At 43.8% G+C, this 72,089-nt stretch overlaps 2 protein-coding genes across 2 annotated transcripts in view; both read right to left on the reverse strand.

The window, feature by feature from the left end:
• Positions 1 to 7,712: 7,712 nt before the first annotated feature.
• On the reverse strand, positions 7,713 to 43,797 carry LOC144608744 (V-set and immunoglobulin domain-containing protein 2-like). Its single transcript, XM_078426785.1, has 7 exons — positions 43,639 to 43,797; positions 22,268 to 22,431; positions 20,312 to 20,519; positions 19,702 to 19,863; positions 16,082 to 16,207; positions 11,245 to 11,383; positions 7,713 to 8,066 (listed from the first exon to the last, which is right to left on the reverse strand). The coding sequence occupies exons 1-7, from the start codon at positions 43,691 to 43,693 to the stop codon at positions 7,952 to 7,954; spliced, it is 969 nt and encodes a 322-aa protein (XP_078282911.1). The 5' UTR covers positions 43,694 to 43,797; the 3' UTR covers positions 7,713 to 7,951.
• A 27,091-nt stretch (positions 43,798 to 70,888) lies between these two features.
• LOC144608686 (endothelial cell-selective adhesion molecule-like) overlaps positions 70,889 to 72,089 on the reverse strand; it is a 94,032-nt gene continuing 92,831 nt past the window's right edge. Inside the window, exon 7 of the mRNA XM_078426676.1 lies at positions 70,889 to 72,089. This exon is cut by the window's right edge and continues 257 nt beyond it. Within this exon, the coding sequence (XP_078282802.1) occupies positions 71,950 to 72,089 (140 nt within the window). The 3' untranslated portion in view covers positions 70,889 to 71,949.

Raw genomic sequence — 72,089 nt, forward strand, 5'->3', positions numbered from 1 at the left:
CTGACCCCGTGGGAATGATTCACACTCAGTGTCCGTGTCCATGCTGCATGTGCCTCTGAGTTTGGGGCATGCAAGTGGCATAGTTGATAGGAAGGGAGGTGAATCTTCAAGTGTTGGGCTCATCTCATCAAGTGTACCTCATCTCAGTCGCGGAGCTATGTGCATTTTGGCTGCATCTCACTTCAAAAAGTAATTCACTGGGTGCGAAATAGTGTGGGATGTCATGAGAACTTGATTAAAAAAGTTATATAAATACCAATTTTCTTTTTTTAATTTAGTAACAGACAGCCATTGGTCAGATCTTCTTGCGAGTTGGAATTCTCATAAAGAATGCATCCATTATTAATCTATCTGCCTTATTAACATACTTAATGTACAATTCTGTTTCATCTGCCTTGGGATTTTATGTTATATTTTCTCACAAATTTACATACTCTGCTCATTTTTCAGAAATGCCAGCATTTTTTAAAGAGATCTATAGATGCTACTGTTATCGTCATATAGGTTCCAACTGAGTCCTGCAATCAAATGAACAAGTTATGATTTGAACTCATGAAAAAATTCAGCTCACACAACTATTTCTGGATTAGTTTAGTTAGTTTAGAGAAATAGCACGGAAACAGGCCCTTCGGCCCACCGACCACGCACCGACCAGCGATCCCCGCACATTAACACTATCTTACACACACTAGGGACAATTTAAATTTATACCAAGCCAATTAACCGACACACCTGTACGTCTTTGGAGTGTGGGAGGAAAGCGAAGATCTCGGAGAAAACCCACGCGGTCACGGGGAGAATGTACAAATTCCATACAGACAGCAGCCATAGTTGGGATCAAACCCGGGTCTCTGGCGATGCAAGAGCTGTAAGGCAGCAACTCAACCGCTAGGCCGCCATGCCACCTCCATCTCACCTCTTTACAATTTACTTCCACCATCAGGCTTAACGTCAAAATCAGATTCTCGTCAACGGTTGACCTTGGTTTAATTTAGGATGAGTCACCCGTATGATTTATAAAAAGTTAAATGTTAAATCTATTTCCCTCTCTACAGATGCTATCTGATCTCCCAAGTATCTTGTTACACATGACCAGAACTAAAATACCCAGTTTCTTGCCTGAGTAAGAGAGAGTCAAAAGTGTTAGTTGCCATGTGTACTTACAAAGGAAGAATGAAATGTTTACATAATAAACAAAAATTCAATAAATCAATAACTCCAATACTAGTGCAAAAAAATAACCTGAGGTCCTTGGTGCAATCAAAGACAGTCGATAGAAGTTCATAGTTGAGGTTAATGTTGTCTAGTGTTCAAGAGCCCAATGATTGTTGGGAAGAAGCTATTCTTGACCTGGTGGTCAAAATATTCATACCTTCAGTCTCCTGTAGCTTTTGGTAGGAGTGAAATGCGAACAAGGCCAGGGTGGTCATTCAGCCAGAGTTGCTGCACGATGCCATGATGCAATCTCTACCATTCAAGAGAGTGTTCATCAACCTGCCGAACTCCTCAATCTAAGGAAGTAGAGGCATCGATGGGCTTTCTTTGATTACATCAATGTGCTGGGCCTGGACAGACCTTCAGAGATATACATGCCCAGGAACTTGAAGTTGTTTACTCTCTCCACTGCCAGCCTGTCAATGAAGATAGGTTTTTGAATCTTTGGCTTTCCCCTTCTAGAGTCAACTATCAGCTCCTTGGTCTTGCTAACATTGAGAGTAATGTTGTTGTTCTGGCACCATTCAATCAAATTTTCAATTTCCCTCCTATACTCATATAAACCATTACCCATTATTCGTCTGGTGGTATCACGGCAAATTTAAAGATAGCATTGGAACAGTGTCTGGCTACATATTCATGGGTAATAGGTGATGAGTATCAAGGAGGACGAGTTGTTGCCAATTCTAACTGATTTTGATATGGCAAGGAGGAAGTTGAGGAACCAGTTGCATAGAGATTAAAAATGTATTGTTCTTTGAAACCCTTCAAAATCACTCTGTGACAGTCTTCAAGACCATTTTAGACAAATCAAATTGGCAACCCCATGTGGAAATTAAATTCACCCAAACAGTATTACCTTTGCATTACCTTTCTAACAAGCCCTTATCATTTCTTGCTTTATACTGCCCTATGTATTAGCTCTTAATAGGAAGCCTGTTCACTTCTATCATGAGTAAATGCTTTCACCTATTTCTAATTTCCACCTAAACTGTTTCTACATTGTATCTTTCAAGTCAAGATCACTTCTCACTGCTGTACTGATCTTATCCTTTTGTAACACATGCTTTTACATTCTGCCTGCCTTCTGTAATATCACTTACATGTTCTCACTCTCAATGGTTCAATGGTACTTTATTATCGTGTGTACCCAAGTACAATGACATTCTTTTTTTGGATCCAGTTCAGTGACAATCCTGCTATACATTAAGCACAATCATGTTAAATATAACCAGTCTGAAGAAGGGTCTCGACCCAAAATGTCACACTTCCTTCTCTCCAGAGATGCTGCCTGACCTGCTGAGTTACTCCAGCATTTTGTGATACGTGAAGTATAACAGTGGTCACCTTCCCCCACATCTGTAAATGCACACGGATCATATCAATTTATTTCTATTTGTGTCGTCTGTTCATTTGCCTTGTTATGAATGTTACATGTAATCCAATAAAGAGCCTTTTAATACTGTGTTTAATTTTGTTTATTCCTCCAGGTACACGCTCTTATCTGCATGTTCTTTCTCTTCCCATTACACCCTTGTTTTCATTAGCTTTATTGCCACCCTAACAATAAGAACTAATTTCCCAGTGATCTGTTCCCTCTCACATGCCCATCTACTCCCCACAGTTCACCTATCACCCATATACACTGGGGAGGATTTTACATTTGTCAATTTTCTACCAGGTTTAGGGATATGGAAGGAACACAGCCCTGTCACACAGAGACAGGCAAACAGCACACAAACAGCATCCGAGGTTAGGATTGAACCTGGAGTCCTTGAAGCTGAGAGGCAGCTGCATTAATCATTGTGCCACCATATCATCACACTCCACCGCCTGTTCTCTATTTGATTAAATTATGTCCCTTCCATATCTCAAAGATTGGGATATTATTTGGCTACTGCAAAATCACCCCTGCAGTAATTACCCCCACTCTAATTTTACTGCAAAATAACCCCCTGTGTAATTATCCCCACTAGCTTTTTCATCATCTGAACCCACCCACCACTATTTAATTGTAACCCAATGGGAATCAAGGCACATGGATGCAGCCAGGGAAGTAGATGGTATAGATATATAAGAAAATAACTGCAGATGCTGGTACAAATCGATTTATTCACAAAATGCTGGAGTAACTCAGCAGGTCAGGCAGCATATAACTGCAGATGCTGGTACAAATCGATTTATAACTGCAGATGCTGCCTGACCTGCTGAGTTACTCCAGCATTTTGTGAATAAATAGATAGTATAGATGTTGGATCATCATCTTCTTTCATGGCAAAACAGGCTCTGTGAACTCCTGCATCGATTCCTTGCATTCTACTATTACTAGCCTATGAAGTAAAAAGTCCTCGCCCACACTACATGCTGGCATTCATGATACAGCTATCTTTGATAGTGCATAGATTTAGATCCAGCTGAAAAATAAAACAAAACCTAGATGTTTAGGTAAAAAATAAGCATGTAAATGTATGTTCAAAAAAGAAATAATATCCGACTGCCAATGGAACACGCATCTAGTTTAATTTTTTCAATTATCTTATTCATCATTCTTTGATATACAGACAATATAAAACTGCAGGTAAATCAATACGTAATCACTGAGATGGCTGAATTGCATGTATTAATAATATATAAAATAAAACATAAGTGCACAACTATTAAAAGTAAATTGAATATAGGAAATATTGCACAGTGCATTTTTATAAAAGTCTCGTATGGATTTCTTTATCTTTCTGCGTACCTTTACACATTCATGAAACTATGTAATATTCTAAGATTTGCAGTGCTCCTTTTAACCAAAAATAAACATCAGTACAGAGTATGGTAGTCCAGCCCAGGCGAAATATGAGGTGCTGTTCCGAGAACAAGTGATCGATTGTTGACGTAGGTCAAAGGGCCCGTTTTCAACATATATCTTCAATCATCAATCAAAACTTTTGATATATGTTGTTCTGCATACTTCATGTTGGCATTAACGTCACAGCTATGTAATGAATTATGTATTCTCATTTTAAGTTCAGCTGAAAACTTAAAAATAGATATCAGGTGAAAGAAATTGATGTAAATATTTGGTAGAAACAGGCAATCTTTATCTTGATTGAGTCAAATGATTGTATTATTTGGCACTCTTTGACATGCAGACAAAGACATGCAAAAAAATATGAAGCCACCAACCAGTTTATTTTTGTACCTTGTGATCAATTGTCACGAACATCCACATGAAACAGTATCCCATATTATATTGACCTTTGTTTACAAAGTATATTCCAGTCACCCAGAAATTCTTGACTCTAGACAACTGTAGCAGACTTCACCTGTCCACACTTTGGTTGAGGCTGACTAACACAACATTTCATGGACGGACTAGAATTTTGTCGTGAGGTGCTGTGGAATAACGATACCATCGAAATAAAGTATGTGGCTGGTCTTTCTGTCGAGAGCTAGTCTCATACTCTCTTGGCCAAACTGATAGCAAAATCTACACTTCCTTTTCTCATCTCCCTTGGTCTTTGCTGTCTACACAATGCTTCTTGAGCTCACAAGCTCTGACTAATAAGAGGCAATAATCCATCATTTAAGTCTATTGTTTGTGGTATAGCAGAGGAAGCCACTTCATACGTTTGGCAGAGCTACTGCCTCACAGTGCCAAAGACCTGGGTTTGATCCTGACCTCCAGTGCTGTCTGCGTGGAGTTTGCACGTTCTCCCTATGACCACATGAGTTTCTTCAAGGTGCTCCAGTTTCTTCCCACATCCCAAAGACATACAGGTTAATAGGTTAATTGGCCTCTGTAAATTGCCCTTAGTGTGTAGGGAGTGGATGTGAAAGTGGGATAACATTGATCTAGCGTGAACTGATCATCGAAAGTCGGTGTGGACTCGGTGTGCCGAAGGGTCTGTTTCATGCTGTGTTTTTCAAGTAATCTCTCAACACTTTCCTGCACAAGACAACCACCAATTCCTATCCTGATTTCAGATCTTTACCCTCCATAACCCCCTCATCCTCCAGCCTTTTCTTCACACCACCAGCTCCAGCAGCCTGCCCTGGGTCACTGTCTCTGCTACTCGCCCTTCTTAAAGGTCCTTACAGGCTACCAACCTGATGGTCAAGCAGGAAATGTGCAAAACAAATCCGAAACATGTATGATATTGAAAATTTGTTTCAAAGTCACAATTCCTTCTTCATGTTCCAAGGCAGCAGTTCACAAGAGCCAAATTTCCTGCCGTATCGCACAGTGCTTTTGATAAGAAAGTCTTGCCCATCTCCAGGGGCCTGTTTCCTGCATTATCCACAGATGGCATTGGTAAAAGGTTCAGTGTTTTCCAACCTATGTACCATGTGCGCCTGAATTAATTTGGGGAGGTACATTTCATGAAATGGAAGCCTGCAGTTTCAATGAATCAATGCTTCTTGTTCACAAACAAATACTCTTTACAGTAGAGGATGCAGGTCACTGAAATGGAGTTCATTGATGTTCTCTCAGTACTTTGTGTATCTGACCTGAGCTTTTCTAATATCCCAACAAAACATATATTGCGTAGTTCTGCACTATATTTGAACACTAAATGAACGTACTCTGAGGATGCTCCAGGCTAACGGCACAGATCCAGTGGTTCCCAACCTTTATGAATGATTGCCACATTTATCACAAATGCCAAAACACTCAACCAGCCCTCTCCACATAAATGCCTGATGACATTACAGGCTGTCTGTGCCGAACATGATGCCAGGACTAATTCCATTCCGTGTCTGGAGTGGGATTAGCTGCAAACTCAGGGATGATGGATCAACTGCTCTATTCACCATGTGTTTGACCTTGAAATCATAACAAGTGAATTGATACAGAGTTAATACTGTGAGTGATTGAATCATTGAGTCAAGCAGGCCCTCACCCAACATGCCAGTGCTATCCATCATGTATCTATCAGTCTGAAGAAGGGTCTCGACCCAAAACGTCACCCATTTCTTCTATCCAGAGATTCTGACTGTCCCGCTGAGTTACTCCAGCATTTTGTATCTATCTTCATGTATCTATCGATATTCAATCATATTTTTGTGACAATATGTGCTGGTCGGCACACCTCTGGTGTGACATGCATATTTAAATGTACATGTTCATTTCATTTAAATTGCCTCCATCTTAAAGATATGCCCTCTATCCTTTGACATTCCCACCCTGAGAAAAAAGTTCTGACTGTTGAGATTTAAGTTGACGAGAAGATGTTCAGAAAAGTTATTTCTGAACTGTATCATTATCATCTATATACTAAATGAGATGTGGTGGAGGAGGCAACGTTTGATTGTGATGACACTGCAGGGAGGCTGGAGGTGGGGAGGGCTATTTTACTGCAGTTAGCATTGCAGCACTGGGAACCAATTTGGAGATAGATTTCAAAAATAGAACCGTGAGAAAATTGTACATGGATTTTCAAGGGACTAAAGGGTGCCGGCCTTTCTATCAACACACCATGAATGAAGACATTGAATAAAAGTGCTCTTTACATCTGCATTCAGCTATTCCATGAATGGTCTTGTATACACTTGTATACTTAGGCTTGTATACACTGGAATTTTGAAGGGTGAGAGGAGATCTTATCGAAACGTATAAGATTATTAAGGGGTTGGACACGTTAGAGGCAGGAAACATGTTCCCGATGTTGGGGGAGTCCAGAACAAGGGGCCACAGATTAAGAATAAGGGGTAGGCCATTCAGAACTGAGATGAGGAAAAACTTTTTCAGTCAGAGAGTTGTGAATCTGCGGAATTCTCTGCCTCAGAAGGCAGTGGAGGCCAATTCTCTGAATGCATTCAAGAGAGAGCTGGATGGAGCTCTTAAGGATAGCGGAGTCAGGGGGTATGGGGAGAATGAGGAACGGGGTACTGATTGAGAATGATCAGCCATGATCACATTGAATGGCGGTGCTGGCTCGAAGGGCCAAATGGCCTCCTCCTGCACCTATTGTCTAATGTCTTCTCTGATGGAGGGTACACTCTATAACCGAGGGAACAGTTAGTATTAACTGATTTGATGGGGCAGAAAGTAAAACAAAGCTTTTTTTGCTGTACCTCGGTACACGTGACAATAAGAAATCAAAACCTTGGTCACTGGGCTGATGTGTTTCCGTTCTGTTCTACACTCACATGATAATGAAACACAACAATGATCAGCCTACAAAATAATCTACACATAGTTTGACAGATGGTTTGTATCATTTATCCCAGATACATTCCAGGAAATTAACAGTTTCCTAGCCTCCTCCTTCTGAATGCTACAGGTTGTATCTCCGTAAAGAGGTGAGAGTGCCCCGCATGTCCTGAAGAAGGGTCCCGACCCAAATCATCACCTATCCATGTTACTCCAGAGATGCTGCCTGGTCTGTTGATTTACTCCAGCTCTTTGTGTCCTTTTGTCCTGAAGAGAATTGTGTTCTTAAAGCTGACACATTCAAACTTGTGCAAAAGAAGACTTGGAAAGCAAGAAGCAAAGCAACGATGAGTTCATTGACTGGTGATTTTTACACTTCATTCCTTATGTAATGTCATATTTGTACATCTGAATTCATTGAACAATTGACATAATCGGAGCCAAAAACATCTTTATCATAAGACAACAATGTATACGAAGAAATTTTAAGGTGCAAAACAAATATAAAAAGGCAATGAGATTTTTTTTTCTAAATGTCAAACTCTTAATTTCTCAGTTTTGTAAAGTATGGTGCTTGAGGTTTGAGAGAGGTCACACAACGATATTGTACTTTGAGTTCATGCTCTTTGACTTGGATCCTTGGTTACGTTCAGATGATGCCAGTAAATTGGAATTTGTTTCTTTACCAGGAGCCATTGCATCCTCTCTGAAAGCAACAAAAGATTCAACCATTGAACGAAGATGCAAGTACCACATACTTAAACACTAATATTTCACAGTTTGCTGGTATCCAAGTTCAGTCCAGAGGTATAAATGTTGCCTGAGTGGAGTATCATGTTCTTCCAGTTTTCCCTGGTGCTCTGGGTTTCTCCCAAAGATATGCTGAATGTTAGTTAACTGGATACTGTAAATTACCCCTAATTTAGGCGGGCAGCTGAAGTATCCAAGTGAACTATCGGGCAAGTGAAATGGAATAGGTTACAAGGAAACAAGTTGGGAACAAGCAATGGGAATGCATTGACCGAATGGGCCAAATGGCTTCCTTCTATAAAACACAAAATGCTGGAGTAACTCAACAGGTCAGGCAACATTTGTGGAAGGAATGGATAGGTGACATTTCTGTTCAGGACCCTTCTCCAGTCTGAAGACCCGTTGCCTATCCATTTCTTCCACACATGCTGCCTGAGTTACTCCAGCATTTTGTGTTTTACGCAAGATTCCAGCATTTGCAGTTCTTTGTGTCTCAGCTGCCTCCTATGGGTTTTTTTTACTAAAGTTTACTTTTACTGTAAAAGCTTAAGTTACTGTGTTCTGGCATATCAAAATAGGTTACAGATTTTATTCCCATACTATTGGACTGACATCCTTTAGTGAAATAAATGAATCCATCGGCAGAGGCCTGAGGATGTTGCCTTGACAACTAACGTTTGCACTGCCTTGTCCACAAATAAACTAACGGTATTAGAAATCATCACCAATTATAAATTAGTTCTTTGTTAGAGAAGCAAGCCAGAGAAGGAGTTCATGTAGTTCATTATGCCTGGGGCATCCTGACCATGAGCCACACAGTTAGTCTCACTCCTCTTCTTTCTCTATGTTCCAATTACTGTGTCTGACTGAACTGAAAGATATAGCATGGAAAGAGGCCTTTGGCCCACCGGGACCATGCCAACCATCTTCAACAGAACATTAGGGACATTTTACAGAGGCCAATTAACCTACAAACCAACACATCTTTGGTATGTGGGAGGGAACCGGAGCACCTTTCACCATCTGGGGCGGCCTGGAACGTGGCAACTACAACAGCCTGACCGCGGGAGAAGACGGCAGGGGAAGAGAAAAGACATTCTGGCCTTCCATCACAGTGAGGAGGTGACTGGAGGAGACTCACTGTGATGGATGTTTCTTTTTGTTTGATTGTGTGTGTTATTGCTTATTTTTATTGCTCTTGTTGTTGGACTGTGGGTAATCTTTTATTTCACTGCACATTTATGTGTATGTGACAAATAAACTTGACTTGACTTGACTAGGAGGAAACCCACGCGGTCACTGGGAGAAATTGCAAACTCAAAAACAGAGGTCAGGATCGAACCTGGGTCTCTGTTGCTGTGAGGCAGCAGCACTACCAGCCGCGCTACTGTGCTGCCCTATGTCCTTTACAAAAATATTGTTGGGGCATACGGATTGGCCAGGTAGTCTAGAACCCTCGGATTGGTTTACGGGTCACGGGTTGCGGGAGCGCGAGGTATTTAAATGTCTGGCGCCAACCTCGGGTTAGAGATTAGATTAGCGAGCGAAGTTAGTGTTAGTCCAAGAGTAAGTGCGTTGCGTTTGTCACGGGTTTTATCGACAATAAAGTCTTTGGATAATATCGCTCATTTGGACTCACTACAATATACTCAATTATCTTTTGAAGGTTGAGGTTAAATTTGTTTTTCCTATTCGTTCAGGCATTGCATTCTGGTTCTTAACAACTCAGGGTCACAGAGTGACTCTGCACAGAAACTGGCCCCTTCAACCAAAAGCTTCAACAAGTACCCATTCTACCCTAACCCATTTTACTCTCCCCACATTCCCATCAAATACACCCACAAAGGAAGAGGGTAGCCTTGCTGTTAGGCTCATAAAACAGATTTCCCAATGTGTTTGAAGACGTTGCTGCCTTTTCACCAGAAAGAGAATGCAGAACTTTAGGGCTAATGCTAAACAATGTAAGAATTGACTAATGTGACACATGTAATGTTAGAAGGTTAGAAAGAGAATAATTAAAACTACAGCGTCTCATTTCTTTCAGTACCAAGGTGCCGCTAGACATTATTTTTTTAAATAATTCAAATATTTAATATTCTTACCTTACTATTTCAGTATTTTTATTCTTTCATACTTAACCCTATATTTCTATTTTTGAATCCAAATACATTCTAATTCAACTTACTTTTTATGCACAAAAAATATTTTTAGTCCAATAATTCATCCAAGTACCAGACTGACAGAATAGAAGTGGAGAAAACGTTTCTCTTGGCTGTGCTATCGAGGAGCAGAGAGCAGTGTTTCTAAATAAGGAGTCAGCCATTCAGGTCAAAAGTGAAAGCTTTCTTCAATAGACAATAGACAATAGACAATAGGTGCAGGAGTAGGCCATTCAGCCCTTCGAGCCAGCACCGCCATTCAATGCGATCATGGCTGATCACTCTCAATCAGTACCCCGTTCCTGCCTTCTCCCCATACCCCCTCACTCCGCTATCCTTAAGAGCTCTATCCAGCTCTCTCTTGAAAGCATCCAACGAACTGGCCTCCACTGCCTTCTGAGGCAGAGAATTCCACACCTTCACCACTCTCTGACTGAAAAAGTTCTTCCTCATCTCCGTTCTAAATGGCCTACCCCTTATTCTTAAACTGTGGCCCCTTGTTCTGGACTCCCCCAACATTGGGAACATGTTTCCTGCCTCTAATGTGTCCAATCCCCTAATTATCTTATATGTTTCAATAAGATCCCCCTCATCCTTCTAAATTCCAGTGTATACATTGTTTCACGAAAACAATAGTGAATCTTTCAAATTCTCTTCTTGTGGAGGCACAATACTGGACTACATCTAAAAAAAAGATCAGTAGACTTTAGCTATAGACAACCTTAGCTATTCAGGGAATCAAAGGATACATGGTTGGCTCAGCTAAGTGATGCTACGGTGTAAGATTAGCCTTGAATTTATGGAGTGGTATCAGATGAGATGGGTTGCACGGCTTACTTCTATTTCTTACAGTACGTTTACAGAGCATACCATAAGATGTCCTACTCTAGTAATGTATATACTGGCCAGAGTATAGAGAGATTGCTACCCTCTTCCTTTGTCAGAACAACTGAGACAAAACATAAGTATCCAAACCTCAGCTCATGTCCCGTGTAGGGGTCCTTGGATGTCTTCTTCTTTTGATGAAATAGGTAGTAGGCAACGACGGCGATCAGGATAAGAGCCATAAGGGTGCCGATCACAGCTCCAATTATCACTCCAGCCTCGTTGTTCACTGCGGGGGAAATTAATTATTACTCAGTGAGACAGAATAGGTAGAAATGTTGTCCATTGCACCACATGTGGTTCAGACGCAGCTTTGTTTGATCAGATGATAGTTAGTATTTGCTTTAGTTTAGAGGCACAGCATGGAAAGAGGCCCTTCAGCCCGTCGAGTCCACACTGATCATCTGTTCACACTAGTTCTATGTTATCCTACTTTCCCACTTCCCACCGACGAGGGGCAATTTGCAGAGGCCAATTAACCTACAAGCCCATTGTGGGAGGAAACCGGAGCAGTTGGAGAAAACCACGCAGTCACAGGGAGAACATGCAAACTCCACACGGACAGCACCCGAGGTTGGGATCAACCCCGGGTCTCTGGCGCTGTGAGGCAGTAGCTTCACCAGATCTTCTCATAGCAGACAGGATAGCTACATTTTTTTTGTCCTTCAAAATATCACAACCTCCTTACAACAAAAGGCAGTTATTTGGTCCACTTGAATGCAGCCACCCTGAACAAACCATTGCACTCATTTAATGCTGCACATCAGTGACTCCACGATGATATACACTGCTGGAGAGTCTTTCATGAGACAGTACGTCCCTCTGACCTTCAGAGAAGCAATGTCATACAAGATGTAACACTGAAACATATGGGGAGGGAGGGGGTTTGGGTACACATTACCAGAAACTTGGTAAGCAGTGCATTCAGGGAGGAAATTGAGGTAGATGGTCAGAGATACTGGGGGGAAAACCCCCAAGACCTAGGACCTTGACACGAAAGCCTGGCCGAATGATGGACAATTAAATTCACAGACAGTCAAGGGGCCAAATTGGAGGAATGCAGGCATATTAAAGGGTTAAAGTGCCCAAAGACATGACGGAGTTAGGTAGTGGTGAGTGCATGAAGTGAGTTGAAAACAGGAGTGAGTTTTTTTTAAATTGAACCATTGCTTCAGCAGGAGCAAATAAACCTTGGATGTGGACTATTGGCGCACAAGATGGAAGCAGCAAACTGACAGAGGTTAGAATGAAGAAAGCAAGTTTAGAGATAACAACAAAGTGAATGAAGGTTTCAGGCACATGTGGATAGAGACAGAGGTAGAGTAGGCAAAGCTAGACAGCAGGAAACAAATACTTAGTGATAACTCAGATAAGTGTTCAAGATTGGAAATAACAATTTGAACAATATTGTTCAGTCTTAGCATTTACCAGAAACTGGGGTACAGTCACCAAAAGACCAAGCATCAAGGCTGATCTTTCCACTATTTAGTGAAAAATACCTGAACTTACAATTCAAAGGAGATACAAGGAACTGCAGATGCTGGTTTACAAAAAAAAGATACAAAGTGCTGAAGTAACTCAGCGGGTCAGCCAGCATCTCTGGAGAAGTACATTTTGGGTTGGGACTCCTCTGCAGATTGATTGTTGAGGTGTGGGTGTAAGGGTGCAAAGGGAAGCCCACTGCTGAGGACTGGCCATTCTGCATTGGAAAGGGGGAGGATAAGGGGAGGGTGGGGGGGGGGGATGGGGGAGGGAATGATGCAAACCCAAAGGGGCAAAGGGCAAGGGTCAGACCCAAGCTCTGAGTAGACCTAGATGCATGGGGGAAGTCCTTAAGAGGTAGTCCTCACTTTGTGTCTTTTTTAGCTCATGCAGTTCTGGCAGTTTAACAGCGTAAAGACTCTGGAGTTGTCCTGAGATGTAGCAGAGACGTGGAGCTACAGGTCAACAAGAGACATGTGACATCTCTCATTAGGTTTCAAAGATGTTGCTGCATGTAATGGAAGGATAAACCATGGGGTCACCAGAAGTAACATTTTAGATGATGTCCTGGCCTTGTCCTTGGAACTGCACACTTTTAACTGGATATTGATGGGAGCATGTTGTAATGGATTCATGTCAAAAACTGTTAATGGATCGAGAATTAGCACAGTTTACTTTCATCACAGTCACATGGTCTGCCATTTGTACGAGACATTCTGTCAATATGAATTTTATGAATCCATGAATCCATAAAGCTGATGATATTGACTGGATAAGATCAAAGAGAGTACTAAAGGGAACAAGAGAGTTAACAGAGGGATTTTTAATTTTCACATTCTGCCCAATCATGTACTTCACAATCCACATGAAAACATACCCCCTGACTTTAATCTGAAAATTCTCTTTCATTAGTTTGAATCAGCATCCCCCTTTATGTCAGACATTCTAAATAAAAATAAAAATTAATGTTTTTTCAGATAATTTTCGACCACATTTATGTGGACAAAAAAAAAATCATCTGTCAGAATCATCTTCTCCAGAATGAACAATATAACACCTTTTGCATTAAAATGTCCTTGACAGAGGTGTAATCAGGTAAAAGTAAATGCCAATTGAAAATATTGTGTGACTTAAATCGAGGCAGGCTTGTGAAAAGGATAGAAATTATAAATGTATGTAATTTCCGCTTGCTGATAGCTAACTGCATTGTTCTTAGAGTTGAAAATGCCTAACCTTTATGAGTAAATGTGCAGTTAGAAACCTTTTCTCCTCCACAAAAGAGACTGCTTTCAATCGTCAAAGACTAAGGGCTATGTGGAGGAGTCTAATAAAAGCAGAGTTCAATGCCAAGCAAGAAAAGCAACATTGGAAAATCATTGTCAATTTTACGATCCTTTTTTTTTGCTGTAGTGTTCAAATAGTTCAGACATTGAAGCGGTCCTCAGGAATCATTTAGTTGTCGGCGTCCCATCAATACTTGGAGCACTATCGACGATGTACAGTTATGGTGCTAGTTTGAAAATTCTGGCAACCTCCATGGAAAGATATGAATTAGTTGCTGTCAATACAGGGGCCATTGTGTGTGATCTATTTTCTCTCTGACAATCCTCTGCTGATGTGATTGCAACCCGTTCTTTACTTGCACTGAGCGTTGGCGGCCTTCCTGACGTAGGCTAGTCAGTAGGGCTTTTCTTCCATGATTGAAATCACTTAACTCATTAGCTTGGCGCAGAACAGGAAATGAATCTGAGATCTTCCTGTGAATTTGCCTTGACTAATCACAGAACTGGTGGAAAACAACACCAGCTGGCAATATCTCACAAGTATTCATGACATTTAGAATACCATATATTACAATAACATCCACTGATCTCACGATATATCATACCCCCAAGGTAGGGAAATAGCTTTTGTAAACAATTCCCTCTCTGCTGACCGCTGAGTTCCTCCAGCATTTTCTATTCCCTTCCATAGTTCTATTCCTGATGCATATAATAATTAAACATTTGACTCTTGACTCTCAATATAGTCTCAGCAAAATCTTACAATTTCACAATTTCAGTGTCCCGCCCCAGGCTAACATCTTAGGAATGAGCCCCTAATTATCCTCTATCGACTCCGTTAGGCAGACCATGTTGTGTGGCTGTTTAACATTGGACTCTTAAAAATAGGCACTCAACTCCAATCTCTGCTACAGGAAAACACGCAGAGGAAAAAATTCAGGTATGTCCTTAAAGTCTCCTTGAAAAAAATGAAACCTTCCCATTGACATGAATGGTGCCTAGATTAGAGGGTATTAGCTACAAGGAGAGTTTGGACAGACTTGGATTATTTTATCTGGAATGCTGTAAATTGAGAGGAGACATAGAAGTATACAACATTATAGGAGGCCTAGAGAGGTGAGAAAGTCAAAATCTTTTTCTCAGGATGGAAATATTAAATACTAGTGGCAACTTTAGGGTGAGAGGGGCAAAGTTTAAAGGGGATGTGCAGGGCAGGTTTTTACACACTGGATGGGCATGTGGAACACGCTGCCAGGAGTGGTAGTGGAGGCAATGGTGGCGTTGAAGAGGCTGTTGGGTAGGTGTGTGGATGGATACGCATGGAATGAAGGGTTATGGATCACATACAGGCAGATTAGATTTTGTCTTGGCATGATGTCTGGCACAGATATTGTGGGCCAAATGGGCTTTTCCTGTGTTGTACTGTTCTATGTTTGACTCCTGATCTGTGAACTGTTTGCGTGCTACTGTATGTTTCATTTTTTTCCCATTGGAACCTAATCAGATGTACAGCACTTTGGTCAACGTGGGTTGTTTTTAAATGTGCTATACAAATAAAATTGACTTGACTTGACTTGACTTGATCACTCAAAATGGAGAAGGAGCATATGAGTTAGGATTGAGAACCATGAGTCCATTCATGAGGGTCGCGCAGAAACCCTGCAATAGTGGTGGAAAGAGTGCACACCTCACAGATGACCCACTCACTCATCCTCTCAAGCTTCACCCTCATTATACGTGAATGAGTTTGTGGTTCACACATAATGAAGCAAGCCCCCTCAATCCCGTGGGACTGCCTAACAAGATGGAAATGGTTAACCAGCTACAATATTTTGAGTAGACCTCAAAGGCAGTAATATTGAATACAACGATGTTTAAGCACACCAGGAACAGGTACAAACTGATTTCTGGTCTGGACTCTTTTTTAATATTGGGATTATTAAAATCAATTTTCCATAATCGTGCTAAATCATTACTGAATCCCACCCACGCATTCACAAGATGTCAGAGGACAGTGAAGCCCGGTGTTTCAAACCTATGCAGAAAAATGATGTTGTAAACAGTATTGCCGAATGCCATCTGTTTGTGTTTGTTCATATCTATAATTAACTCTGTTTCTGATGTTTTAAGTGTCCAAATTGGAAGAGTGATCTGCCCATTACCTGTGACTGACAAAGTCAGCTGACATGATTGTTCCCCTAGGACGTTGGATGACATGCATCGGTATATTCCTGAATCCTCCACTGTGAGGTTCCTCAGAATCAGGGTTCCCTTTTTGGAATCTACTGCTGGAAAAGAAGATTGAAATAAAATGTAAGATATTCACAGTCAAGAAAGGAACATGTAAAATCATTTATCATTGCAGCAGTAAATTAGTAAACTACATTTAATTGGATTCTATGACATAAACATATGCTGTATGTTCTCAGCCAAATTTTTGTAATTTTGTAATTTAATTGGTTTCAATTACTCAGAAATCCCGAGAATTGCATCATTTGCAGATCTGCCACGTAATGTCACTGGGATATGGAATAAAGAAAGGTGATTTAAAAGAGAAAAAAACATTGATTTGGGTTTATTAAACTTTCTTACTAAACTTCACTTGCAGGTGTGGAGAGTAGGTACGTTACAGGAGGGATTCAGAGGATAACATGTACAGGCATTTGAAAATATAGGGGCTGATTAGGGGTAGTCAGCATGGCTTTGTGCTTGGAGGATTTTGGCTCACAAATTTGATTGAGTGTTTTGAAGAAGTAACGAAGAATGTCGATGAGAGCCGGCCAGCAGACTTGTTCTTTATGGAGGAGTGTGTAGGAAGGAACTGCAGATGCTGGTTTAAAATGGAGATAGACACAAAAAGCTGGTGTAACTCAGCGGGGCAGGCAGCATCTCTGGAGAGACGGAATGGGTGACTTTTCGGGTCGAGACCCTGAAGTTGGCTCTCAACCCGAAACGTTGCCCATTCCTTTTCTCCAGAGATGCTGCCTGTCCCACTAAGTTACTCCAGCTTATTGTGTCTATCTATAGTATATATGGACTTCACCAAGAACTATGATAAGTTTCTGCATGGTAGTTTGTTCTGGAAGTTTAGATCGTATGGGATCTAGGGATAGGTGGTTAATTGGATACATAATTAGCATGAGTGTAGGAAGCAGAGGGTGATGGTGGAAGGTTGCTTCTTGAACTGGATGCCTGAGACTAATACTGTGCCTCAAGGATCAATGCTGGGCCCATTGCTGTTTACCATCCATTACAAAAATTTGGCTGAGAATGTACAGCATACGTCATAGGATCTGAATTAGGTCATTCAGCCCATCAAGCTATCCTGTCATTCAATAATGGTTGATCTATCTTTCCCTCTCCACCCCATTCTCCTGCTTTCTCCCTGTAACCTTTGACACCCTTACTAATCAAGTACCTGTCAATCTCCACTTTAAAAATACACAAACACTGTAAATACTTTTGCGAAGAAAATCTACTATTGCACTCAAACAAGCTCTTTTTGTAGTTCTCTCTATGAAATATGAAACCAGATTATTTGCTAGGTCTATTATTCAAACTTATGATACCACCACTCATTATCTGGACTACAAGCAACCTATGTACACAGTGCCTTGCCTACTTGCACAATGGGTGCTGAGACCAATTGGAGTCATGGAGTCAAATGCTGAGAGAATTTGTCATTGAATAACAATGCATACTGAAGAAGGGTGTGACTGATGGAGTGATAACACTTGGGCTTTTACATTTGGCTATCCAAAGGACAAATAAATAGGCTACAAAATGCTATATCAAAAGTAAAATTGTTGCTCAAACAAGAATATATTTACAGTGCAGCATTGATGGGACCCTGTAAAGACCAACTACAAACTATTTGGATTATGTCTTAAAGGAAAAAAACATTGGGCAGTTGTCAGCCAAATGAACAGTCAGGACTTGGAAATGTTTTGAACAAGGGATGGGTGTGGGTGATGGAGTATTGTTTTAACCTAGCCCCACCCAATGAGCTTTCCATAATTGAGCTTTGCCTTCAAGACATTGTGTATTTATTTTTCTCCACTCTGTATTTGGTTGCTTTAAGCTATAATTCAGAAATGAATTGAATGAATGAATGAATGAATGAATAAGTTTATTGGCCAAGTATGTGCACATACAAGGAATGTGCCTTGGTGCTCTGCTCACAAATGACAACACAAACATATAGTTAACAATTAAGAATAAAGCATAAACACAGCAAAACAATAAGGTCTAAACATGTGGGTGAAAATAAACCAGGGCCATAAAGAAACTACAGACTTTGGTTATTGAGTAGAACTACTACTCGTGGGAAAAAAAAGCTATTTTTATGTCTGGCTGTGGCTGCTTTGACTGTCCGGAGTCGCCTTCCAGAGGGAAGTGTTTCAAATATTTTGTGGCCAGGGTGAGAGGGGTCAGAGATGATCTTGCCCGCTCGCTTCCTGGCCCTTGCAGTGTACAGTTCATCAATGGGGGGAAGGTTGCAGCCAACAACCTTCTCAGCTGATCGAACGATCCGTTGCAACCTCCGGATGTCGTGCTTGGTGGCTGAGCCAAACCAGACCGTCACCTATTCTTTTTCTCAAGAGGTGCTGTCTGACCTGTTGAGTTACTCTAGAGCTTTGCGTCTGTATTTCGTATAAACCAGTATCTGCAGTTCTTTGTTTCTACATACTCAAGGAACTCGGCAGGTCAAGCAGCGTGTGTGGGGGGAGTAAGGAACTGACAATTATTTTACCCTCACAGATGCTGTACAATCATAAAATCATACAACCTGTTGAGTTCCTCTAGCAATATGTTTATTGCTCCAGATTCTAGCATCTACAGTCATATACTGCCTGTCCCATTGAGCACTTCCAACATATTCGATACAAAACAGTAATGCAGAGGAACGGGCAGCATCCCTGGAGAGAAGGAATGAGTGATACCCATTCCTTCTCTCCAGAGATGCTGCCTGTCTCGCTGAGTTCCTCCAGCTTTTTGTGTCAATCTTCGGTTTAAACCAGCATCTGCAGTTCCTTCCTACACAGTACACCAGAGCCCTTGAGCCCACAATGTTTGTGCCGAACATGATGCCTAGTTAGACTGATCTCATCTGCCTGTACATGATCCATATCCTTCTATTCCCTGCACGTCCGTGTGCCTATCTGAAAGCCTCAAACCCCACTGCCTCCACCACCATCCTAGTAGTGCGTTCCAGACCCCCACTACTCTCTGGGTAGAGGACGTACCCCGCACGTAATCCCCATTAAACCTTCCCCCTCTTACATTATTGCTACATCCTCTAGTGTTGGCCATTTCCACCCTGGAAAAAGGTTCTGACTGTCTCTCCTGTCGATGCCACTCATAGCTTTGTATACTTCTATCAAGTTTCTCCTCCACCTCAGACTCTCCAGATAAAACAATCCAAGTCTACCCAATCTCTCCCTCCAGCTAAAACCCTCCAATCCAGGCAGCATTCTTGTAATCCTTCTCTGCACCTTCTCCAAAGCCTCCACATCTTTCCTCTAATAGGGCAAACAGAAATGTATGCAATTACTTTAAATGCAGCCTAACCAAAGTTCTACAGAGTCCCTTGTGGTCCCCTCTGTTTGTTTAAAATGTATTGCAAAATAGACGAAGGGAACTGTGGGCCCATTTGACATACTTTCACACGTGCGACTTTTTTGATTAACTTCAAAGTCAACCCCATTAACTTGATTAACTACAAAACCTCCAGGCTTTGTGTTGCCTGCAGATGCCGATAGAGAAGCACTATCCGGGATACCTTTCAACGTGATTCTCGGTGACGCTGTCACGGTAGCAGAGCGGACCTCCGACCATTTGTACTGTGGTGCCGGGCGACCCACCGTTGAGCTACAGAGCAATGTAACGTTATTTCCGATATACGGTTTTCCAATCACTTTACACTCTGGAATCGATGGTGGAACTGCCAATTGGAAGGAAAGGACATACATCATAATCACTCATAAAGAGTATTGCCTGACCACATGAGCAAAGCGTACAAGAAGGTTGGGCACCTGTAGGGTAACAGATTTCCAAAGGCAGATAAATTGGAGAAAGATTCAGAATAATCTCTGGTGGATTTTTTTGGGAAATCGGCAAAATATTTATAAATATCGGCAGTATTTATAAATCATAACAAACACCAACAGTGAAGGAATCATTTGTGTAGGAATACATCTTTCATTCACCATTAAACTTTATGCATCTACTCATTTAAATTGACAAGTGATAGTTATTTTGTTGGACTGTTTGGAATTTCTTTAAATTATCTATTCATTGTTTTAAAGATATTAATGGATGTCTGCTGTGCTTGGACATTTAAATGTGGACCAGTACTTAAGAAACCAAGAAGAAAGTTTTTTCCTCCTTACCTCGTACAATTAAATTGACAAATGTCTCACTCGGTCCAGTGAAGTCTGGAGGATTGTTGATATCGCAAGAATACCTGCCAGTGTCTGATGACTTGGAGTTTTCAATTCTAATGGAAGCAACTCCCTTGGTTGGCTCCTGATCAACCAGTTTGATTCTATCTGCTTGAGGCCCAAGTTTATAAACATTTCCATCAGTGTAGTAAAGAATCTAAACAGATGAAATAATGTTAAAGAAATCATTTGTTAAAATAAATTATCTTGATTCCTTCTGTCTGACCATTGTCCTTGTAAGATAATAAATCTCCTAGAGGCACAAAGTGCTGGAGTAACAGTGGATCAGCCACTTTCTCTGGAGAACATCGGGAGGTGACGTTTTAGGTCGGGACCCTTCTTCAGAATATGTAGCTCCACTCCATTCTGGTTTGGTGGACGTTAGTCATGGGAGAAGAAGGGTCCCGACCCGAATTGTCACCTATCCATGTAGTCCAGATTTTCTGCCTGACCCTCTGGGTTGCTCCAGCACTTTGTCCCTTTTTTTGGTAAACAAGCATCTGCAATTCCTAAAGTCTACATTTTCTCAGAGGCTTCTGATTTAGTACAAACATTTAGTAGCCAATTGCATCCAATTTGTTAATCCTTTCTCTTTGTATGGATTCCAATGTGGAACTGCCAGCACTCCACTTCGTAGCTGTGCTTATTTTAGAACAATAGCTCATTCTTACCATCCTTTAATTCTCTAACGCATGCCTCTGCAAAGACAAATGTTTAATTCCTCTGCTTTTTTCTTGTAGAACATCGTTAGTTCTCCTGGAGCAAAAAAGCAAACTGCTCGAGGAACTCAGTAGGTTAGACAACATCCGTGGGAATGAAAGGATGGTTGACGTTTTGAGTTGAGGCCTTATATCTGGAGTCCTCAGATGCTGTTTGACCCATTGAGTGCACATTTTGCTCCAGATTCCAGTATCTGCTGTTTCTTGTATTTCCATAAATTCTGCTGCCTCTCTCTCTCTCTCTCTATAAGATTCATCCTTACATTGTTTCCTTTTAAAATAAATGTATAGTCTCACACCCCATTTTTATACTTCTTGCCAGTCGACTTTCATATCCTATCTTGCCTTTAATCTGTCAATTTATAGGTCCTTTGCTGAGTTCGTAAATGCCTACTGCTATTTCTGGCAACTTTATAAGCCTCCACTTTGGATTTAATGCTGACTTCAATTTCTCTTGTCAGCCATTGATAAATTATTTTTCATTGTGGATTTTTATGCCTTGAAGGGTTTTTTTTGCAATTGATGCATTCTTTCCGTAAATGCTGAGCTTTCCCTATCTACCATCATACCTTTCAATGTATTCTCTCAATGAAGCACATCTAACTCACCCCTTCTCCCACCCTAGTTGTCCTGCAAGTTCCACTGTTCACATCCTTGTATACCTTTGTTATCACCTCTTCCCCAGCCAACAATGGGCCATTATGGGCTCCACTCTTCCTTGGTCATCTGTTGCCGGCCCTGCTTTGTTCTGGCCTTTCCTTACCTTCAGTTCACTCCCCTCTACCTTCAGTCTGAAGAAGGGTCCCGACCCGAAATGTCACCCATCCTTTTTCTCCAGAGATGCTGCCTCACCTGCTGAGTTAATCCAGCACTTTGTGTCTATCTTGGGTATAAACCAGCATCTGCAATTCTTTTCTACACATTCTACCTCTCAGTTCCCCAGTGCCCTGTCCAGTCCCTTGTTTCACTTTGAACAGTAACATTTACAAACTTATAGTAAAATGTTACCAGCATCGGAGTGTATTAGTAAACACCTTCCAAAGAGCTTTGGGGATTGTTCTGTGGGACATTGCTGAACTTTCCCCATAAATACAGTGTTCCTGTTTTCCCTGTGGTCTGACATATGGTTGTGAGTAGGAGATATGTTATGATGTGTAGTATTGAATGAGGCACAGCTAAAACTTACCTTTTCTGCTTGTGCATTTTCAGTTGGTCCTGGTGTAAATCGCCATTCAAGGGAGAACTGGGATCCAACGATTGTTTTGTAACTGCAGTCAAGGGTAGCATTGTTGCCAATGTTTACTATCACATACGGGTGACTTGTTGTGACATATATTGATAGTACAGGATCTGGAAAAGCAAATTTGAGAGAATTACTTACACATTTTTACCTCAATTCGTGTTAAAAATAAATTATTTCCTGGAACTCAGTCTTTATATCTCCATATGATAATGAGGGAGGCCCTTCAGCCCATTGATTCCATCCCAGCTCACAAAATGACCCCATCCCCACAGTAAATTGCCCTGCATCCCTACATTTACATCCAACTGCTCCCAGATGATATCAATCACCTACAACCTTGGAGTTATTACTTTACCAAGCCACATGTTCTTGGAATTGTTGAGGAAACTGGAGCACTCAGGGAAAATCAACCCATTCACAAGGAGGACATGCAGCCTCAACATGGACAATGCCCAAGGTCAGGATTTAAACTGGGTCACTGCAGCTGTGACTAATCTAGTAGCTGCACCTCTCTGTCAGGACCTTAATTTATTGTCCATCCCAGCTCTCTTTGCTGCACAGTGATCAGTGATCAAGGTGTAGAAACTTCATTGCACAGCGTAGCAACTTACCCGTGATCTTGGCTGTGAGCTGTCACCATGTTACGATAAATTGCATAAATAAGGGGCATTCACTGAGCTGCCAGCATAAGAATATTGACATTCTCTTGACTCGCCATTAACCTTCAGTTAACGGGAATTGATAGGGCTGGCCTGCATCTGTCAATCCAAGCGGGTACCAGGAATCAGTCATACACATATTCATTCATCTAGGTTTGATCCCGACTACGGGTGCCGTCTGTACGGAGTTTGTACATTCTCCCCGTGATCTGCGTGGGTTTTCTCCGAGATCTTCGGTTTCCTCCCACACTCCAAAGACGTACAGGTTTGTCGGTTAATTGGCTTGGTAAATGTAAAAAAAAGTAAATAAATCTGGGTTTGACTACCAGCTACCACCTAGATAGATGGATTAATCGTGCTGAAAGTGACCTGGCCTTCCCTGAGCATGTAGTTCAGCGAGCAACAGGGTAGCCAGGGAAGTCTGAAGAAGGGTCTCGACCCGAAACGTCGCCCATTCCTTCTCTCCTGAGATGCTGCCTGACCTGCTGAGTTACTCCAGCATTTTGTGAATAAATACCTTCGATCTGTACCAGCATCTGCAGTTATTTTCTTATACTATATATATTCTTAAACAATATGTTGGCCTTTACTACAAAATCAAAATGAGCACAAACATAGAGGTGGAGACATAAGTTCAAGTTCAAGTTCAAAAACACTTTATTTGTCCCCGTGGGGCAATTTACAAAGGCACGTGGAGTAGTACAAAAACTATTGGTGGGGGGGGGGGGATTAGCAGGGTGAGCCGTGGGACAGGGGTGGTTGGGAGTTGAGGAGCTGAACAGCCTTGGGGACAAAGGTTGCCCTTCTCCTCTGTGTCCTACAGCCTGAGCAACGAAGCCGGTGTCCTGAGGGAAGCCACTCAAACGCAGAGAACAGGACGTGTGAGGGGTCCTGTTAAAATCCTGCCAGCTGACCTTAGCATCTGCTGGTCGCAGAGGGTGGAGAGGGCTCTGGCAGGGAGTCCAATAATTTTGGAGCAGACTTTGGCTGTGCTAAGTAACTGCTGATGCTAGAATCTTGCATAGAATACAAAGTGAGGATGGTGGAGTGTAATGAAGATTGATTCCTTGTCAGATATGTAGTGGTGCAAACACATTGGCTGACATTGACTGCAGTTTGAATGACTAAGAAGTGAACTCTCTAAAATGTACATATTCCTTGTGGGGCTTAGATGGCAAATGCCAAGTTGATGCTGCCCAGGCTGTTGAATCTGCATCTAAGAGTCACAAACTTAAACGAAAGAGCTGGCCATTCTGCACAGAGATGAAGGAAACTTTCTTCACCCAGCCTTTGAAATTGTCCACCCAAGAGAGCAGTGAAGGTGTAATGTCCCGTCAGATCTGTTAGTCTTGTGTCATGTTCTGTGTTTAGATTCTCATTTCAGGTCCCTTGACTTCCTGCCATTGTAATTGTCAGCCCCGCCTTGATTGTTTCCACCTGTGTGCCCTTACCTCATGTATATATAGTCCATGCCTCCCTTTGTCCTGTGCCAGTTCGTATTGTGATTCATGTGCTCTCGGTCGTAGTATAGCTAGCAAGTAATTTTTGTAACTAATGTTTTTGTAGCTGAGTAAGTTTAGAGTTTTTGGTTCGAATCGCAGTGTTCTTTAATGTGAAAATTAAAGAACGCCTTTATTTTCTCCAAATTGACTCTTGTGTGTGAGTCGTGCGTTTGAGTCCAGTTCCTGTGTGCCCCAGAGCATAACAGAACGAACTGGCCATAATATGGACTCAGCCGACTCCAAGATTTGGAAATCAGCCCTTGCCAACCAGGGCACTAAGATCCAGCACCAGGAGGAGCAGCTGCGCTCAGTCAGTCACGGGGTGCGCGAGCTGAACGATCGACAAGGCGAGTTCCAGTCATCAGTGACGACCCAGATTAACCACCTCACTGTACCACTCCATCAGGTTCTGGCTCGTCTCGACCCAACCTCGGCAGCTTCTCCACTGGCTCACGTTGAACCTTCAGCCGGCCATCCGCCTGCTGTTCCGGCCACACCTGCGAACCCCACGCTGATTCTACGCCTGGCTTCACCAGATAGGTTCTCTGGAGACTCGGAGAATTGTAGATCATTCCTTGTACAATGTGATCTCCACTTCAAGCATAACCCTGCACACTTCCCCTCAGACCAGGCCAGGGTAGCATTTATTGTGTCCCATTTGACGGGACGAGCCGCAGCATGGGCCACTGCGGAGTGGTCTCGGGGCTCCACAGTCTGTCAGGATCTAGACCTCTTCCAAAGAACATTTAGCAGTATTTTTGATCACACTTCCTCTGCTAAGGAAGCTTCCCGAGTCTTACTGCAGCTAAAACAGAACACTCGCCCAGTGATAGACTATGCCATTGACTTCCGAACCCTTGCAACAGACAGTGGGTGGAATATGCCTGCACAAGTGGATGCATTCATGAATGGGTTGTCGGAGGCTATAAAGGACAGACTTTCACCTTTTGAGTTACCCAGTGATCTAGAGACATTAATTACCAGGGCTATTCATGTCGATAACAGGATAAAGGAAAGACACCAGGCTGCTGATCGTCCTCCCAATCACCAGGGGCGCTCCTCCGGGTCCTTCACACCGAAGAAGTCATCGTTCCCTGTCCATCGCTGGCCGGAGAAAACAGCGTCCTCTCAGCCGTCGGAGGAACCCATGCAGCTAGGACGAACCAGGCTGACTCCGGAGCAGCGACAGCGCCGCCTGAAGGACGGAGCCTGCTTTTACTGCGGTCAACAAGGACACCGTCTGGCCGACTGCTCGGTAAAAGGGGGTGGCTCACCAGTGAAAAGGAGGACACTGGTGAGCCAATTCCCCGTTTCGGACTTACGTCCTCGACCTCTGACACAGGCCACCCTCACTCTGAATCAGCAAATTGTGACTCGGGGGGTTTTGATCGACTCCGGAGCCGACGAGAGTCTCATGGACTGGACTCTAGCTCGATCGTATAAGGTTAAATCTGTGCCCTTGTTGCAGCCTATTGTGGCGAGCGCTTTAGATGGACGTCAGTTGTTTGAGATAACTCATCGTACAGAACCTGTCAAAGTCATGTTCAATGCTAACCATGTGGAGATAATGTCTTTTCACTTGTTTGACTCAGCTCAACATCCCTTGGTCTTTGGTTTCCCTTGGCTGCAGAAACACAATCCTCAGATTGATTGGCGATCTGGTAAGATCAGACGATGGGGGGGTTGAGTGCATACAATCATGTCTTGTTGAACCAGTGAACAAAGGGGTGAGTTACGGGAAGATCGGGGCAGTTTTGGGAATAAATGTTCTTAAATCTGAAGAAATAAAGATTTCTAATGATGATGATGACTATCCCGATCTGTTGAAGGTTCCACCCTGTTACCATGAACTGAAGGAGGTGTTCAACAAGTCCAGGGCCACCACCCTACCTCCTCATCGACCTTTCGACTGCGCTATCAACCTGCTGCCGGGGGCCCCTATTCCCAAGGGGCGACTGTACTCCATATCCGGCCCCGAGAAGAAGGCGATGGATGAGTACATTGAGTCTTCCCTGAGGACGGGCATTATTCGCCCGTCCTCCTCGGCAGCAGGCGCGGGGTTTTTCTTTGTGGGCAAGAAAGATGGGTCACTTCGTCCCTGCATAGATTACAGCTTCCTAAACGAGATTACGATCAAGAATCATTACCCACTTCCTTTGATGTCTTCTGCTTTTGAACTGTTGCACAAAGCCAAAGTATTCACTAAACTAGACTTAAGGAATGCATACCATCTAGTGAGAATCAGAGAGGGGGATGAGTGGAAAACTGGGTTTAACACCCCTAACGGGCACTACGAGTATTTGGTGATGCCGTTCGGGTTAACCAATGCCCCCGCAGTCTTCCAAGCTTTTATGAACGAGGTCCGCAGGGAATTTCTCAATGAGTGTGTTTTTGTCTACCTTGATGACATTCTTATCTTCTCTCCAGACATACAGTCTCATGAGCGTCATGTCAAGTGTGTGTTGCAGAAGCTCTTAGCTAACCGTCTGTATGTGAAGGCCGAGAAGTGCGACTTCCACGCAGACACAATGTCCTTTCTGGGCTACATTATATCGGCCGACCACATCCAGATGGACCCTGATAAGGTCAGTGCGGTGGCCAATTGGCCCACCCCCACTAACAGAAAGAAGGTGCAACAGTTTCTCGGATTTGCAAACTTTTACAGACGTTTTATTAGAGACTTCAGTGCTGTTGCTGCTCCTCTGCACTCTCTCACGCCTTCCAAGACCCAGTTCCAGTGGAATCCTCGGGCCGAAGCCGCCTTCCAGCGCCTCAAAACATTGTTCACCAACGCTCCTGTTCTGACCATCCCAGATCCCCAGAGACAGTTCATTGTGGAGGTGGATGCCTCCAACGAGGGGATTGGGGCGGTACTTTCCCAGAGAGCGGAGAAGGACAACCGGATTCATCCCTGCGCCTACCTGTCACGTAAGTTGACCCCCGCAGAAAAAAATTACGATGTCGGAAACAAAGAACTGCTGGCGGTCAGAGCCGCATTGGGGGAGTGGAGGCACTGGCTGGAGGGGGCCGAGCAGCCTTTTCTGGTATGGACAGATCACAAGAACCTAGAATATATCCGTAAAGCCAAGAGACTCAACTCACGTCAGGCCAGATGGACTCTGTTTTTTAGTAGGTTCAACTTTTCTCTGTCTTACAGGCCCGGTTCCCAGAACACAAAACCAGACGCCCTGTCCCGACTTTATGACCCTGAACCTGATACCAGAGAACCCGAACCCATCCTGCCACTTAACCGTGTGGTAGGAGCGGTGTCTTGGCAGATCGAAACAGATGTGAAGCAGGCTAATGATGAGACTCCAGCACCGAGTGGCTGTCCTACTAACTGTTTGTTTGTTCCTGTGACATTGCGCCCCCAGGTAATCCACTGGGCTCACACGTCCCTGCTCACATGCCATCCAGGTGCCAAGAGAACTGTTTTTGTGGTTAAACAGCGTTTTTGATGGCCTTCACTTGAGAAGGATGTAGCTGAATATGTGGCCGCCTGCCCTGTCTGTGCAAGGAGCAAGCCCTCCAGACAACCCAAGCGGGCCTGCTGCACCCACTTTCAGTCCCTCAGAGGCCCTGGTCCCACATCTCCATTGACTTTGTTACTGGGTTGCCGGCCTCCAAAGGTAACACAACTGTCCTGACGGTGGTAGACCGATTTTCAAAGATGGTACATTTTATCGCTGTGGCCAAGCTCCCCTCTGCCAAAGAGACGGCAGAGGTAATGATGTCTCACGTTTTCCATATCCATGGTTTCCCTACAGACATTGTCTCGGACCGAGGTCCTCAGTTTGTGTCCAAGTTTTGGAGTGAGTTTTGTTCCCTCATAGGTGCCACCGTCAGCCTGTCTTCTGGTTACCATCCGCAATCCAATGGCCAGACTGAGCGGATGAACCAGGAGCTCGAGACCTGCTTGCGCTGTCTGATCGCGCAGAACCAGACCACCTGGAGCGACCATCTCATCTGGGTCGAGTACGCACGCAACACGCTTCCTACGGCTGCCACGGGACTCACACCCTTCCAGTGTGCCTACGGCTACCAGCCCCCCTTGTTCTCGGCTTATGAGGGTGAGGTGACGGTGCCTTCTGCCCACGCCATGATTCGACGCTGTCGCCGAATCTGGGACGGAGCTCGGAGGGTTCTACTCCGGGGTCAGTCCCGGATGAAAGCGGCAGCCGACCGCCACCGCAGATCCGCTCCGCATTATCGCCCAGGCCAGAAGGTATGGCTGTCTACAAAGGACTTGCCACTTCACGTCCACGCCAGAAAGCTGGCTCCAAGGTTCGTGGGTCCATTTCCCATTTCGAAAGTCATTAACCCTGTTTCGGTCCGTCTACAACTCCCCAGGTCATTAAGGGTTCACCCTACATTCCACGTCAGCAAAATAAAACCGGTCAAGGAAAGTGCACTCGTGCCCGCCTCCAAGCCTCCTCCACCCCCCCGGCTCGTCGACGGTGGTCCGGTCTACACAGTTAAGGCACTTCTTGCAGTCCGCAAGAGAGGTCGCGGTCGCCAGTTTCTGGTCGACTGGGAAGGCTACGGTCCTGAGGAGAGGTGCTGGATTCCTGCCAGCTTCATTTTGGACAAAACTTTGATCAAGGACTTTGACAAGACTCATCCTGACCAGCCTGGACCGTCAGGAGTCGGTCCTAAAGGGGGGGGTACTGTAATGTCCCGTCAGATCTGTTAGTCTTGTGTCATGTTCTGTGTTTAGATTCTCATTTCTGGTCCCTTGACTTCCTGCCATTGTAATTGTCAGCCCCGCCTTGATTGTTTCCACCTGTGTGCCCTTACCTCATGTATATATAGTCCACGCCTCCCTTTGTCCTGTGCCAGTTCGTATTGTGATTCATGTGCTCTCGGTCGTAGTATAGCTAGTAAGTAATTTTTGTAACTAATGTTTTTGTAGCTGAGTAAGTTTAGAGTTTTTGGTTCGAATCGCAGTGTTCTTTAATGTGAAAATTAAAGAACGCCTTTATTTTCTCCAAATTGACTCTTGTGTGTGAGTCGTGCGTTTGAGTCCAGTTCCTGTGTGCCCCAGAGCATAACAGAAGGTTCAGCTACCCAGAGTCTTCAGAATCAATAGGTTTCCAGTTGTTAAGGAAAGCAAGGGAAGGCGGTGTTGAGAAAAAAGATCACCCATGAATGTTAGAGTGGGCACAAAGTGCTGAATGACCTATTATTTTTTTTGTCTTTTATATTCTTATCAAGCAAAAATTGTAGCTGTTTTTCGTCATTATTACATTACATCACAATAATTTGCTCGGTGTGGTCTTTCAATGCGGACTGCCACTCCATTCCTTCACATCTAATTCTCAGCTGAGCTTATTCATTTGTACTCAATTTTCAGGGAAGAACAGAGGTATCTATGCTTCAAAGCACAGGGCGGCACACTAGCGCGACAGTAGAGTTTCTACCTTACAGCGCCTAGAGTCCAGGGTTCGATCCTGATTACGGTTGCTGTCTGTATGGAGTTTGTACATTCTTCCCGTGACCTGCATGGGTTTTCTCCAGGTGCTCCAGTTTCCTGCAACACTCCAAAGACATACAGGCTTGTAGGCTAATTGGCTTGGTAAAATTGTAAATTGTCTTTCGTGTGTGTACGATAGTGTTAGTGTGTGGGGATCACTGGTTGGCGCAGACTTGGTGGACTCAATGGCCTGTTTCCAATAGACAATAGACAATAGGTGCAGGAGTAGGCCATTCAGCCCTTTGAGCCAGCACCGCCATTCAATGCGATCATGGCTGATCACTCTCAATCAGTACCCCGTTCCTGCCTTCTCCCCATACCCCCTCACTCTGCTATCCTTAAGAGCTCTATCCAGCTCTCTCTTGAAAGCATCCAACGAACTGGCCTCCACTGCCTTCTGAGGCAGAGAATTACACACCTTCACCACTCTCTGACTGAAAAAGTTCTTCCTCATCTCCGTTCTAAATGGCCTACCCCTTATTCTTAAACTGTGGCCCCTTGTTCTGGACTCCTCCAACATTGGGAACATGTTTCCTGCCTCTAATGTGTCCAATCCCCTAATTATCTTGTATGTTTCAATAAGATCCCCCCTCATCCTTCTAAATTCCAGTGTATACAAGCCTAATTGCTCCAGCCTTTCAACATACGACAGTTCCGCCATTCCGGGAATTAACCTAGTGAACCTACGCTGCACGCCCTCAATAGCAAGAATATCCTTCCTCAAATTTGGAGACCAAAACTGCACACAGTACTCCAGGTGCGGTCTCACCAGGGCCCGGTACAACTGTAGAAGGACCTCTTTGCTCCTATACTCAACTCCTCTTGTTATGAAGGCCAACATTCCATTGGCTTTCTTCACTGCCTGTTGTACCTGCATGCTTCCTTTCAGTGACTGATGCACTAGGACACCCAGATCTCGTTGAACATCCCCTCTTCCTAACTTGACACCATTCAGATAATAATCTGCCTTTCTATTCTTACTTCCAAAGTGAATAACCTCACACTTATCTACATTAAACTGCATCTGCCATGTATCCGCCCACTCACACAACCTGTCCAAGTCACCCTGCAGCCTTATTGCATCTTCCTCACAATTCACATTACCCCCCAGCTTAGTATCATCTGCAAATTTGCTAATGGTACTTTTAATCCCTTCATCTAAGTCATTAATGCATATCGTAAATAGCTGGGGTCCCAGCACCGAACCTTGCGGTACCCCACTGGTCACTGCCTGCCATTCCGAAAGGGACCCATTTATCCCCACTCTTTGCTTTCTGTCTGTCAACCAATTTTCTATCCATGTCAGTACCCTACCCCCAATACCATGTGCTCTAATTTTGCCCACTAACCTCCTATGTGGGACCCTGTCAAAGGCTTTCTGAAAGTCGAGGTACACCACATCCACCGACTCTCCCCTGTCAATTTTCCTAGTTACATCCTCAAAAAATTCCAGTAGATTTGTCAAGCATGATTTCCCCTTCGTAAATCCATGCTGACTCGGAATGATCCTGTTACCGCTATCCAAATGCTCAGCAATTTCGTCTTTTATAATTGACTCCAGCATCTTCCCCACCACTGATGTCAGACTAACTGATCTATAATTACCCGTTTTCTCTCTCCCTCCTTTCTTAAAAAGTGGGATAACATTTGCTATCCTCCAATCCACAGGAACTGATCCTGAATCTATAGAACATTGAAAAATGATCTCCAATGCTTCCACTATTTCTAGAGCCACCTCCTTAAGTACCCTGGGATGCAGACCATCATGCCCTGGGCATTTATCAGCCTTCAGTCCCATCAGTCTACCCAAAACCATTTCCTGCCTAATGTGGATTTCCTTCAGTTCCTCCATCACCCTAGGTTCTCCGGCCCCTAGAACATTTGGGAGATTGTGTGTATCTTCCTCAGTGAAGACAGATCCAAAATAACGGTTTAACTCGTCTGCCATTTCTTTGTTCCCCATAATAAATTCCCCTGCTTCTGTCTTCAAGGGACCCACTTTTGCCTTGACTATTTTTTTCCTCTTCACGTACCTAAAAAAACTTTTGCTATCCCCCTTTATATTATTGGCTAGTTTACCCTCGTACCTCATCTTTTCTCCCCGTATTGCCTTTTTAGTTAACTTTTGTTGCTCTTTAAAAGAGTCCCAATCCTCTGTCTTCCCACTCTTCTTTGCTGTGTTATACTTCCTCTCCTTAATTTTTATGCTGTCCTTGACTTCCCTCGTCAGCCACAGGTGTCTCTTACTCCCCTTAGAGTATTTCCGCCTCTTTGGGATAAATTGATCCTGCAACCTCTGCATTATTCCCAGGAATACCTGCCATTGCTGTTCTACCGTCTTCCCTGCTAGGGCCTCCTTCCAGTCAATTTTGGCCAGCTTCCGCCTCATGCCTCTGTAATCCCCTTTGCTATACTGTAATACTGACACTTCCGATTTTCCCTTCTGCCTTTCCATTTGCAGAGTAAAACTTATCATGTTGTGATCACTGCCTCCTAATGGCTCTTTTACCTCTAGTCCCCTTATCAGATCAGGATCATTACACAACACTAAATCCAGAATTGCCTTCTCCCTGGTGTTCTATGTACAAGCTGTTCTAAGAATCCATCTCGAACGCACTCTACAAACTCTCTTTCCTGGGGTCCATTTCCAACCTGATTTTCCCAGTCTACCTGCATGTTGAAATCTCCCATAACCACCGTAGCATTACATTTGTGACACGCCAATTTTATCTCCTGATTCAACTTGCACCCTATGTCGAGGCTACTGTTTGGGGGCATATAGATAACTCCCATTAGGGTCTTTTTACCCTTACAATTCCTCATTTCTATCCATACTGATTCAACATCTCCTGATTCTATGTCACCCCTTGCAAGGGAATGAATATCATTCCTTACCAGCAGAGTAACCCCACCCCCTCTGCCCACCTGTCTGTCTTTTCTATATGTTGTGTACCCCTGAATATTCAGTTCCCAGCCCTGGTCCTCTTGTAGCCATGTCTCAGTGATCCCTACAACATCATACTTGCCAATGACTAACTGAGCCTCAAGCTCATCGACTTTATTTTTTATACTACGCGCATTTAAGTACAACACTTTAACTTCTGTATTTACCTCCCCTCTCACATCGGTCACAAATGGCCCTGCCCTTAATCTCTTTTCCCCTCTAGAACTTCTGTTCCCATTCTTCCGAGAGTCTTCTACAATATCTCCTGTATTCCCTTTAACCTCATCTTCACAATTTGTTAACCCCTCCCCCCCACTACTTAATTTAAAGCCACAGGTGTCGCACTAGCAAACCTGCCTGCCAGAATGTTTGTCCCCCTGCTGTTAAGATGTAACCCGTCCCTTTTGTACAAGTCACCCCTAGCCCAGAAGAGATCCCAGTGGTCCAGAAATCTAAATCCCTGCTCTCTGCACCAGCCCCTCAGCCATAAATTCATACCCTCTATCTCTCTGTTCCTGGCCTCACCAGCATGAGGTACCGGTAGCAGTCCAGAGATAACCACCTTCGACGTCCTACTTCTCAGTCTTTTTCCTAACTCTCTAAACTCCCGCTGTAGCACCTCCTTCCTCTTCCGCCCGACGTCATTCGTGCCCACGTGCACAACGACTTCAGGTTGATTGCCTTCCCTCACTAGGATGTTCTGAAGCCGGTCCGTGATGTGCTGAACCCTGGCACCAGGGAGGCAACAGACCATCCTCAAGTCCCTCCTGCTGCCACAGAATCTTCTGTCCGTCCCTCGGACAATGGAGTCACCCACTACTACGGCTCTTCCTGACTTCGGTCTCCCCTGTCGAGTATCCTTGCCAACAGGTCCGCCACTCGGACTGGAAACGTCTTCTGACCTGACAGTTCCCAAGAGGGTATACCTATTTGCAATAGGCACAGCCACTGGGGTCTCCTGTAGTCCACGTCCACTCCCCCCTGAAACAGTCTCCCACCTTCGCTCGACCTGGACCCTTGGCATGACAGCCTCACAATAGGTCCTGTCGAGGAAACTCTCGCATTCCCGGATGGCCCTGAGGTCATCCAACTGCCTCTCCAACTCCACCACACGTCCATTCAGGAGCTGCACCTGGACACAGTTCTTGCAGGTGTAGCTCCCAGAAGCTCCAGCGACGTCCCTATCTTCCCCCATCCTGCAGGAAACACACTGCGCCAACTTTTCCGCCATTACTTTGTGTCTAAACAGTTCAGGCTTAAAACAATTGTCACCTCACCTCAGCCTCCTCGCCGAAGACTCGCAGCCAAAGAAAGACTCGCAGCCAAAGACTCGCACTTTTCTCACTGGGCACTTCCCTCACTGGGCTGCACCCTTTTGCAAGTCTTGCTTATATCACCAATTAAATTGCCTGATTGTCCAATTTACCAGACTTCTGTATACAGACCGGGCTGTATAAACTCTAAACTAAACTTAATTCAAAAGCCCTGTGACAGCATCATGTGACAGGATAATTTCCATAATTACATTTTTTTGGTAGGAGTTTATGGAATGCAATTGCATCTTCATTGGGTTTTTAGATCATGAATTAGCAAGATCACATGAAGAATGTCCTTTAGTAAATGTTTTCTGCTTCTTCTCAGTCACAAGAATGGATCGAATGGGCTTATATTCACTGGCATTTAGAAGGATGAGAGGGAATCTTATAGAAACATATAAAATTCTTAAGGGATTGGACAGGCTAGATGCAGGAAAAATGGTCCCGATGTTGGGGGAGTTTAGAACCAGGGGTCACAGTTTAAGAATAAGGGATTGGCCATTTAGGACTGAGATGAGGAAAAACCTTTTCACCCAGAGAGTTATGAATCTGTGGAAATCTCTGCCACAGTAGGCAGTGGAGGCCAATTCACTGGATGTTTTCAAGAACGAGTTTGATATAGCTCTTATGGCTAATGGAATCAAGGGATATGGGGAGAAAGCAGGAATGGGGTACTGATTCTGGATGATCATCCCTGATCATATTGAATGGTGGTGCTGGCTCAAAGGACCAAATGGCCTACTCCTGCACCTATTTTCTATGTTCTATGTTTCTCATGCTGCACTTGATGCTCCAAATTTATTGCCTGTCTCTCGTTGTTTGGTGGTAATGAGTCTCTTGTACCACGGTACTCCTTGATTACAATGTTTTACCCTTCCAGGTAATATCACATCCAGATGAGAGAGATTTTATTTGACCAGAAGAATGGTAAATGGGAGCAATCAAGTTAACCAAGTTTTTAAAAGCCACCTTATCTTGCACTCCATTAAATGTATTTCAAAACAGGTCACCAAACTGATCAGACCGTTAGATTAAAACAAGCTTCGTTCCCTAACTCTTGCATGGTTAGTTCAGTAACCTGACCTTTTTTCAGTAACGCTTTGCTGAATAAAAGTCAAGTGTAAATATATCTGTAGAAGGGTCTCGATCCGAAATGTCACCCATTCCGTCCCTCCAGAAATGCTGCCTGTCCTGCTGAGTTACTCCAACATTGTGTGTCTACCTTCAGGTAGAAATATTATGAGACTCCAATGTATTAGCACTGATTTACTTTTTAACAGTATTTAGGATCGAGTTGGTCCTCAATGTTAGGGACTTCTAAGGCCCCTCTCATACACTACAAAGCTGATTAATTCCCATAACTTCATTTGTCTGGACTCTGACAACATAGTAGATATGATATCATAAAGGGGCATTGCTAGGATCTTGGAGCTGTGGTTTTCACATCAGCTAAACCTGGTCTTATTTTGAAATCATTTAATCTATACATTTATAAATAGAACGAAGATGTGATGAGTTTAATTGTCAAAAAATAATCGTATTGAATTCCCCAGAGAAGTGTGAAAATTTTGATTACAGCTATAATCTTAGAGATAAGGTTTTTTTCTGCAAGCTTGTTGCATTGTTCAATCCCTTCAGTTTTTCTGTCAATCCTTCTCAGCCAACAAATATTTTGTGTATTACTCAATCATTGTAAGGAGTTCATTGCCTTTCAACCATTTCAAATGACTTTCAGGATTAACAATGTGAGCTCACTCACTGATAAGCATGTACATAAAGTCCTGTTTATACACCACAGTTGAAACTCGTGACTGAATCCAAAACTGATTCCCCCACAGCGATAGTCTGTTAATCAGCACACTCATTCCTTTCTCCTTTCACTGTTTAGCTGCCCAGAAACTGGGACCAGATTTCATAAAATGTAATTTCCTGGAAACCTAATTCTTCCTCCCTGCATGTCAGTGGAAAAATTGACCACTGGGTAAATGGCACCTTAAGGGATAGTAATCATGCAGTAATTTAGGTTTAGGTTTTTTAGGTTTAGCTTTAGCATTAGGTTTATTATTATTACTCCTACAAAGGTACAATGAAAAGCTTTATTTTGCATGATATCCAAATGGATCGAATATACCCTACATAAATCTAATCAATTGAAGCTCACGTACAATAGATTGTACTAGATAGGGCAAAGGGGATGATACAAAGTGCAGAATACAGTTCTCAGCATTGTAGCGCTTCATTTCCATGGACAAAGTACAAAGTACGCAATGGGGTGGAGGTAAATCGGACAGTACCCTAGTATATGGAAGCCTTATAACAGGGGGAGAAGCCTTATAACAGGGGGAGGGAGGTTCAGAAGCCTTATAACAGGGGGAGGGAGAAACTGTTCTTGAGTCTGGTGGTGTGAGCTTTCAAGCTTCTGCACCTTCTGCTGGATGGGAGCAGGGAGAAGAAAGAATGACAGAGGGTGGGACAACTCTTGAACTGTGCTGGCTGCTTTTCCACAGCAGAGTGGTGCAGATGGAGTGGTGGGAAGCAATGGTGGGAAGACCCGCCTGACTAGCACCAAAAGCACAGGCGCCTTCTGCAACACAGCAAATGAAAATCAACAAACTGCAGATGCTTGGAATCCACAATAAAAACAGAAAAAGTTAGAAACACTCAGCAGGTCAGGTTGAATCTAGAAAGAGAAACTAATTTAATGTTTCAGGTCAAAGATGCAAGCTCTCCAGTCTGAAATGTTAACCTTCTTTACATAGATGCTGTCTGACCCACTGAGTGTTTAGTTTAGTTTTAAAATACAGCTTGGAAGCAAGATCTTCAGCCATGGACCCCACACTGACCATCAGATCACTCATTCACACTACTTCTGTTATCTGGTTCTAGTCTGAAACCAATGTGGCCACATGGAGAATGTGCAAACTCCACACAGACAGCACCCGAGGTCAGAATCGACCCTGGGTCTCTGCTGTTGTAAGGCGGCTGCTCTACCAGCTGTGCCACTGTGCTACCCCAAAGTATTCCAACACTATCTGTTGTTTTCTCAAGGGCTTGACAGCAGCACCAAGCCCAACCATGAAAAGAACCGCCAATGTAGTGCATGACAAGAACTAAGTTCATGTTAAATCATGTTAAGTCAGGGGAGTTTGTGAGCTGAGCAATGTGAGGAAAAAACCCCATCAGAAAAGCCTGATTCACATTCCCGATGACTGCCTTGAGAAACCTGTGGAGAATTGTATATTGGAAAGGAGAAATATATTGATTCCAAATATGATTCCCATCATATGAAAGACACTGTGATCGCTGGAAGTCCAAAAACTAAATAGAAGATATTGAAAATACTCAGCAGAGTTGATATAAAGTCAACGACTTAAATCATTAATTATTTCCCTTCACAAATACTGCCGGATAGGCTGTGTATTTCCTGCATTTTCTTTAATTTATGGCTCCTCTCAAGTTCCTTTGTATCTGCCAGCATTAGTTTGGATTCGATCCCGACAGACATCAATAGACTGCCCTGGCAAATCCTATTCAGTATGAGTCAGACATAGAAGAGTGACAATTGGAAGAATGGCAATAAGAGCTGCTTTGCTGTTTTTTTTATTCACGTGGTCTTCATTAGAAATAAAGTGCATTGTATTAGCCTCATTAAAGTCCTTAATGGATACGCCATCTTCTTGAACCATGGTAGTCTCTTAGGTGAAGGAATGGCAGGTCAGAAGAGCATACGACCTGGAGAAGTTACCTGGAGATGTTGAGGTACCTTGCACCTTTGTCCTTGTTCTCCTCGACAGGAGAGGTTGGGGATTTTGGAGGTATCATGAAAAAGATCTTGCACATTGCGCACAGTGCAACCATATTGTACCAGATGAAAAATGAGCAAATGCAAGTTGTGGAGATAAAGCAAATCCTGTGATCTATTTGGCCTTCATTTCTTTGAGTGATGCCGGATGTTCACTCACTCAAGGCAAGTAGAAAATGCTCCCCATTCTTGACATGTGTCCAATTGTGGCAAAAAAAAAAAAAACTGCTGGAGGAACTCAATGTGTCAGGCAGCATCTGCGGAGGGAAATGGTAGGCGATGTTTCGGGTCAGGATCCATCTTCAGACTGATGGATGGTGCAAAGACTTTGGGAGCCAGGAGGTGATTTACTTGCTGAAAGAATATCCAGATTTTAAACAGTTCTGGAAACATGAGAGCGTATATATACCTGGTCCAGGTAAGTTTCTAGTCAACCGCCCCACACCCCTCACGATGCTGCAGATTTGACACATATGGGGATCAAAGGTTATGAGGAGAAGGCAGGAGAATGGGAGTGAGAGAGAAAATAGATCAGCCTTAACCAACCTGATCTTCTGGTGGCTGAGCACTTCAACTCCCCCTCCCACTCCCAGTCTGACCTTTCTGTCATGGGCCTCCTCCAGTGCCATAGTGAGGCCCACCGGAAATTGGAGGAACAGCACCTCATATTTCGCTTGGGCAGCTTGCAGCCCAGCGGTATGAACATTGACTTCTCCAACTTTAGATAGTTCCTTTGTCCCTCTCTTCCCCTCCCCTTCCCAGTTCTCCCTCTATCTTCCTGTCTCCACCTATATCCTTCCTTTATTCCGCCCCCCTGACATCAGTCTGAAGAAGGGTCTCGACCCAAAACGTCACCCATTCCTTCTCTCCTGAGATGCTGCCTGACCTGCTGAGTTACTCCAGCATTTTGTGAAATAAATACCTTCGATTTGTACCAGCATCTGTAGTTATTTTCTTACACTTTCACTGTCAGAATAGTCCAAGTCAAACTGGAATATATTAACTGTGTTGGTCTGTTTAGAATGTGTTCCTCCACTTAAGTATTGCTGCAAAACAACTCAAGATGAGTATAAGTCTGGAATTGAAAAGAACATTCGCTTCTCCTCACAGCAGGATGTGGCCCAATTCTGCCAGAGAAAGTTTATATGAGAATTAATTATAGCAGCTCTAGTTATGCGTTGATATTTTCAAACCTCAGTATTTCTAGTCAGCCATGCTCATCAGTGCTCGGGTGAACAACTAATAGATTCTCATAGACCTATCTATGGGTCAGCGTAGGAAGAGCTCAAAGATCCTGGGCTGAAATACTTTAATTCACAATCAGGAAGAGTAGGTCACTGCAAAACAATAAAGACACCAATCGGAATCCGAGAGGTAACTTTGTCACACAAAGGGTGGTGGGTGTATGGAACAAGCTGCCAGATGAGGTAGTTGAGGCTGAGACTATCCCATCGTTTAGGAAACAGTTGGACAGGTAAATAGATAGGACAGGTTTGGAGGGATGGTGTGGGCAAGTCGGGCCGAAGGGCCTGTTTCCACACTGTATCACTCTATGACTCTACGACTCTATGACCTTGGAGACTAAGAATTCATATTTAATTATCTACTTTACAGCAGCAGCTATTGTTGTAAATTAACTTTCATGCATTCAACCTGGATCAGACTGCAGGTTAGCCAGGTCAAAGATAAATCTTTTGTCTCCTTTTTATCCCTGGGCTTTGTCCACCCATCTGTCAATCAACACCCTCTCGCCTGTACCCACCTATCACTCGCCTGGCTTTGCCCAGCTCAAGACAGACACAAAGTGCTGGAGTCACTCAGTGGGTCGGGCAGCATCTCCATAGGAAAAGGATGAGTGATGTTTCAGGTCGGAACCCTTCGTCATCCTTTTTCTCCAGAGATGCTGCCTGGCCTGCTGAGTTACTCCAGCACTTTGTGTCTATCTTCGGTATAAACCAGCATCTGCACTTCCTTCCTGCACATTTTGTCTTGCCCTACCTTTGTTCCAGCTATCTATCCCCTACTACAATCCGTCTGAAGAAGGGCCCCGACCTGAAACATGGCCTACCCATATCCTCCAGAGATGCTGAGTTCCTCCAGCACTTTGAGATTTTTGCTCAAGATTCCAGCATCTGCAGTTCCTTGTGTGTACTCATGATAGTCCCTGATGGAAAACACATGTGCAAAAGCATACGTCATTTCCCAAATGCTCACATAGTGAATAACCTCCTGACACCATCCCTGCCTAGGGATGGTAGCTCTTTGAATAGATGTCCTCACACCTTCACCCTGATCCATAGGGTATCTTCAATGCAAGAGGGAAGACAAACATTTACAAGAACAAAGTATTGCAGACTCCTGAATGTTATTCTGAGAAAGTGGGGAGTTAGAGGCTTCTTGGCAGCATGTTTTTGAAGATGTAATAGAAATGAAAATGTTGGAACTACTCAGCAGGCAGTATCCGTGAGGCGAGAAATGCCTAGAGACTGGGTTGTGAAATGTAGTACTTTTTAATGATACACGATCCAAATGTATGTAGCCACCTCACTGCGAATAATTCCATTTTCCTGAAGAGCGATTTTGAACAAAGAATGAGGTTGTGCGCAACATCTTTCCAAGTGTTACATCCTGGATCAAGGTTCGTGTGGTGGCTTGAACCTCAGACGTCAAATCTGAGCTGGTGGACAGTCCCAGGAGCTGACCTGTCAAGTCACGTTCTGCTGCAAACAAAGTCATGAAGTGAGCGAATCTCCTCAGAGGTTCCCCACGGCTTTAGAATGAGCCAATGAGGATTGCATTGAGCAATTGTTAAAATCATGGAAAATGGTCCAAGTAGTTTCAAGCCCCAGACCTTTCACATGTATCGACCTCTTTCTGACCAGCGGCAACATACATTACTTGGTTTCCCAGTTTTCAAATGTGAAGATTGTTCTCTTTTTTCTTGTAAAGCTCGATGTTCGTTCTTCGTTGCTCCAAGCATTTAAAGCGCATCATACAATATGTCTATATTATAGTTTTACAGTAACTCAGCAGGTCAGGCAGCATCTCAGGAGAGAAGGAATCGGTGACGTTTCGGGTCGAGACCCTTCTTCAGAAGTCCGAAACGTCACCCATTCCTTCTCTCCTGAGATGCTGCCTGACCTGCTGAGTTACTCCAGAATTTTGTGAATAAATACCTTCGATTTGTACCAGCATCTGCAGTTATTTTCTTACACTTATAGTTTTACAGGCACCATTGTGCATTAGCACACAACAAAAGCTTTTCACTGTACCCCAGCCCACGTGACAATAAACTAAACTGATTATTTGGGGTGAGGATAAAGGGTCTATGAACAAATGCAAGCACTTGACACCTCACAGTGTTCTCCTGTGTTAATCACTATTCCAGGGATCACATGCAATGACATTCCATGAGGGAATCTTAGCTACATTGTAGGAATGAGGTTTGTTGGCATGCTCTCTGAGTGTGGAGGCCAATAATTGAACTTCGTGCCCTTAATGTAAGACAGGATATCCATCAAATGGAGCATAAATTAAAGATTTTAAAAAGGTTTCTGGCATTGACTTAATGTTGTTGTCTTTAATGCTAACTCTAACAACTATTTACCAATGCACTCCTTAACAACAATGCTCACAATAAATCAAAACTCTAAACAATGCATTCCTAATAGACATTGTAATGCCATTGCTACTCCAAGCCTACGGTATGACCTGTTGTAGTTAAGTGTAATATTCATGGCATCTCAATGTCATATTAATAAAGACATAGAATTGGATTATACCATAGACTATCAATTTATCCAATCCTGTTGTTATTAACACTTTGTGGAGATTCAGCTAAATAAAAGGCAATTTAGTTTAGTTTAGTTTAGAGATACAGCACGGAAACAAGCCCTTCACCCCACTGAGTTCACACCGACCAGCGATCCCCACACATTAACACAATCCTACACACACTGGGGACAATTTACACATCCACCAAGCCAATTAACCTACAAACCTGTACATCTTTGGAATGTGGGAGGAAACCGAAGATCTCGGAGAAAACCCACGTGGTCAAGGGGCGAACGTAAAAACTCCGTACAGACAGCACCCGTAGTCGGGATCGAACCCGGGTCTCCGGCGCTGCAAGCGCTGTAAGGCAGCAACTCTACCGCTGCGCCACCGTGGCCGCCCATTGAACCATTTTCAGTAAGATAACCTCTCATTATTCTGAACTCATGAGGACCGAAGCCTGGACCACACGATTGTGGCATGAATGAAATGTGATTTGTGTAAGATGGTTAATATTTGCAGTATCTGATGAGTGTGATTTATGGCTCGTACTCCTTGGCTCTTACATTTGAAAAATGAAATCCATGTTAAGACATCAACAAGATTCTGACAGCAATTTAAAAATAAATGTTGGAGCAACTGCCTTCACTATCAGCGACCGTAACCATGGCAACTATCTTGTGGGTTCCATTCAAAATGCAATGATTTCGAAAGGAACCTATTCCTTCAATACAAAATGGAGGAAGTAAAATTGAATGGGTCTGTACAGCAGGACAACGCAGGATCGTGAGAGCAAAGGACTAATTTAGGCCAGATTCCCAGAAAGATAATTGTGGAATCAAAAAGAGTGGCTAAAGGGATGACTCCTTTGTCCGAGTTTATTTTCGGCAAGTGCAGGAACCCATTGTGAGATGATCATTGGCTTTCTGGTCGAGAATAGTGAGGTCAGGTAAACTGGGACACTGCCATCACACAAACCTCTCTTGAGCTCCAGTCATTGTCAAGACTTAATCAATAGTGGCTGTAAAAAAAATTGCAGATGCCCCACATTCATTTCTTGAATCTCCTTGTTCCTAAAATATCAAAGTCAAACACACAAAACCACTGTCTGACTAAAACACATCCCTGTTGTCAGACTCACTCTGCAATGTCCAGCTAGGACAACAAATTAACTCCATCCAATGGCCCAGCCTCAGGTGACCATGGTCATTGTGTAACTTGCCACCACTAAACATTTCAATGAACATCACATCAGCAACCCCAGGAGCACTGAAATGCTCCTCCTGAATTGTTTCTTTAAAATGGCTTTCTTGCAGTGGAGATAGAAACAAGAGGAAAGCAAATACAGTAAAGCATGACACACCAATGCAACCCGATAAGTCTGTGTCGGACCAAATGCTCAGCAAAGATCAATGTAACACCTATGTTGACCGGATCACACCAAATGCTCAGTGTTACACCATCACTGATCTTTGGGATTATGACTGAACAAATGGCCAGTACACTGTAATATCAATGCAGACCAATAGGTCTGTGTCAGACCAACTGCCCAGCTCATTGTAACACCAACACTGACTAATGGAACTGTGTCAGACCAACTGCCCAGCTCAGTATTACATGACCACCGACCTATAGGACCGTGTTGCATTAAATGCCCAGCAAAGCTCAGTGTAACATTAACACTGACCGATGGGCCTATGTCTGTCCAACTGCTCAGCACAGAATAACACCAACACTGACCGATGGAACTGTGTCTGACCAAACTCCCGGCTGATTTGCGATTTATGTCAAGGACGCTGTGATCGCGTTGCTTAGAACATTGCAAGTTACCAATACCTACTCACCGAAATACAGAGCGCACAAGATAGAAGAAAAGATCAGAATAAATGTTGGCAGCATTCTGAGGGAAAGCTCGTTCTCATGCGGTCCCCTTCATGAAACTCTCCCTTCCACAGCCGTTCGGGGCTAAAGTATGGAAGTGTTTCACTTTGTGATAAGGGGCTTTATCTCTCCCAGGCCTTGAGCAAACATTTTACTCAATGTTTACGGTCTAACACAGTAACCAAACAGAATGGAACCAACAGAGCAGCTAGTTATTCATTCACCGTTCTCTCAAATTGGAGACTCTGTTTTTCATTTTATGGAATAATATATTTTCATATTATTTTTAAAAATTAAGTTAAAAAAAATTATTTACAATTTCCATCTGATAACGTATAAACATGGCTACAGTTTAAGTTGCTGCCACTTTTGTTCATGAGGAATGACGAATCTTAGTAAATAACAAGACTGAGAGGAATCGAAACTCCTTTTCAGTACTGGGTAAAACCCTGTTTTTATAGTTACCACATGGAAAGTCATGCATTTCACTCCAATGACGTATCTGAAATCAAAGCAGAAAATGCTGGAAACACTCAGCAGGTCAGACAGCATCTGTGATGGAAAAATAAACAGTTAATGTTTAAGGTCCAGGACTCTTCATCACTATTAACTATTTCCCTGTGTACAATGTGTGCAGGAAAGAACTGCAGATGCTGGTTTAAATTGAAGGTAGACACAAAATGCTGGAGTAACTCAGTGGGACAGGCAGCATCTCTGGAGAGAAGGAATGGGTGATGTTTTAGCCCTGAAACATCACCCATTCATTCTGTCCGGAGATGCTGCCTGTCCCACTGAGTTACTCCAGATTTGTGTCTACCTGTGTACAATGCTGCCGAACCTGGCATTTTCTGGTTTTATTTTAGATTTCTGGCATTTGCATCTTTCAATATTAAATCTATTTATCTTCTGATAGAGTTGCTATTCAAACCTTACTCTCCTAGTTTGAAATAACCTGATTATTTCTCTCTCATTTTCTCTTTTCCAACTGCACGATAAACATGTATAACAATTTTTAGTACCTTCCCAGACTATTCTCGGCCCTCTTTCCCCACTTTCCCCCTTTGGAAAGTCCTCTTTTTGATTGATCTTGCTTTGAGAGAGAGCCTCTCTCCTCTTCCTTCTGAAAAAAACTCCATCTTGTCCTCTCCCCCCTTGACATGCTTTTTCTCCATTGTTTGAGAGTCACTATTACCTTTTCTCCTCAGGAGCATTGTCTCTGTTCTTGCTGTGAGTGGATTCTGAGGCTGTTGTTACTTTTGTTCCATAGTTCACAAATGCTTTGTGTCAAAACTCAGTAGGTTCTCATGATCTCCCTCTCAATTGAGAGTGGGGCATCAGCAATGGCTGCCTCGCCAACAGTCTGTCTGTCCCTTTCTTTGTTGTAATAGTATGTGTTAAATGTATGTTTTTAGTGTTCTTTAGCTTCTTTTATGTGGGGGGGTGCGGTTGGGGGAAACTTTTTCTAATCTCTTACCTCGACGGAGATGGGATTGTTTTCTGTATCGTAACTCCGTCCGCACTGCGGCCTAACATCGAGGAGTTGGCGGCCTTTGCTGGAGACCGATTTTGAGAGCTCCACCGTGGGAAGCCTAGGGGACTTTACCATCGTGGAGCCCGCGATCCCTTTGCCAGGGATCGACCTCGGAGCTCCAACCGCGGGTGCTTGCGGACTTTAACATCACGGAGCTCGCGGTCTCTGGTTGGAGACCGACATCAGGAACTCCAAGCCGTAGGACCTTCGACCGCCCCGACGCGGGAGTTTCGATCGCCCCAACGCGAGAGCTATGACCACCCTGACGCGGGGGCTTTGACCGCCGGCTGCGGGAGCTTCGATCGCCCCAACGGATGGTTCGACTGCCCCGACCGCGGGAGAATAAAGAGGAAGAAGCTTGGACTGTTTTTGCCTTCCATCACAGTGAGGAATGTGGGGAATCCGCTGTGGTGGATGTTTATGTTAACTTTTATGTAGTTGTGTGTCTAGTTGCTTTTTTTTCCGTATGGCTGTATGGTAATTCGCATATCACTGAACCTTAATTGGTACATGCGACAATAAAAGACCTTTGAAACCTTTAAATTGTTCAATCCCCAATTCTTAAGCATACTCCAAGAAAGAGGCCCTGGATTCACAGAAAAAACAGCATCCTGGAGGTGAAAGCAACACCCTCCTTCTGAAGAATGGTCTCGACCCGAAACGTCACCATTCCTTCTCTCCTGAGATGCTGCCTGACCCGTTGAGTTTCTCCAGCGGTGGCGCAGCGGTAGAGTTGCTGCCTTACAGCGAATGCAGCGCCGGAGACTCAGGTTCGATCCTGACTACGGGTGCCGTCTGTACGGAGTTTGTACGTTCTCCCCGTGACCTGCGTGGGTTTTCTCTCAGATCTTCGGTTTCCTCCCACACTCCAAAGACGTACAGGTATGTAGGTTAATTGGCTGGGCAAATGTAAAAATTGTCCCTAGGCTGTAGGATAGTGTTAGTATGTGGGGATCGCTGGGCGGCGCGGACCCGGTGGGCCGAAGGGCCTGTTTCCGCGCTGTATCTCTACATCTAAATCTAAAAAAATCTAAATGCCTTCCTTCGTGTTGACTCAGATGGAAGTGATCGGTGAGCTCTGGAGGACCCTTGAGTGTTCTTATATAACATGATCCCATTCATTCGGATCTGAGGTAGACAATCAGAACCTCTCTCTCTCTCTCAGGAGGGAAACATCAAAGAATACAGGGCATAGTTTTAAGATGAGAGGGTCAAAGTTTAAAGGAGATGCGTAGGGCAAGGTTTTTAAAGGGTGTTGGGTGTCTGGAATGTGCTACTGGGATGATGGTGGAGGCAGATAGGATAATGGTGCTGAGGAGACAACAGGCCCTTTTACCCACTGAGTTCCTGTCAACTGTCAACCACACTAATCCCATGTTAATGCCATTTATTTTTGTTTTTCCCATATTCTCCTCAATTCCCTCAGATTGTATCAGTCAGCTACACACTGGGGCAATTTACAGCGGCCAATTCACCTGCCAATCCGCACTGACACCAAGGATGCTGCCGTGAGACTCAAGCCTATAGGATCACAATGTTTAATTGTCAGCTCCCTGGCGAATTGCTTCTACACGGCACACACGCACATCACATTATCCTGATGGAATTTCTCAACCCTGTTTTTTTTCTGTCGTGACATTTGGTGTGGCAGAGGCTCCCTCTGGTGGCGGAGGAGATCATTTATAGGTGACACCACAAAGCTCTGCCAGTCTGCAGTGCATTTCCAGTCACGTTGCCAGCAACAAATGTTTGCTTAAGTTTGTAGGAAAGAAAACTGCAGATGCTGGTTTGAATCGAAGGTAGACACAAAACGCTGGAGTAACTCAGTGGGTCAGGCAGCATCTCTGGAGAGAAGGAATGGGCGATGTTTCGGGTCGAGACCCTTCTTCAGACTGATCGGTGAGTCTGAAGAAGGGTCTCGAACCGAAACGTCACCCATTCCTTCTCTATAGAGATGCTGCCTGACCTGCTGATTTACTCCAGCATTTTGTGTCTGCCTTTGCTTAAGTTTCCTCCATCTCCCTGGGCTGAGATCCTAGACCCAGCCCGCAGTCCGCTCTCATCATATGTTATAACAGCAGTTTAGATTAGTTTAGTTTAGTTTAGTTTAGTTTAGAGGTACAGTGTGGAAGCAGGCCCTTTGGCCCAACGAGTCCGCACCTACCAGTGATCACCCCGTACACTAACACTATCCAACTCATACTGGGGACAAAGAAGAACGTACAAACTCCATACAAACAGCACCCGTAGTCAGGATCAAACCCGGGTCCCTGGTGTTGTAAGGCAGTAACTCTACTGCTGTGCCACCATAGGCACACTGTAGGAGCTGAATTACTGCCACTCCAGAGGTGCCCAGAGAGAGTCCGGACTCCAAACGGTCTCAGACAGCACACCTCCATGGGGCAAGGCCCCCTGGAACTCCCCGACAGTCTTCAATGGTTCCCCGAGGTTAATTTTTGGGGTCTCGCTGATCATTAAAAACATTTAAAAATCAGGTTTTTAATTCTTGAAAACATAAAATAATAAATTAATTGCAAAATAGAAGCAGAAGCAGTAAAATAAAGTAAAACAACTCAAATGCTTTTCTGCAAAGACACAAATACGTTTGTGCTGCTTTTTTGATGGAAGACTCATCACATCCAAATTCAGATTGATTCATGTCTGAATCAGTCTGAGGAAGGGTCTTGATCCGAAATGTCACCCATTCCTTCTCTCCAGAGATGCTGCCTGTCCCGCTGAGTTACTCCAGCATTTTGTGTCTGTCTTCGGTTTAAACCATCATCTACAGTTCCTTCCTGCAGAATGATTCTTCTTGACTTCAAGTTTTTTCTCTCCTTATTGACCTTATTTTCCATCTCAATGAACAATGAACTGCAAAGAGGTCTCTTGTATCCAACCAGGCCAGCTGAATCTAATCCTCTTCTGCTGAAGTGAAATGGGGAACAAACACATTGATCTTTGCCGCCTTCCTCCCTGCCTGCAGGTGTTATTAGAATGACCTTGCATGAAGTCATGGAGAAGCCTCAATGTTCACTCGAGCTGCAATTCACAACATGAAAGAGAGACCGAAAGTTATTTAACGATCTATTTCAACTGACCCATGGAATGGAGTCCAGCATGACCCCACTCCCCTTCACTGCTCAGACTGCCACAAACAAATCTGATTGATTTCTGTTCTTGCTTTGAATTGGAAAGGTTTCCCAACTCTGCCAAGAACAACAACTTTCGCGGGTACCTTTGACAGCGCATTTATTTGTGAGCAAGCCTTTCCACTATCAACAAAATCAAAATAGCACTGCAGAGTTACAGGTGATAATCTTAAAACAGCACGGGGCAGCAGGGTGGCGCAACGGTAGAGTTGATGCCTTACAGCGCTTTCAGCGCCGAAGACAATAGACAATAGGTGCAGGAGTAGGCCATTTGGCCCTTCGAGCCAGCACCACCATTCAATGTGATCATGGCTGATCATTCTCAATCAGTAACCCGTTCCTGCCTTCACCTCATACCCCCTGACTCCGCTATCCTTAAGAGCTCTATCTAGCTATCAAGCTATCTAGGACCCGGGTTCCATCCCGATTAGGGGTGCTGTCTGTACGGAGTTTGTACGTTCTCCCCGTGAACTGCGTGGGTTTTCTCTGAGATCTTCGGTTTCATCCCACACTCCAAAGACGTACAGGTCTATAGGTTAATAGGCTTGGTATAAGTGTAAATTGTCCCCTGTGCGTGTAGGATAGTGTTAATGTGCGGGAATCGCTGGTAGGTGCGGATTCGGTTGGCTGAAGGGCTTGTTTCCGCGCTGTAGCTCAAAGCAATGGATTAAGCATCAGTGAGTAAGCCTGCATGTTGCAGTGCATTGTTGTTGTTCAGCTGATGAAAGATGGGGGGCCGCTGTGATGGAGCGTGGGGTCCTGAGCTCAAAACCAGGCCCCAGAGCGCGCAGATTGGACATGGCCTGCAACGGCATGGAGCGGACATTGACAGCATCACCACGCCAGCCGGCCCCTGCAACACTGGCCCATGCTGCCGCAGAACTTGAAACTTGAAGGGCACAAATTGTCGCCGGAAATGTGGTGACTCTTTGTGTAATGCCTCAGCGATGTCTACTATTCTTCCACAACAATCATTGCACTCTTGTACTTGTATATGATGAATGAATGAATGAATGAATGAATGAATGAATGAATGAATGAATGAATAAATGAATGAATGAATGAATAAGTTTATTAGCCAAGTATGTGCATATACAAGGAATGTGCCTTGGTGCGCCGCTCACAAATGACAACACAAACATACAGTTAACAATTAAGAATAAAGCATAACCACATCAAAACAATAAGGACACAACATTACGGTCTAAACATGTGGGTGAAAATAAACCAGAGCAAAAAAGAGACCTCAGACTTTGGTTATTGAGTAGAACTATCACTCGTGGAAAAAAGCTGTTTTTTATGTCCGGCTGTGGCTGCTTTGACAGTCCGGAGTCGCCTTCCAGAGGGAAGTGCTTTGAAAAGTTTGTGGCCAGGGTGAGAGGGGTCAGAGATGATCTTGCCCGCTCGTTTCCTGGCCCTTGCAGTGTACACTTCGTCAATGGGGGGAAGGTTGCAGCCAACAACCTTCTCAGCTGTGCGAACGATTTGTTGCAGCCTCCGGATGTCGTGCTTGGTGGCTGAGTCAAACCGGACCATGATGGAGAAGGTGAGGACGGACTCAATGATAGCAGTATAGAATTGGACCATCATTGCCTGTGGCAGATTGTGTTTCTTCAGTTGCCGCAGGAAGTACATCCTCTGTTGGGCCTTTTTGACTGTGGAGTCGATGGTGGCCCCCCATTTAAGGTCCCTGGAGATGATGGTTCCAAGGAACTTAAATGACTCCACAGATGTGACTATGGTGTTGTTGATGGTGAGTGGGGGGAGGTGAGGGGGAGCTCTTCGAAAGTCTACAATTAGTTTCACTGTCTTGAGAGCATTGAACTCCAGGTTATTGCGATGGCACCAGGACGCCAGCTGTGTCACTTCCCATCTGTAGGCAGATTCCTCCCCATCCTGGATCAGCCCAATCAGGGTAGTGCCATCCGCAAACTTGAGGAGCTTGACAGAGGAGTCTGTGGAGGTGCAGTCGTTGGTGTAGAGAGAGTAAAGGAGAGGGGAGAGTACGCAGCCTTGCGGTGCTCCTATGCTGAGGGTCTGCGGGTCCGAGATGTGCTTTCCCAGCCTCACATGCTGCTTCCTGTCCGTCAGGAAGTTGATGATCCACTGACAGAGGGGTTCAGGCACAGTCAGCTGGGAGAGTTTGTAGTGTAGTAGCTCTGGCACAATGGTGTTAAAAGCAGAGCTAAAGTCCACAAACAGAATCCTGGCATAGGTCCCCTTGCGGTCCAGGATCTGAAGGATGAAGTGCAGGCCTAGATTGACTGCATCATCCACCGATCTATTGGCCCTGTATGCAAACTGCAGGGGGTCCAGCAGGGGGTTTGTGATGTTTTTCAGCTGGGCCAGCACGTCTTTCAAAGGTCTTCATGACTATAGAGGTAAGTGCGACAGGCCTGTAGTCATTAAGACCAGTGATCCTTGTCCTTTTGGGTACAGGGACAATATTGTGTTTGAAACATGATTATGTTTAGCTTGGTTTAGTTTAGAGATACTGTGTTGAAACAGGCCCTTCGGCCCACCGAGTCCACGCCGACCAGCGATCCCTGTACACTAGCTGTATTCTACACACTAGGGACCATTTATAGAAACCAATTAACCTACATCTTTGGAGTATAGGAGGACAGCACCCGTAGTCAGGATCAAACCCTCCTTGGGTTGAAAGAGCTGAACTATTTCCACTCTAGAAGCATCCTGAGAGTCATAGAGTCATAGAGTGATACAGTGTGGAAACAGGCCCTTCGGACCAACTTGCCCACACCGGCCAACATGTCCCAGCTACACTAGTCCCACCTGCCGACGTTTGGTCCATGTCCCTCCAAACTTGTCCTATCCATGCACCTGTCTAACTGTTTCTTAAAAGTTGGGATAATCCCAGCCTCAACTACCTCCTCTGGCAGCTTGTTCCATACACCCACCACCCTTAGTGTGAAATCGTTACCCCTCAGATTCCTAATAAATCTTTTCCCCTTCACTTTAAACCTATGTACTCTGGTCCTCGATTCACCTACTTGGGGCAAGAGACTCTGTGCATCTACATGATCTATTTCTCTCATGATTTAATACACGAGAGGGTCCAGACTCCAACTAGTCTCGGAGTGACAACACTCCTCCCTGGGGCAAAGTCCCCCAGAACTCTCCAACACATCTTTCAAAGCTTCCTGTAGTTAATCATTCTGGCTTATCCCTGATCATTAAGACTATTTTAAAATAATTCAAATAGGTTTAAATAATTTTTAAAACTCGAGAAAAAACCCAAAATACTTGTTTAATAGAAGCCCGAAACAGTGAAATAACTCAAAGGCTTGTCTGCAAAGCTTGAGTCAAAATCAGGGTAGACAGTCAGAACCTTTTTCCCAGAATAGAAATGTCAAAGACTAGAGGGCATAGGTTTAAGGTAAGAGGGGCAAAGTTTAAAGGATATATGCAGACCACGTTTGTCAGGGATTGCAGTGTGGGCACGTGCGATAGCGGCGTTTAAGAGGCTTTTAAATAGGTGCATGGATATGGAGGAAATGGAGGATGTGGATCATGTGCAGGCAGATGAGATTAGTTTACCTTGGCATTATGTTCAGCACAGACACTAGCTTGAGGAGACTGCTCCTGTGCTGGACGGTTATATAGAAACATAGAAACATAGAAAATAGGTGCAGGAGTAGGCCATTCGGCCCTTCGAGCCTGCACCGCCATTCAATATGATCATGGCTGATCATCCAACTCAGTATCCCGTACCTGCCTTCTCTCCATACCCCCTGATCCCTTTAGCCACAAGGGCCACATCTAACTCCCTCTTAAATATAGCCAATGAACTGGCCCATGAATATGTTCCATAAATGCATGGGTTGACCATCTGTACTCCAGCCAGCTCTGGTATAAAGCACTTTTCATCTTCCGCTTCTCCACTGACCGATACAATGATGAGTCTACAGCATATTTCCCCCAATGTTCACTCTTACAGATGCCAGTTGAGGAGAGAGCGAGACACACTGAGAGATCTTCTTATTCATGTGATGGCATGTTGTTTTAGTAACATTATCACACAGCAGGGGTCCAGAAGGAAAGCTAGTGTTTGCACAAACAAATATTCCATGATTTCCATTCCAGCTTACAACCAGTTTGAAATTCCGCAAAACCTTGGAATAGGAATTGCAGTCAATTTTTGAATTGGTGTTTATTATTGTCAATGTACCAAGATCCTGTGAGAAGCATTGTTGTGTGTGGTAACCAGCCAAGTCACATCATGCATGAGTACATCAGGTAGTGCAAAAGATAAAATAAACAAAATGTAGAACATAGTGTTACAGCTACCAAGAAAGTGCAGCTAAAAAAAAGTGCAAGGGACGCAACGAAGTAGATTGGAATATCAGAAAATCATGCCTTGCACATGAGAGGTTTGTTCAAATGTCTGATAACAGCAAATAATCCATTCCTGAATTTAGTGGTACACGCTTTCAAGCTTTTGTATCGTCTGCCTGACGGGAGGGGGGAGAAGAGAGAATGACTAGGGTGTGAGTAGTCTTTGCTTAAGTTGCCGTGGCAGCGTGAGATACAGATGGAGTCAATGGATTAGGTTAATTTGTGTTGTGCTGCATTCACAACTACCTTGCAATCTGGGGCTATAAGGAATTGTGATGCATCTGGCTTTCTAATTTTGGTCAGTTTTTGGATCCTCTGACTTCAGGACACAATTCTCTGGCAAAGCATGAACAGCAAGGAAGAAGCAAGGTTGAAGCATGGTCTGGAAATAACCAACACTCCCACACATGTACCCATGCACATCTCCAATCAGAAGCTGCTGCACTGTGATCAAGCGCTGGTATCTTGGCTGATCTTCTCTCCTACTTGTCATTAGAAAATTGAAGTCAGCCATGGTACTAACATAATTTAGGTAGGCTGCCTAGGATTGGAAATCAAACCAGCGCAAGATCTTCACTGTGAATGGTAGGGTCCTAGGGTGTGTTAATGAGCTGAGGTGTTTAGGAGTATTGGTACACAGTTCCCTGAAAGTGGTGTCACAGATAGATAGGGTGGTAATGAAGGCTTTTGGTACACTGGCCTTCATCAGTCTGTGTATTGGGGGGCGTGGCTGCATTCTGCAGCTGTGGCTCACCGGCAGTCTCTCTGTCTTTTTTTTTGTTTTTGTCTTTGTTATCGCTTAAATGTTTCTTTTGATCTATTTTTAACTCTGTATATGTGGGGGGTGGTGGGGGAAACCTTTTTTTCCAATCTCCTCTTCAACGGAGATGCGACCTTTACCGTGTTGTGTCTCCATTCGCGCTACGGCCTAACACCGTGGAGTCGGCGGCCTCCAGCTGGGATCGACCTTGAAGACTCCTGTCGCAGGGCCTGGACTTACCATCTCGGAGGCTTCGGCCATGGGCCCTGCAGACCGCAACATCGGGAGTTCGCAGGTCCCTGGCTGGTGACCGGCTTTCGGGAGCTCCAGCCGTAGCTGCTTCGACCGCCCCGAAGCGCGAGGTTTGATTAACCCGCTCGCAGGCCCCTCATCGCCCTGCGTGGCCTGGCCGCGGCACTTTCCATCGCCGGTGGGGGCTCAGGACCTTCATCGGCCTGCTCGGCTCGGCCCTGGGACTTCAAAAGTCGGGAGCCTCGATCGCCTCGTGGCACCACGGGAGAAGAATGAGGAGGAGATAAGACTTTTCTTTGCCTTCCATCACAGTGAGGGTGTGCCTGGAGCAATCACTGTGATGGCTGTTGTGTTAAAAATTGTAATTGTGTGTCTTATGTTCTTTATTGTCTACTGCCGGACCCTGACGTGAGAGGACACTGGCGCTATTTGTTCGCCGCTTCTCCGTCAGGACAGTTCATTTGTTTGTTTTTATGTCTTGACTGTTTTTGTAAAGCGTCTTTGAGCATCTGGAAAAGCGCTATAAAAAATAAATGTTTATTATTATTATTATTATTATTATTGAGTATGGAAGCTGAGATATTATTTGTTGCACAAGACGTTGGCGAGGCCTCATTTGGAATACTGTGTTCAGTTTTGGTCACTCTGATGGAAAGACTGCAGAGAAGATTGAAGAGGATGCTGCCAGGACTCGAAGGTCTGAGCTATAGGAAGCAAATGGGCAGGCTAGGACCATTATTCCTCAGAGCATAGGATGTTGAAGATTGATCTTATAGCGGTGTATAAAATCATGAGGGGAATAGATAGAATGAATGAAGAGTCATTTACCCAGCATAGGGGAATCAAGAATCAGAGGACATAGGTTTAGGGTGAGAGGGAAAAAAATTAATTAGAACCCGAGGGCAACGTTTTCACTCAGACGGTGATGAGTGTATGAAATGAGCTGCTAGAGAAGGTTGTTGAAGCAGGTACAATAAGAACAGTTAAAGAACACTTAAACAGGTACATGGATAGGAAAGGTTCAGAAAAAATATGAGCCAAATGTGGGCAAGAAGGGTCTCGACCCGAAACGTCACCCATTCCTTCTCTCCCGAGATGCTGCCTGACCCGCTGAGTTACTCCAGCATTTTGTGTCTACCGTCGATTTAAACCAGCATCTGCGTTTTTTTTCCCCAACAAACCTAGGATTCCATGAAAGTGGCGGCACAAGTAGACATGGTGTTGAAAAAGGCATAAGATATGTTTGCCTTCATCAGTAAGGATATTTAGTACAGCATGTGGGATGTCATGTTCCAGCTGTATAAAGCATTACATAAAACATGGAATAGTGGAGCACAGGAACAGGCACTTCAGCCCACAATGTTTGTGCCAAACACAAAGCCCAGCTAAACTGATCTCATCTGCTTGTACATGATCCGTATCACTCTTTTGTTGCACTTCCATGTGACCCCCTAAAAGCCTCTTAAATGCCACTATTGTATCCCCTCCACCACCACCCCTGGCAATGCATTCCAGGCCCCTACCACTCTGTGTGAGAAAACTTCCCCCTCTCACCATAGAGTTGTGTCCTCTAGTGTTGGACATTTCCAGCCTGAGAAGAAGGTTCTGACTGTCTACCCTACCTATGTTTCCCATCATTGTATATACCTCTATCAGGTCCCCCCATCAACCTCTGACATTGCAGAGAAAACAATGCAAGTTCATCCAACGTCACCTTGTAGCTGAAACCCTCAAATCCAGGCAGCCTTCTGGGGAATCTCTTCTGCACTTTCTCCAAAGCCTCCACATCCTTCTTGTAATGGGGCGACCAGAAGTGCATGCAAATTCCAAATGCAGCCTAAACAAAGTCTTATGGTGCTGCACCATAACTTCCTGACTCTTAGACCTCAATAACGAGGCCACATTTGGAGGACCGTGTACCCTTCTGGTCGTTCTGCTTTAGGAAAGATGTCATTAAACTGGAAAGGGTGCAAGAAATATTTACGAGCATGTTACTAGGTCTGTAAAGTTTGAGTTATACTGAGAGGCTGGATAAACAGGTCCTTTTTTTTGCCCCCTGGAGCATTGGAGGCTGAGGAGTGACCTTACAGAGGTGTATCGAACCATGAGAGCATTGAAAAGGTAATAGCCACAGTCATTTCCTCAGCGAAGGAGAGTCTAAAGCTGGAGAGCGTGGGTTTAAACTGAGAGGAGAAAGATTTAAAAGGGACCTGAGGGGTAACTTTTACACAAAGTGTGGTGGAAGTTGTAAGAGGAAGTGGTAGAGGCAGATAGAATTGTGACATTTAGCAGATACCTGTACAGGTACATGACCAGGTGAGGTGTGAAGGGATATGGACCAAGTGCAGATGTGGGACGAGCTCTTTTGAAGCAACTTGGATGACATGGATGAGTTGGGCTGAAGGGCCAGTTTCCCTGCTGTACAACTCTCCGACTCTAATCCATCTTTGCGTAAAATGTCCTAGAATTGATTTTCAAAGAAAATTTGGATTTTTAGTTTTATATTGTTAGTTAAACACCTAAGGCTCTGAAGAGAGATCCCTCCCATGTTAGAAATGGCAGTCTGCCAACATTGCAGTGTCTCGTTTGATCTAGCATATAAAAGACAAAAAAGCTCCTCTGGTGAAGCAAGGTGCGTATCCACCCAGAGAACCCCTACTGTTTCCTTTCATGTCTTTCACTCTTTCAATTAGCTTTAGATGTAACTTCACTGACTTATCTGTTTAATGAGACAGCCAAATCATATTTCATAAGATCCACTGGGAATTCTGAATGCAACCAGCAAGCATGCTAGCCTGGTGAGGTGAGCATCACAGAAGATTTTGAACCAAGAACATGACAGCACAGAAACAGGCCCTTCAGCCCACAATATTAATGCTGAACCCAAAGCCAAGTTAAACTAATCTCCTCTGCCTGCATGTGATCCATATACCTGCATATCCATGTGCCTGCCTAAAAGTCTCTTAAATGTCACTATCGGATCTGCCTCCACCACTAACCCTGGCAGCATGTCCAAGCACCCATCTCTCCCAAGCACCCATCCCGCCCCTCTCACCTGAAAGCTATGCTGTCTGGCCCTTGGCAGTTCCACCCCAGGAAGGAGGTTCTGATTGTCTACCCCATATATGCCTCTCATAATTTTGTATACTTCTGGGATTTCTCTTCAACTTCCAGAGAAAATACTTCTCCTTATAGTTCATACCTTCTAACCCAGGCAACATTCTGGTGAACCTCTTCTGCACCCACTCCAAAGCCTGCACATCCTTCCTGCAATGTGGTGACCAGAACTGCACACAATGCTCCAAATGTGGCCTAACCAAAGTCCTGTAAAGCTACAGCAAGACCGACCGATGCAGGCAAGCATGCCACACACCTTCGTAACTGGTGTTCCCACTTGCTATGGACTTGGACTTACCTCATGTTAGGACACATAGGGAGGGTCTTTGTCCCATCGAGTATGTGCCGGTCCTGTTCATAGCTGTGGGCTATGAGAGTAAAGATGGATTAATTCCTCAATTGGTTGGAGAGCTGAGCTATGAACCTGAGACAGAGTAACTCACAATCTACAGGTAACATAGAAACATAGAAAATAGGTGCAGGAGTAGGCCACTCGGCCCATCGAGCCAACACCACCATCCAATATGATCATGGCTGATCCTCCAAAACCAGTACCCCGTTCCTGATTTCTCCCCATATCCCTTGATTTTGTTAGCCCTAAGAACTTTATCTAACTCTCGCTTGAATACAGGTAGATGATGAAGCTCGTAGCTTTTCTTTCGCTTAACTTTAAAAAAGAAAGTTGCACCAATAACACAATAAAATCTGATCGGCAAATAGTTCAGAGTTTATTAATATAGACTGAACAAATACTCCAACCATGAAATGAAGTCCATTGAATTTTGATACAAATCATTCTTACTCATTTCAAACGAGGCCTGATAATTTCAGAGTAGCAAAGAAGCATCAAATTATTTGATTCCAAGTAGGTTGGCCCAAAACTTTCCATGAAATACAAATATCAATAAAATATCAAGTACATAAACAAAACTATTGATAAAAGCAGGATTTGAAAGTTGTAAAACTCACTGCATGCAGCGTGAGGTGAAACAGGGTCGTCAGTATAAGCAGAATGCGGTGGATACCAGTCATTATTACATGGTCAACCTCAGGCATCATTCCTGGGACTCTGTTCTCCACCACACTACCCTGGCATTCGGCAACCCATAATAGTTTTAACTGTAGGGATCATAACAAAGTGGTCAGACTGCTAAATAAAAATTAGTCAGAGAACATAAATATTTCTTTGGCATCTTATGATTTTGGAACACCTCGTCCTTGATTCCTGGTTTTCCTCACTCTTGAAACTTGGCACAATGCAATGTCGTTAATTTACTTCATCCCTTTTCAAACTATCCTGTCCCACAGGTCTCAGGTGTTTGCTTCCAATTAAAATTCCTGCAATCTCCAGATCAGTCAGATGCACTTTGCAGAAACAAGATTCTGGCAGTGTCATAATTAGCTTTCCTGGCTGTTTTATTAGTCTGGGTTTAAGATACCCAATAATATTCGAGCAGTGAGATGAGGCTCTGGTCTTATAGCATGAGACTTCTCGACTTTAGAGATACAGCGCAGCAACAGGCCTTTCGGGCCACCGAATCCACGCCAACTAGTGATCCCGTACACTAACCGACACACACACGACAATTTTGCACCTAACTGAAGCCAATTAACCAACAAACCTGTACATCTTTGGTGTGTGGGAGGAAATCAGAACACCCAGAGAAAACCCAAGAAGTCACAAGGAGAATGTACAATCTCCGTGCAGACAACACCCATGGTCGAGTCTCTGGAGCTGTGAGGCAGCAACTCTACCGCTGTAGTTTCCCTTTTTTAATGGAAAAGACAGAGAATTAATTGGCGTTAATAAACATTGCAACTATCATGTGGAAAGCACAGTGATGTACAAAAGAATTAACACAGTTTGAGGAAGTCTCAGTTAAAAGTCCTTCTGCAGGAACTTAGTAGTATTCTGTCTCTCACTGCAAGTGGCTGTTCCTCTCTGGTTACTCTGCATTGCACTTCCGGACAGATCATTCATTAAATAAAAGGAATTTTAACTTGACTTTCTCTTGCCTACTTGTACCTCTTCTTGACTGGCATACGCATTGAATGTTAATGTTTTTGGTATTCAGTGTAACAGAGTCAAAATAGCGCCAGGATTGAGTATTTGTGAAATTTATTCAAAAATGAAGTTAGTCAATAAATCAGGGACCATGTCTTTTGTCTGGCTTCGTGCCTTAAGTAACTAGTTGAAAGGAAAGGAAACATAAATATGTGGGATGAAGAAAGGTATGAAGTTTTAGGTTAAATAGCTTGTATTAAAGATGACCACCACTAATGGGCCAATGTGGGCAATGGACATAATTTCCATTAGGTTGCTATCAGCTCAAGGGGAGGTGGTGGATGCTTCACAGGACCAGAGCAGGAAGCCTCGTAAATCACCCATGGTTTTACATTCTTTACTTTCAAGAAGTCACAAGGTCAGGATTGAAGAAAACAAAATTAATGATTTTCTTCTTAAAAAAATATTTTTTTCCCTAAATTAGATATATTGGGTTGTTTCTTTGGAGTGTCGAATTTACCATTAACTGTTTGCATGAAACCATTTTTTTGCTTTGATTGTCTGCAGATGCTCTGAGTTTTCAATATTTACATGTCTTTCTCCCCTTCACGGTGAAGATCTTAATGTTCAAGACTTTGTCATTTTTTCCGGCCCTCTGTATCAGCCCTCTGTATCAGCGTTGAAGTGCTCAATGTGCATCAGAACTCCTCCCACTCAAATCAACTGCTTCCTCATTCATTCCCACCAGGGTGAAATAATCTGGTTTTCTAATTGCGATTCACAGGATGGTGGAATCAGAAATAGCAAAACATTTTGAAAGGAACTTGGATATATAATTAAATGGGACGAGTTAAAGGACCGTGGACGAAGAATATGAACAGTTCTTGCAAAAGGAGGCCACAGAAGCATGATGGACCAAAAGGCCTCTCTGCATCATTTGATTCCCTCATTTGAATCTGGTATAGGAGAGCCTTGATGGAGCACATGGGCTTTCATGAATCTTGCTCTTCAAAATCCTGGTAGGTGTGTTCTACTTCAGTAAAAAGGTGTCCCCAGAACTTTAGGGAAGAATAATGAAAGGCCTAGATAGAGTGGATATGGAGAGGATGTTTCCAATAGCGGCCGAGTCTAGGACCAAATAGCAGAGCCTCAGATTAAAAAGATGCATCATTCGAAAGAAGACGAGAACAAATTTCTTTAAGCAGAGAGTGGTCAATCTGTGGTACTACTCATTGGCATAGACAACCGTGGAGGCCAACTCCTCGCCTATTGGTCAGCACCTCCACATAGACGGCTGTGGAGGTCAACTCCTCACCTATTGGTCAGCACCTCCACATAGACGGCTGTGGAGGCCAACTCCTCGCCTATTGGTCAGCACCTCCACATAGACAACCGTGGAGGCCAACTCCTCACCTATTGGTCAGCACCTCCACATAGACGGCTGTGGAGGCCAACTCCTCACCTATTGGTCAGCACCTCCACATAGACGGCTGTGGAGGCCAACTCCTCACCTATTGGTCAGCACCTCCACATAGACGGCTGTGGAGGCCAACTCCTCCCCTATTGGTCAGCACCTCCACATAGACGGCTGTGGAGGCCAACTCCTCACCTATTGGTCAGCACCTCCACATAGACGGCTGTGGAGGCCAACTCCTCACCTATTGGTCAGCACCTCCACATAGACGGCTGTGGAGGCCAACTCCTCGCCTATTGGTCAGCACCTCCACATAGACGGCTGTGGAGGCCAACTCCTCACCTATTGGTCAGCACCTCCACATAGACAACCGTGGAGGCCAACTCCTCACCTATTGGTCAGCACCTCCACATAGACAGCTGTGGAGGCCAACTCCTCGCCTATTTTTACAGTGGAGATTGATGGGTTCTTGATGAAGTGTGTCAAAGGTTATGGGGAGAAGGCAGGAAAATGGGGTTGTGAGGGAAAGATAGATCAGCCATGAATGAATGGCGGAGTAGACTTGATGGACTGAATGGCCTAATTCTGTTCCTATGATTTATGAATTTATGCCCTTTGCACAATTTAATCCACTGTCGATTGGAAAGCATTTCTTAAATAGGCAGCAATGTATTAGTTCGCAGTCACATCCAGATCCCTTCCCCATCGCCCCTTTCAGAGATAGCTAACCAAAGAAGGATGATGACTTCACATATTAATATATTTTTTCCATATTAATTACTAAGTACATTAGCACATGTTGTTGGCGTCAAATCTAGTAACTGCCTTTCATCCTGTTAAAGAGGGATTATCCTGACAAATAGGGATTATCCATCTGCTGGATCATACAGGCCATTTAGCTTCCATTGTCTGTCTTGCAAGAATTAAAAAATATAAATCCTTCCAAGTTCACATAATCATTTCTCCTCCCACAAAATAAATACAGAATGGGACCATTTATTTTCTTGAGAACAATACAGTTTCAGAATCAAACCAAACTGTTAGCAAGATTTTCCTTAATGTGTTATGTGTTTCAGATTGAACTCAGAAGCCAATAGTGCCTGCAAGCTGTATAAAAAAAGACATTTAAAACCAGGCCCCAAAATCAATGGATTTAGTAATTTAAATCCTCAGAATTTCTAACAGCAGAAAGGCAAACATTTAAGGACATGCTTCATTAAACTGTGTTTCGAATCCACATGTTTGGCTGTTGAGAAACTCATATCGATAAACAATTCACAAGGTGTCATAGTAACTCAAAGGGTCTGACCCGCTGAGTTACTCCAGCACTTTGCGTTTTTTTCTGTAAACCAGCATCTGCTGTTCCTAGTGTCTCAATAATTAACTCTGAAGTTATAATTAACTTTGAAGTCTGAAGAAGGGTCTCGACCCGAAACGTCACCCATTCCTTCCCTTCCGAGATGCTGCCTGACCTGCTGAGTTACTCCAGCATTTTGTGAATCAATAATTAACTCTATCGGTTATAATCAGTAAGTAACTAGATAAAGCTGGAAGTCAGGAGTCTCATATGGTGGTGTTGTGCCTGAAACTTGCTTCATGGCCACAGGGAGTAAAAGGGGAATTTTCTACAGGATGTTCACTACATTTGCCACAAGTTTATGCTTGTGCAGATATGTGCACGGCTTGGAGAGGAAGGTCAGAGATGGAGAGCATAAGAGGAGGATTCTTATTGAGAAGAGGCAAATAATAGATTGAAGAGACAGATCACAAATAATTAAGGATTTGATTGATTTAATAAAGCAGAGACTATTTCTATTAACAGAAAGACTGCTACCACAAGGATATTAAATTTTAGGCAAATGACCAAAAGTCAAGATTTAAAATGTTTTCCGATGCAATACCCAGTCTGAAGTGATGGTGGAGTTAGATTCAACAAACATTTAAAAAAGGAGCTTGGGTGGATAGATAAATGGGCAGATTTACAGGATTGTGGATGGAGAATACAAGCAGCGCATTGTTAATTATAACTTCAGTGTACATTAGGAAGGATGTGGAGGGTCTGATGTGGGGGCAGATAAGTTTCACCAGGACGTTGCCTGGATTGGACTGTATTAATAATAAGGGGTGGGAGCTGCTTTATGTCCTCGTCGTCCATCCTGGGTAGTTCTACGGAACTGGCAAAACCTGCAGCAAAGCATTAATTACGGTACTCTGAAGCACCAATTGCCACTTTTGATTGTCGTAGTTGACATACGAAAGAAAGATGAAGAATTATAAGGAGAGGTTGGAAAAACTTGGATTATTTTCTCTGGAGCATCAGAGACTGAGGGGAGACCTGATAGAAGTATTTAAAATGATGGGAGGCATAGATTGGGCAGATAGTCAGAGACTTTCTCCCAGGATGAAAATGTCAAATGTTAAAGCTCACAGCTTTAAGGTGAGAGAGGGAAATGTTTGATTGATTAAAAGATCCAGGCCCTTCAGCCCACTGAGTCCACACTGCCCCTCAATTACCCATCACACTAGTTTTACGTTATCCCTCTTTCTCATCCACTCCCGACACGCGAGGGGCAATTGACCTACAAATCCACCTCTTTGGGATGTGGGAGAAAACCGGAGCACCCGGAGGAAACCCACGAGGTTACAGGGAGAAAGTGTACACTCCACACAGACAGCCCAAGGGCAAGATCGAGCCAGTGTCTCTAGCACTGTGAGGCCGTACCTTAAAGGAGAAATGAGAGGTTTTTGATATATACAGAGAGCAGTAGGTGCCTGGAGCACATTGTTAGGGTAGACAAAAGAAGCAAATACAGTAATAACATTGAAGAGGCATTTTAACAAACACATAAACAGACAGGGACAGAAACATACATTAGTTTAATTTGGCATCATGGTTGGCACAGTCTTGGTGGAATGAAGGGTCTGTTCTATGCTATACTGTTCAATGTTCTAACAAAGGCTTGATGAAATCCAGTTGTCTTCTCTGAAATCTAAGATTCATCACACTAATGCAAACGGGGCAGTTTTGATGTAGCAAATGGGCTTTGGTGAGTCTTTTTCTTCAATATCTTGGCGGGTAAACCTGCAGTTCGGTTATAAACTACCCTCAGAACTCCACCGAAGATGCTCTCTGCCCGGCCCATTGACAGAAAGCAGCATTTCTTAAATAGGCATCAAAGTGTTAGACCTTTGCAGTCACATCCAGATCCTTCTTAATACTGTAGATTATGCTGGATTCTAGGGTTGTTCTGAATGCACTTGAAGTTTAATCAGATGACCTTTGACTGTGCTTTGACCTTCTTGAGTTTCCATTATACCTCATCGAGAACTGTGATGCACAAAGACTGCTGAGGTCGGCACTGTGGCAGAGCGGTAGAGCTACTGCTTTTATTTTAGAGATACAGCGCGGAAACAGGCCCTTGGGCCCACCGATTCCGCGCCGCCCAGCGATCCCCGCACACTAACACTATCCTACACACACTAGGGACAATTTTTACATTTACCCCGTCAATTAACCTACATACCTGTACATAGAAACATAGAAAATAGGTGCAGGAGTAGGCCATTCGGCCCTTCGAGCCTGCACCGCCATTCAATATGATCATGGCTGATCATTCAGCTCAGTAGCCTGTACCTGCCTTCTCTCCATACCCCCTGATCCCTTTAGCAAAAAGGGCCACATCTAACTCCCTCTTAAATATAGCCAATGAACTGGCCTCAACTACCTTCTGTGGCAGAGAATTCCACAGACTCACCACTCTCTGTGTGAAGAAATGTTTTCTCATCTCGGTCCTAAAAGACTTCCCCCTTATCCTTAAGCTGTGACCCCTGGTTCTGGACTCCCCCAACATCGGGAACAATCTTCCTGCATCTAGCCTCTCCAACCCCTTAAGAATTTTATATGTTTCTATAAGATCCCCCCTCAGTCTTCTAAATTCCAGCGAGTACAAGCCCAGTCTATCCAGTCTTTCCTCATATGCAAGTCCCGCCATCCCAGGGATTAATCTGGTGAACCTTCTCTGTACTCCCTCTAAGGCAAGAACGTCTTTCCTCAGGTTAGGAGACCAAAACTGCACACAATACTCCACGTGCGGTCTCACCAAGGCCCTGTACAACTGCAGCAGAACCTCCCTGCTCCTAAACTCAAATCCTCTTGCTATGAATGCCAACATACCATTCGCTTTCTTTGGAGCTTCACAGCACCAGAGACCCAGGATCGATCCTGACTACGGGTGCTGTATGTACGTTCTCCCTGTGACCGTGTGCGTTTTCTCTGGGTGCTCCAGTTTCCTCCCACATTCCAAAGACGTTTAGAGTATAATTGGCTTCTGCCTTAAGATTAATTGCCCCCAGTGAGTAGGATGCAAAAGTGAGATGACATCGAACTAGTGTGCAGGTGATCGATGTGGTCTCGGTGGGATGAGAGGCGTCTTTCCATGCTGCATCTCTAAAACTCCAAAATGATAGACAATAGACAATAGGTGCAGGAGTGCCAATAGGTGCCTCTAACGTGTCCAACCCCTTAATAATCTTATATGTTTCGCTAAGATCCCCGCTATCAAAATGACAATAAAACAGATTCCTGTTCCTCCATCATAATTCACAAAGCTCCATCATCATAAATTCACCTTGTTCAGATAAACCTGAGGGCAACACTAAAGTAAAATCTTCTTTTAAAGGGGAGCGCATCTCTGTCCACGGTCAGTGTACACATAAATTCAGATGTATACTCTCTGTAAACTTTTCAAATATGAACATTAATCCATGCTCCAATTTCCTAGGTCAAAGTGGTAGGTTTCAAAGTTACTTCTGTAACCTTAATTGACCAATATCTTTTCATTTATCAATAGACAATAGACAATAGGTGCAGGAGTAGGCCATTCGGCCCTTCGAGCCAGCACCGTCATTCAATGTGATCATGGCTGATCGTTCACAATCAGTACTCCGTTCCTGCCTTCTCCCCATAACCCCTGACTCCGCTATCATTAAGAGCTCTATCTAGCTCTCTCTTGAAAGCATCCAGAGAATTGGCCTCCACTGTCTTCTATGGCAGAGAATTCCACAGATTTACAACTCTCTGACTGAAAAAGTTTTTCCTCATCTCTGTTCTAAATGGCCTACCCCTTATTTTTAAACTGTGGCCCCGAGTTCTGGACTTCCCCCAACATTGGGAACATGTTTCCTGCCTCTAACTCTAATTATTATCCTATATTAATAATTATCAACATAGTAACTAGTTTCATCAACTCTTCCACTACCCCCACCTCCTGCATCCCATACCCCCAGTAACCCAAATAGCAAACATTCTAACTGAAGGAAGGTTTGGTAGGCATGAGGTTTCAGTCAAGATTAGAAGTCGTGAGGTGTAATTAAATATGAGCCATCTGAATGGCTTTTGGCAAATAATTACTCAACATAATCTCACTGTGCACTGAGAATGACCTGCCCTCAACAAAATCCCGTGCTTTGGTGCTATCCGCAAGTGGATGCCGAGGTGTTTCTCATCCACAACTAATGTATTGGACTTTTCTACACAAGAATAACTCTGTTCAAGCCACACCCAGGCAAATAATTCCAACACATTGTGTGTGGTTTACAAACCGAACCACCATCCAGTTTTGATCAACTTCAGATAAACTATTGTAAATAATTCTTATGTGTTAGCTTCTACTGAACCCTGACCCATGACTTTAATAAACTACCTTTTCTTTTAAACTGAAAAGACTACAAGAACGTTTAAGACAATGTAGGACCCTAGGGGAAATGGGAATATCCCCTGTTGATTCAATCTAAAATCACATTTTAAGAAGACAAATCAGATCGCATGTAAAACACAATACTCAGTAATAAACAATTTTCAGATTTAAATGTATTTTATGATGCTTATTTGTTTAGTTTAGTTTAGAGATAAAGTGCCGCAACTGGCCCTTCGGCCCATCAACCAGCGAATCCCGCACATTAACACTGTCCTACACACACTAGGGGCCATTGGACATACACCAAGCCAATTAGCCTACAAATCTGTCCGTCTTTGGAGTGTGGGAGGAATCTGAAGATCTCGGAGAAAACCCACGCGGTCACAAGGAGAATGTACAAACTCCGTACAGACAGCACCCGTAGTCGGGATCGAACTTGGGTCTCCGGCGCTGCAAGCGCTGTAAGGCAGCAGCTCTACCACTGTGCCACCGTGCCGCCCTTAGGTTTAGTTGGAGCTCAGATCCATCTCGACAAGAAGAGCTGAGGAGATGTAAAGAGATGACCAAATCACTCTACACATTATCCTGTCATTATCAGAACATCAACTTGGCTAAGTTCCTTAAACGTCCAAGCATTCTCCAGTGGAAATCATGTTAAAGGAATGGTGTAGGATTGGCACCTTAAGTTTTATTGCATTTGGTAATAACCACAAGCATACAAGTCTGGAAGACTTCTGTCAGGTTGGTAGCTTTGGGAATCAAATGATACTTGTTTATGATCAACCCTGAGAAGCCACTACATTAATCTAGTAGAAATATTCTTCACATCATCATCTTCCTGGTGCGTCGTTGATCACCGTTTATTTGTAAGTGCCCTCATCCTGCCTTCTGTTTAACGTGAAGGACCTGTCTATCTTGTGGTGGGGAGGTGGGGTGGGGTGAGTAAAAGGATAGGGTAGCACAGATGAGGCACAGAAACACTTTTTCACCCAGAGTTGCAAATTTGTGGAATTCTCTGCCTCAGAAGGCAGTGGAGGCCGATTCACTGGATGCATTCAAAAGAGAGTTAGATAAAGCTCTTAGGGCTAGCGGAATCAAGGGATATGGGGAACGGGGTACCGATTGTGGATGATCAGCCATGATCACATTGAATGGCAGTGCTAGCTCAAAGGGCCAAATGGCCTACTCCTGCACCTATTTTCTATGTTTCTATGAAGGTGAAAGGTGTACAAAATTTGGGGGTCTCAAATTAAACAAATAATCGACTGGTAAAGCCAAAATATCTGATCAGATAGCTCTGGCATAAAGAGAAGCAGCATGCTACCAGGGAATAGGCAGTTTGACTACTTGCTCCCTTCAAATTAGCCCTTTCTAGAGTCTAATTAATGTCCACAGCAAAGATCAACGGGAAAGTGGCTTACCAACCAAAACGAAATGTCCCAATCTAAAACCTCACCCATCCTTTTTCTCCAGAGATGCTGCCTGACCTGCTGAGTTACACCAGCTTTGTGTCTATCTTTACAATCTGTTCAAGGTATTTCTGGGGCTGTCCATGCACCTCCAACAAGGTCTTACACAACGGTGATCGACATCCGGGCATCTTGTCCACACAACTGGATGAGATATGAAGGAGGAGGAAGGAACTGCAGATGCTGGTTTAAATCAAAGGTAGACACAAAATGGTGGAGTAACTCAGCGGGACAGGCAGCATCTCTGGAGAGACGTTTCGGCTCGAGACCCTTCTTCAGACTGATGATATGTGAAACTCTGTGAAAAGATGTCCACTCACCCGAGCCCCAAATGTCCAGTCCCTTACCCCAAGACTATCATCTCAACACCTTAAGCTAAACACTTCAGTTAACATATGCCTTGCAGTTTAAAAAAAGAATAGGTGATGTTTCGGTGTATAAAAAAAACTGCTCCGTAAGAAGAGAAGGCAGCACCAAAAACAGTGTGAGCAGGACATTGATATCTATTGCAAGGGAAGTGGGTCCCAGCAATATAAGTGGGCGTAGTGGGAACAGGGTTTTTTTGTGTCAGTATTGACATGATCGAGTTTCAGGAACATAAGGAAACTCCTGTATACTATTTGCCTTCCTAATTGCTTGTGACACCTTCATGTTAACTCTTTATGTTTCAGGTAAAGGTTTTCAAATTGATCTGAAACCACAATACTTGGAGTAACTCAGGGAACAGGCAGCGTCTCTGGAAAGAAGGAATGGGTGACGTTTTGGGTCGAGACCCCGTCTTCAGACTGATCAGATTTAGTTTAGTTTAGTTTAGAGATACAGCACAGAAACAGGCCCTTCAGCCCACCGATTCCACACCGACCAGCGATCCTCGCACACTAACGCTACCCAAACTAGCGACAATTGACACTTATACCAAGCCAATCAACCTACAAACCTGTAAGTCTTTGGTGTGTGGGAGGAAACCGAAGATCTCGAAGAAAACCCACACGGTCAGGGGGAGAACGTACAAACTCCGTACGGACAGCGCGCGTAGTCAGGAGCGCTGTAAGGCAGTGGCTCTACCGCTGCGCCACCGTGCCAGCCAGTTAATCCAGCACAAGACTTTGTGTCTTTCTTTGGTAAACCAGCATGTGCAGTTCCTTGTTTCTACATGTTTATATGTTACGGGGATCCCATGAGTGTTGTGTAGTAACCAATTATTGGCACATTAACAAAGTACTTTCTGAAAATCTACTTAATGTACCTTGCTAGTTTCATCCTCAAAGAATGAATGGATTTGGGAAACACAATTATCTTTTAAAAATATTGTGTTGATTCTGAATAACAATAACATTAATTTCCTAAGTGGCCCGTTACTCATCCTAATAATGCTTTCTGGTATTGCTATTTCCTCCACACTGATGTTGATGGTTTATAATTCCCCATTTTTGCTTTCCATCTTTTCTTGAATATTTGCTGCCTTCCAATTCATGAGAGCCAATTGAGGCTCTGGGGAATTATGGTGAAGTAAAATTAATGCATCTGTTCTCTGTGTTCTTAAAACCCTTGATCTAAGTCATCAGGACCAATGGATTGTTGGGTTTAATTCTGAATAATACCTTCACTATATTTATTTTCTTAAATTTATTATCTTTTATTGCTTAGCCTTGTCAGACTTATGATTCCCCACACTATATATGTTCTACATCTTCTACAGTTAAAATGAATGCAACATATTTGTTTTAATCTTTCTGCCATTTCTTTATCCCTTGTTATAATTTTTACTGCCTCTGCCTCTGAAGTATTCATGTTAGCTTGTGCTAATCACTTTCTTTTTATGAACTAGCCCATTTTATTGCTAATTAGTTTACTCTCAAGTATTGTTTTCTCCCTCCTATCTATTTCTTGGTTCACCCATGGATGGTGTTTAATAACTTTCCAATTGTACCACTGGAAAACTCATGAAGAATTGTTGGTTATAACTTTAACTGTTAGGCACTGCATTTCATGAATAATGGCAGAAAAACAATCTGCTGTTCCAAACATCTCAGAATACTTTGTCATGCTGGGCAAACTGGCCTCTTAGAGTCAGCGAGTCGTGCAGCTTGGAAACACGCCCTTCAGCCCAACTTGCCCACGCCGACCAACATGCCCCATCTACACAAATCCCATTTGGCCCATATCCCACTAAACCTATCCTATCTATGCACCTGTCCCAATGTTTCTTAAATGTTGTGATAGTACCTGTCTCACTACCTCCTCCGGCAGCTCGTTCCCTACACCTACCGCCCTTTGTGTAAAAAGGTTGCCCCTTAGGTTGCTATTAAATCTTTCCCCCTTGCCTTAAACCTACAGGGTGTCCTCTGGTTCTTGATTCCCCTACTCTGGGTAAAAGACTATATACTATCTTACCTAGTCCTCTCATGATTTTGTACACCTCCACATGATCACCCTTCATCATCCTGTGCTCCAAAGAATAAACCCCTAGACTACTCAACCTCTCCTATAGCTCAGGCCCTCGAGTCCTGGCAACATTCCCATAAATGAGCTCTGCACACATTCCAGCTTTCCGGCTCTTGTATGTCCTCAGCATGCACTCTGTTTATACTAGATAATATATTTCCAGCATTTACCAGAGGGAACACAAGTTACTGGAGTAACTAAGTGGGTCAGGCAGCATCTGGAAAGGTTGGGATCCTTCTTCATATGTAAGAGTGGGGCATTTCATGATTAATACACTCTTGTGTATTAAAGAGCTTACTGATTTATCTCCAACATAAGGACGATCTGTAGAAGTTTCCCGACCCAAAATGTCACCTATCCATCCCCTCCTGAGATGCTGCCTGACCCCACTGAGTCACTCCAGCACTTTGTTTTCTACATAAGATTCCAGCATCAGCAGTTCCTTGTGTCTACATGTAGTATAGGGATGCTGAAAAAGATTATGAAACTGTAATTGGATCAACGTGGCAGTCATAGGCCACAAGATGAAGCAGAACCAATGACCCCCTTCATTCCAGGTGTTTCCCGTGCTGATGGCCATGCTTTCCCCTCTCATGCACCAATTCTCCAAGTTTGCACTTCTTTCTGTTGGCAGCCGACTGTAATTGATCCAGCCGACTCCCCACGTACGAATGGTCAAACCTCATGAGTGAGAACAGTAGCTCATTCAACTCTCTATTGTTCAATTTGATCTGGGGCCTACTTGGCCGTGTAACAAAAATCTACTACAAGATCAATTGCCCTATTGTCCAGCCTTCAGAGTGAGGCCATTTCAATAGACAATAGACAATCGGTGCAGGAGTAGGCCATTCGAGTCAGCAACACCATTCAATGTGATCATGGCTGATCATTCTCAATCAGTACCCCATTCCTACCTTCTCCCCATACCCCCTGACTCCGCTATCCTTAAGAGCTCTATCTAGCTCTCTCTTGAATGCATTCAGAGAATTGGCCTCCACTGAGGCAGAGAATTCCACAGATTTACAACTCTCTGACTGAAAAAGTATTTCCTCATTTCCGTTCTAAATGGTCTACCCCTTATTCTTAAACTGTGGCCCCTGGTTCTGGATTCCCCCAACATTGGGAACATGTTTCCTGCCTCTAACGTGTCGAACCCCTTAATAATCTTATACGTTTCAATAAGATCCCCTCTCATCCTTCTAAATTCCAGTGTATACAAGCCTAGTCGCTCCAGTCTTGCAACGTATAACAGTCCCGCCATTCCGGGAATTAACCTAGTAAACCTATAATTCATACACTCTTGTGAGATAGAGACCGTACTATTTGGCTCCAGTGTTGAGATTACATTGCTTTGTTATCAATTTCTGCTAAAGGAAATAGTGTTTGCTTTTTCTATGCTGTTGGGTCCTCAATTAATTTTATTTGAATTGCTTCGATCTGATCATCTCTCAATCTTCTGCAATGCAAGGATGATTCAACCCAAAAGGGGAAGTGATGCTGACAAAAGCATTAGATTCTGTTGTCACACCGTTATCTCATATTAGAGAGCTAGGGAATAAAAGCTACAAAGGAGAAATGTAAACTGCTCACAAAAATGATACATTGTGATGTGAGTCAGTGGTCATGCCTGAATTCCTCTTCATTGGGGATTAGCAAGAGCATTTTTCAGTACTTTTTATGGGTATAACTAAAACTGAATGGATAACCTTTAAAACAAGCCATATATTGAATTGGAGTGCTTTAGGAACGTTAGTTTGGTGTCAAGATAAGATGAGAACAACCAGAGTGGTAGAGGTAGAGGATTATAAGGATTCAGTCTGGAGCAACTACAATGTTTGAAATGTTAGTGGGATACCAAGGTAGAAATAGTTCTCAGCTCATCAATCCACTAAATGTTTTACTTCTGGCTTCTTTAGATTTCTAGCTGTAAAAATGTTTTAAAACGAGGTTACGAGACTTCAGGTAATTGTTTACAATGTTGGACTGCAACCATAAACAGGTTGCATCCGAAGCCTGTTGTTTGGTAACAGGGGGGAAATCATTGAAGAATCTCAAGTGGCATGGTACTGCCAATGTGCCGCTACACCAGTGATCCGAATTGACTCTGAGCTGGCACCATGACTGGCACCGCCCCCATCCTGGCGAGATTTGATGAGGACATTGGGGGCAAGGTGGGCTCCTCTTTTGGCGTTTGCTGCCGAGCTCCATTCTGCCACTTAG

This window comes from Rhinoraja longicauda, chromosome 32 (genome assembly GCF_053455715.1).
Source record: "Rhinoraja longicauda isolate Sanriku21f chromosome 32, sRhiLon1.1, whole genome shotgun sequence".
Classification (NCBI taxonomy): Eukaryota; Metazoa; Chordata; class Chondrichthyes; order Rajiformes; family Arhynchobatidae; genus Rhinoraja; species Rhinoraja longicauda.

Coding starts and splice junctions, on each gene's coding strand:
- LOC144608744 (XM_078426785.1), bottom strand. CDS start 43,693: ATGCTGCCAACATTTATTCTGATCTTTTCTTCTATCTTGTGCGCTCTG. Junction 22,432..43,638: donor CTTGTGCGCTCTGTATTTCG/GTGAGTAGGTAT, acceptor TTGCTTTTCCAG/ATCCTGTACTATCAATATAT. Junction 11,384..16,081: donor GCTGACTTTGTCAGTCACAG/GTAATGGGCAGA, acceptor TTTCCCCCGCAG/TGAACAACGAGGCTGGAGTG.